We start from the raw sequence: 72,089 nt of genomic DNA, 5'->3' as shown, positions 1-72,089 counted from the left end.
AACCGTAAGGCTCTCCAGAGGGTAGTGAGGTCTGCACAACGCATCACCGGGGCAAACTACCTGCCCTCCAGGACACCTACACCACCCGATGTTACAGGAAGGCCATAAAGATCATCAAGGACATCAACCACCCGAGCCACTGCCTGTTCACCCCGCTATCATCCAGAAGGCGAGGTCAGTACAGGTGCATCAAAGCTGGGACCGAGAGACTGAAAAACAGCTTCTATCTCAAGGCCATCAGACTGTTAAACAGCCACCACTACATTGAGTGGCGGCTGCCAACACACTGACACTGACTCAACTCCAGCCACTTTAATAATGGGAATTGATGGGAAATGATGTAAATATATCACTAGCCACTTTAAACAATGCTACCTTATATAATGTTACTTACCCTACATTATTCATCTCATATGCATACGTATATACTGTACTCTATATCATCGACTGCATCCTTATGTAATACATGTATCACTAGCCACTTTAACTATGCCACTTTGTTTACATACTCATCTCATATGTATATACTGTACTCGATACCATCTACTGTATCTTGCCTATGCTGCTCTGTAACATCACTTATTCATATATCCTTATGTACATATTCTTTATCCCCTTACACTGTGTATAAGACAGTAGTTTTGGAATTGTTAGTTAGATCACTTGTTGGTTATTACTGCATTGTCGGAACTAGAAGCACAAGCATTTCGCTACACTCGCATTAACATCTGCTAACCATGTGTATGTGACAAATACAATTTGATTTGATTGATTTGATTTGAAAGGGATTCTGTTTCTGTCTCTATATTTATGTAATGCGTCCACACAGGTTGCTCAGCAATGACATTGATTCTGATGCCGCAGTCAAAGCCAAGGCACAAATCCAAGCATTGTAAATAATTAGACAAATGCAGAGGAAATATGCAAGAGTAAAGACAGAGGAAACGCAACATCACATTTCCCCTGTGTGCAATGTGCTGCCTTGATTTCCCTAACCACAAAGGTGCAGGTTTCATTGTACTGTAGAGTTATAAGACTGAAAGTTGTGCTAACTTTGCTACAGAGATATCGTACAACGTTTTTATTATACTCGTATTTATGTTCAGTACATATAGTTTTTCACTGGATAAAACACATTGTATCGTAAGTTGTCAAACCACAGGTCCTTGTGGAGCAATTTGACTGTAATAGATATGTTACCTTTCCAACATAGAGTGGGAGCGATTCTCTTCAGGGAAGTGCTGTTTTTATATTCTCAAGACACACATTCACACTGGTACGACACTTTCAACTGTGAGCACAGGTTATTGTAGAGATAGGAGATCGTAAAGGTTATGTGAACTTATCTACCAACAGTGGGAGCGATTATATTCAGAGAAGTGCTGTTTTTATACTCTATAAACATGTTTACACTGAGTAGAGTTCTTTAACGGGTATCTTGTGAGAGCAGATTGGTGGCCGGAACATTTGAAACCCACATAACAACACTCTCTGGCCTCTTTAAATGATGGTCCGGTGAGGCAATCAATGCAACTGTGGAGGACTTTATGACATCACATTGAGCCCTGTTCAAATGAAATATGAACAACTCAATACATTTCTCGGTGGAAACCTTTTTTAATCCATTCGTTTTTTTTAAGAGCTGTAAATTAGCCTCATTCGACATTATTTTTTATTACCTCAGATGAGATCGTTTGCGATAACTTTGGGAAAGTAGAGCTATTTGTTTAAATGACCATTTCAGAGGGTAAACTGGAGAAGGAAAAATATATATTTTTTGTAGCATTTTGCATCCCTGTACCATTCTCGAAGGCAAAAAGGCGTACAAACAACCTTATGAAATTAATTTAAAAATACACTTTACCATGCAGGGACGGACCCCCGGCACAGCAAGAGAGGAGAATAAACACGAAAGTGCTCTTTATTGGTTTTTCCCTCCTCCATGCGCGTCTTAAATAGGTCTATGTCATCCATATTTAACCGGGACCCTGGGTCGAACGGCTGAGCGGCATTGGGAGAAAAGAACCAGAGATAATCACATATTAAGAAATCATTTCAATGCTCTAAATTAGTCATGTCATTTTCACATAAATGAATGTTAATTCAACGCGACTGGCAATTTATGCACGTTCTAATGAATTCCTCCTTTTTTATAATCTTTGTTCGTCTGTGGAGGTGGTAACCTCTTCGTTTGTACTCGGGCAAAGCGCTAACAAGCCTCCCCTCAGTCAGTGTCAACCAATCACAAGTCGCCGGGAAAGAAATGTGCACCCTCCTTATGTTTCACTCCGCAAAGCCTCTGGATTCTATCTTCAAAAAAGAAGAAAAAAACATGTTTTTATGGCTCGATTTGTTATACGTTCTTATTTGGTTACTTTGTCTCTGTTGTCAGGAGCCATGTTTCATCCCCTTTGTTTCCATGGAGCAGGGTCATATTTTACCCAAGAGCCCCCAGGTTGGGAGATAGAGCTTGTTGCCATGAGCAGTAAAGCAAACTCGCACATAAAGTGCAAGCACACACACACACACACACACACACACAAACACAGGAGACCTTAGAGTGTAGGTGATTGTTTAGCAAAAAAATGTAAATTGAGACCAATAGTTGTGGTGTAGAGAAAGACATTTACTTAGTACTACTGTTGATCATAAGAATTTGCATTTGAATTTATTGCACAGTCTTTTTAAAAGTAATATATTACAATGATATGCGCAATTCATCCCTACAGTTTGGCACGAACACAGACCGTATGTCTTTAACTCTGTGTCAGTGTGACTCTTTTATAATTAGACCAGATATATCTCTGTCTGTCACACACACAAACACAAACACACACACACACACACATACACACACACACACACACACACACACACACACACACACACACACACACACACACACACACACACACACACACACAGAGTTGACTCTCCTGACATCCTACACTGTCCTGCTAAAATAATTGACCCTGATAATCTCATGGTCTCCATCTCCTACTCTGGGGGTCAAGGTCATTCTGTAGTGTCTGTCCATTCTGACACATCCTCACCCCTTTAGCTCAGAAGCTGACAATAACTTCCACTGTGAAGACATAAGTTTCACTTTGACTGCTGTGAGGAAGCTTCAAACTATATATATATATATATCTTCTCTGAATTAATTCTGTGCACAGTGTGATGACGAAATTGATGTTCTCCACGTGGGATAATAAAGTTGACTGAAACTGAAATTAAATTAACTGAGGTGTGTCTTGTTTTAATGATAAGGCCAAAAAGTTAACAATGGCAGTATGGGAAGCGATTACATGTCAGCATTCCTAGATTTAAAAATGAAATAAAAAAAGTTCAGCCGTTTTTTTTTAAATAACGAACACGCACTCACTAGGCCTAATTAGATAGGGCCCTTCTAAAGTTGCAAAAATGTCATTTTGGGGATTCTAGCAAATATGACATGTCACAGTGGCCACCGTGGTCAAATGATGACTTCACAGTGTTAACTGGATGTATAAGCAAAACAGTACATCGTCAACATGGTTTCTCTACCAAACGAGACAATGCAAAACCCCTTTCCCACACAATTTCTACCAACATGTCACTGTCCTTATAGGGACTTGCATCCCCTTCCAAAATGCTAAGGCAGCAGGGTGGCTGTTTCCTAAGACAATATAAAGTGGGCAGTGTACTCGCCTTTAGATTTGTAGCTCGACGGGACAGTATCAAAACACGTGGCTGTGAATCACGTCTCGCAGGACAAGTCATTTTCCTTTCTTCCAATCTCGGCCCTATCTTATCCCCTGAGGCATTCTTCACTAACTCTCGCTCTCTTTGAGAGCACTTCCTGTGAGAGATACCAATGCCACACTGGCTGCCCCCCTGCTCCCCAGAGTCCTATTACCCACAATCCCCCGGGTGCTTGCCGTGCCCCCTGGGAACGGGGAGAAAGGGAGATGTGCGTATATAAATCGGAATCTTTAAATACAGTATAAATGCTGCCTGGTAGTTACAACAACAAGACAGCTTGTGATGCTGTCTTGTCATTGGCTCACCTCACTGATCCAGACAAGTGACACGCACACACACACACACACATCCTTGATTGAACAAATGTTTTGAGTGGAGGTGACGTCGACTGAAGGGATTATGCATGTGCGTGTGTGTGTGTGTGTGTGTGTGTGTGTGTGTGTGTGTGTGTGTGTGTGTGTGTGTGTGTGTGTGTGTGTGTGTGTGTGTGTGTGTGTGTGTGTGTGTGTGTGTGTGTGTGTGTGTGTGTGTGTGTGTGTGTGTGTGAGTGAGAAAGAGAGTCTGGGAAAGGAAAGAACACCTACCTCTTAGCCTCCTGGAAGGAATAAGAGAGAGGTCGACAGAGAGGGCGAGAGCAGAAGAGAGAGGGGAGGAGAGAGAGAGAGGGGAGGAGAGAGAGAGAGGGAGAGAAGGTGAGAGAAGAGTGCCTGAGGGATGGATGGAGGGAGAGAGAGAGATCCAATTTCACTGTTAAAAAACAGAGTTGGCGTCAGTTTGGCCTACACACACAGCCCAAGGTGAGGTCTCTTCAGTTCACTCTACCGTATCCCTACCCCTCTCCTCCTGCCTCCTGCTTGCCTTTGCCTGACTCCAATGTCATCTATACTGTATACGGTGGGGCTCAACCCCCAATCTCTCAACCCTCCAACTCCACCGATCACAACTTATTAAGCCCAGTTAGCAAAGGGCTCAGAGGTGAGCCAACGAATACTGGGGACTGGAGCGCGGACAAGCGAGTGGTCACATTATAATGTGTGTAAGCAGAAAGTAAGGTCATGGCCAAACTTAAGTGGCCCGAGTGTGCAGACAGTGTGCAGACTGGCCCTCCTGATTGGAGAGGCTAACTGGTATTAACACAGCATGGTTGGCTTTGTGCCTGGATGCCCATAGTGAATGGTACATGATATTGGGTTAGGGAGGATTGCCAAAAGCTGTTGGCATTAGTACTAGTGGTCAGAGCCAAGGTAATTGGTATTGGTAATGCTTTGACTGCTGGAAATTGAAAGTGTGTATGTGTGTGTATGTGTGTGGACAAGTTGGTGTGTGTGTGTGTCTGTCACAACATTTACAGGGGGATCATCGTTAACAATGTGCCATTTTCGGTGGGGGCACCAATGGGAAAGAGAAGAAGGAGGGGGGCTGGGGTCTGTTTCACAAACGGCACCCTAATACCTCTATAGTGCATGACTTTGGACCAGAAATGCCTAAATGTCTACCAAGAGTAATGCACTACGGAGGGAATATGTTGCCATTTGAGACACATTCCGGGTATTGGAGTAAACTATTCAAACCTCATAAGTATCACAACTGTCAGTGATATAGTCACTTTCTGGAATACTTTGTAGCTAATTGGCACATGTGGTACCATTTCGGGGGGCACCGCTGGGATAGAGGAGGAAGTGGAGGAGTCTGGGCCTTGGAGTTCAAACCTAGCCTCGCGGTGATACAGCCACTTTCCTGAAGCACTTCATTTATATATGGGGAGTGAGTGCAACAGGTTTTTAAAAAATATTTTTTTTGGGGGGTCAATATCCTTCCCCTCCGGTATCCAAAGGGTTATAACGATGACAATGAGATGGGCAAAGAGGAAATAGGAGCCATATGTTTGATACCAAACAGCTCAGTTCTACCTCCAGGACACAAAGCATCAGATGAGACTCTTTGTCTCTAGATGCAAGCTCTTGCTCACCAAAGGCTTCAACGTCACAGATTCAAACCTAGATGCTGCTATTAGGCATACGCTGAGTGTACAAAACATTAGGAACACCTGCTTTTTCCATGACACAGGTGAAAGCTATGATCCCTTATTGATGTCACTTGCTAAATCCACTTCAGTCAGCGCAGATGAAGGGGAGGAGACGGGTTAAATAGGGATTTTTAAGCCTTGAGACAATTGAGACATGGATTGTGTATGTGTGCCATTCAGAGGGTGAATGAGCAAGACAAAACATCTCTGTGCCTTTGAACGGGCTATGTTAATAGGTGCCAGGCGCAATGGCTTGTGTCAAGAACTCCAACGCTGCTGGGTTTTTCCATGCTCAGCCGTTCCCCGTGTGTATCAAGGATGGTCCCCAACCCGAAAGGGCGTCCATCCAACTTGACACAACTGTGGGAAGCATTGGAGTCAACATGGGCCATCATCCCTGTGGAACGCTTTCTACACCTTTCTACACCTCTGTCTCTCTCAGTTCTTCTTTTCCATTCTATTTCAAAGTTGGTAAAAGAGGAGAGGTGAAGAGAGAGAAATAGAAAAGAGAGAAGAGAACAAACGAGAGATTAGTACAAGACAAGAAAATACACCATACTAAAAGGCAAAAAAAGACAAGAACAACTGAGAAGTGAAAAGAAGAGAGGAAAGAGGAAGAGCAGAGAGTGGAAGAGAGGAGAGGAAGAGGAGAGGGGAGGAAGAGGAGAGCAGAGAGTGGAAGAGAGGAGGAGAGAAATTGGAGAGGAGAGGAAGAGGAGAGTGGAGGAGAGGAAGAGGAAGAGGAGTGGGGAGGAAGAGGAGAGCAGAGAGTGGAAGGGAGGAGGAGAAGAAATGGAGAGGAGAGGAAGAAGAGAGGATAGGGGAGTGGAGGAGAGGAAGAGGAAGAGGAGAGCAGAGAGTGGAAGAGAGTAGAGCAGAGCAGAGGAAGAGGAGAGTGGAGGAGAGGGAGAGGAGAGGAGGAGGAAAGAAGAAGATAGGAGAGGAAGAGGAGAGCAGAGAGTGGAAGAGAGGAGAGGAAAAAGAGAGGAAGAGGAGTAGTAGAGAGTGGAAGAGAGTAGAGCAGAGCAGAGGAAGAGGAGAGTGGAGGAGAGGAAGAGGAGAGGAGGAGGAAAGGAGAAGATAGGAGAGGAAGAGGATAGCAGAGAGTGGAAGAGAGGAGAGGAGAGGAAGAAGAGAGGAAGAGGAGTAGTAGAGCAGAGAGTGGAGGAGAGGAGAGCAGAGAGTGGAGGAGAGCAGAGAGTGGAGGAGAGGAGAGGAGAGTGGAAGAGCAGAGAGTGGAGGAGAGGAAGAGCAGAGAGTGGAAGAGAGGAAGAGGAGTAGTAGAGCAGAGAGTGGAGGAGAGGAGAGCAGAGAGTGGAGGAGAGCAGAGAGTGGAGGAGAGGAGAGCAGAGAGTGGAGGAGAGCAGAGAGTGGAGGAGAGGAGAGCAGAGAGTGGAGGAGAGCAGAGCAGAGAGTGGAGGAGAGCAGAGAGAGGAGGAGAGCAGAGAGTGGAGGAGAGGAAGAGGAGTAGAGTGGAGAGCAGAGAGTGGAGGAGAGGAGAGCAGAGAGTGGAGGAGAGCAGAGAGTGGAGGAGAGGAAGAGCAGAGAGTGGAAGAGAGGAGAGCCTGTGAATAATCTGTACAGTAAGCCTCTGAGGGTCTCTGCACGGTGCCCTCTCATGGAGGACATCGCTGATTGATTGGAGCAGGGGAAAACTTTGTCAGGCTGGCCATCATAAGTAGATCTCTTCCCTGATAATAAATTCCTCCCTTCTTTCCCCCCTCGGCAGGGGACTCATGTCAAACTGTTGCATTGTACTGACCATGATGCCGGGACGATTCCTGTTAATGCACATTCCAAATTCCATTCCCTGCTCTGTACATATCATCCCTGTGTCAGTTCACCCTGACTGAGCTTGAATGTGTTGGGGTGTGTGTGTGTGTGTGTGTGTGTGTGTGTGTGTGTGTGTGTGTGTGTGTGTGTGTGTGTGTGTGTGTGTGTGTGTGTGTGTGTGTGTGTGTGTCTCTGTGTCTGTGTCTGCATCCCAAAATAAGAAGAAAATCAAAAGTGTATTAGAGTGAATGAGTGAAATTGCGAAAGAAAAAGTGTAATGGTGTGAGCCAGTGTGTGTGTGTTCAGTGTGTGCGGTCATCTCAGAGTGAGTGGGCAACCAGACGTCACAAATAACCCCATCTCAGAGACTAAGCCTACTGTACATAACAGATGAGGGTCGGTGGGAGAAATGGGGGAATTACTTTTATCGGCAAAGTGTCATGATTAATAGATGTTCTCAATTAAAGTTACAGACAATGGACAAGGAATCGCAGGTTGGCTGTTTCTCCTCCTAAACTGCCACATTTTCTCCTTCCTTCACAGGTCAGCGCCACCAACTCATTAGAAGTCGACAGGTCCGCCCAAAGGGGGGGCTACAGGACTCTCTCTCTTTATCATCTCTCTCTCTGTGTCTCTCCCTCTCTCAGTCTGTCTCTTCCTCTCTCTCTCTCTCTCTCTCTGTGTCTACGTCCCTCTCTTCTTTGCTCTCCCCGTCTCTCTCTCGCTCCCTTCTTCCTCTCCCTCTCTTTCTCCGGCTCTGTCATTTGTCATGGCTGCAGCAGCTCTACCAATGGCTCCACTGTGGCACTCGGCCGGTATTCTATCAGGAGATCAGTCACCCATTGAAAACGGGCTCCGGGGGATGTTTGCCATTGGTGCGTTAGGACTCGGTGACACTTGCCATTGGTGGGTTAACTATGACGCTGTGACCCTCTACCGCACACCCTGTGAGCTTATCTGTATAACCGCCAGGCATTAATGTAGAGAATCTAATTCGATGTAGAATGGTGTTTTATGCAAAAATCATGAATATTCGAGTAATTAATCCATTTGGCTCGGTTAAGAAATGTTAATTAATTAGGGCTTTGATTTAATGTATTCTTACTCGGCGCACCATTAAGCTCTCTCGATGCGAACCTCGGAGACGCGGGGCTTTCAGACGTGTGGACTTTTCCAACGCTTGTACGCTGTGGCAGTACACACAAAGACACACCACGCGTCTCGTGAAGACTCACACACACACACATTCAAACACGCACGCACGCACGCACGCACGCATGCACGCACGCACACACACACACACACACACACACACACACACACACACACACACACACACACACACACACACACGCCACTGCTTCAGGGCAGTCGTTTAATCTCCTTAGCTCTGTGTCACTATGCATTTTTCGTAATGCACATGTATGATGCACAGTTAATGACATTCGTCCACAAACTCAATGAGACAATGAGTCACTTGTTCATAGTCCATTAATTGTCTGGCTCCAGACATAAAAATCACAAAAGAAACATACTACGTATAACAGGACAAAGGCCTCCATGTGGAAGGAGAGGCGTCTTTCAAGTCGAGGCGCATTTGGCAAATCATAAAAGACAGACTGTCATAGAAGCGATGTGCAGAGGAGGGAGGATTCGATTAGGTTGTCATATTGGGTTGTCGCTCGGTGGATGTGCTGACGTTCACAGACATACTTTGAGATGGATTGAATGAACGGAGTCTGGTTCTGTTGAAATCCATGGATCACACTGGAGATGAGGACATTACAGGGTACAGATTGCTCATGGAATTCAAATTCAGATGTCGAAAGCCTTCCTCTGTCTTTCTGTCTTTCTCATTCTGATTGTCTCTCTGTCTCGGTCTCTCGCCAACTCCTTCTTTGCCTCCCCTGCGCCTCTGCCTCATTGTTCACTCTCTCTCCCGGCTTCTCTCTCTTTTCTATGTTCTGTCGCTCTCCGTCTCTCACTCCTTCCCCCTCTCCATATCCACTCTCTTCCTCTCCCTCGCTGTCAGAGGGGATTTACCGCGGTTCTCCACTCTGCCGCAGGGCCTAGCAGTCTGTCGGCATGCTTTCACTCAGGTCCTCCTGGGCTTTGGCGGGTTTAACCCTGTTAAACAAGACCAGCAAAGCATCTGTCCTCACACTTGGTCACGGTGTCTCTGTCTGTTCCCTGCCATGTTCTCGTTGGATGGCTATGTTATGACCTGCGTCAGTGGTTTTAACGCTCATGGGCTGAAGAAGCATGGGTTACGCCCCAAATGGCACCCTTTCCCTACGTAATGATCTACATGGGCCCTGTTCAAAAGTAGTGCACTAAATATGGAGTAGGGTGCCATTTGGGACACACCCGTGGTGTTGAAGAGCACAGCTTGCTCGACCGGTTCACTTCCCAGGAATATTCTCTTCATAATGCCTTATAAGCACATGTATAATGTCACATGAGCTACGGTTAAGACACGACATGGACATTTCACAACATAGGTGCTAATAACTGCTCATAAACATATGAAAGACACTCATTCCACCTTCCTCCCATTAATCACTCATTGATGCTCATTGGCTTTTGAAGGAGAAGGCTTTTAAACGTTCCCCTAAGAGCAATTTACTTTCCCTGCATCCCTTTTCACTCTACCTCACTATTCATCTGACTCCCCCTCTCTGCTCTCCCCTGTTCGTCAGTTTTGCACTTAGCAATCGGATATGGTTAATAGCCACTAAATGCAAGGAAAATGCTTAGTCAGAACCAAAACAGCACTTACATTAAAAACAAAGCATAAATAAAGGTCATTTCAGGGCAAAAATTGAGGCCAGTCTGTTTTATAGCTAAAGTATAGGGAGTTGTCTGACTCAAAATAGCTACTAAGTGAAACTGCTGAAAACAATGACGTCTGTTGTTTATTTATTTGTTCCCCATTAGCTGCAACAGCTACTCTTCCGAAACACATTGCAAAACAATCATAGACATAAAACAATACAGACTGCTGCTGTGGTTGGACTTCCAGCAGAAATATGCTCTGTAGACCTGTAAGTCAAACTCTGAGTATCCCTGAGAAAGAAGCTGCCTTTGGGTCCATTCCCTATGTTCCTCTGATGGTCTTTAGGCCACATTATCTCTCGAGAGCGTTAATCATCCTTACGTGCACCTCGTGTGTACAGCTGACGTTTCTTCTTTTCAAAAGCTGTGACTTGCTGGTTTTCTTCCTCAGCCTCCCCGATCTCCCTTTGCCCCATGCTCCGGCACTCCTTTGGGTTTAGATTGCTCCAGCTTGACATGCTCATGACATAAGCTAGGGGAGCTGGTTTGAAGTGTCAATCAGACGGTCGAGCTGGTGGCATTGGCTTCTGGCGTTGTGTGGCAACGGAGACGACACATCTGTAGCCATGGACTTAGATGCAACCCATAAATAGGAACTTACATGGCTCCTCGTTCGATTCTCCCCATGGCCACTGTTAAGCTTAACGGCCCTGGCTTTTAGACATACCGATACCAGTGAACATTGGCCGTAGAACCATGACCTCTGCCCAAATCTTAACCCATAGAATGTATCTGTGGTGTTCTATGTAGCGTATGCCCTGTAAACCATGTTATAAACTGGGTGGTTCGAGTCCTGAATGCTGATTGGCTGACAGCCGTGGTATATCAGACCGTATACCACGGGTATGACAAAACATGTATTTTTACTGCTCTATTAAACTTGTAACCAGTTTATAATAGCAATAAAGCACCTTGGGGGTTTGTGGTATATGGTGAATATACCACGGCTCAGGGCTGTGTATCCAGGCTCTCCGCATTGCATCGTACGTTAGCCCTTAACCATGGTACATCGGCCATATACCACAACCCCTCGTGCCTTATTGCTTAAATATACCATATAGGTGAAGCATGTAGATTATAGAGCAGATCAGTAACACATTTGAATGTACCGCATTTTCACTTTCATACTACCATAAAAACTACCAGCCTCAGGCTGCATAGTTGATGCCATAGTGAATGTCTTCGTCTGATTGATGTTGACAAAATCTGCTCGTTTTAGGCCTAAATAGATACCAAATGTCAAATAATTTCCTACATTTGAGAAACATGCCACCCACTGAAGATATGGAGATGCAAATGGTTGCATCATTTCCGGTGTTTTTTTTCTTGCCTTTGTATTTCCAACTTAAAGTAATGTTTTCCTTCTTGAGTGCATCATCTTCAAGTGTTCTATAATGTGCAGTTAAGGCACAAAAGAAAGACATAACTTAATACAAAGAGAAAACAACTTCCTACCTACAAGATGAATCAGGGGAGGAAGGTGATTTGCATAACTATGACTGTGGTCTGATGTCTGAAAGATCACTTTGGATGAAGGATCGCTGCCATGGGCATGCGTTTTGGAGGGGCTCCCTACTCAATTACGGTAAAAGTGATTGGATGGCATACTTCCGGATGAGTAAATCTACATTTGAATACCTCGCATCCCAGCTTCGCCCCTACACTGAAAAGCAGAACCTCAGATGTAGAAATGCCATTTGCCATAAGAAAAGCACGGTCATTGTGTGGTGGCAGCTCGTAACTCATTGCGAATACCGGACCATGGCAACTCTCTTTGGTATTGGCATATCAACATTAAGTGGTCTAGTCTGCAGGAAAGAAAATGATATTCTTTACAAAACATACAGCACGTTGAATTGCCAACGTGTATGCAACTTGACAGAACCTTAGCAGGATTCCAGAGAAGAAGCCTGTGCTTTAGATGGTAAAAACATACCAATTATTGCCCAGCACATTATTACAATAGAAAAGGATGGTACTCAATCGTACTCCACCTGCTGATCACCCACATTGGTAAGCAGCTATTATTCACTTCCTACAAGATAGGCCAGTCAGAATGTTATAACTGGTAATGTTCACAAACACATCAATCACACTCATTAATTTAGTCACATTGGCAAAATGTCAATAGTCATGTAGCAATCAAATAAAACAAAATATTCAAAGATGAACAGATATGCGAAACAATGTTTCAAGGTTAGCCAATGTTACAATTATGCAACCTTCTAAGTATATACAATGTATCAGTTTCCCAGATACCTATTTTGGATGGCCTGGCAAGACCCATGAATGCTTGTCAACTCTGACTTTTGGCAGAGGAACATTGTCAAAGTTCACTTTTCCCACAGGAGATAAGGTATTATATTACCAGGCTTTGTGTTTACTGTTTCATAGGCTAGTTAGACTGCTGGTCTCTGATCCATCTTTTGCCGTGGTGCCCCCGAGCAAGGCACTTGACACCCTATATCTGGGGGTGTTGGGAAAAGCAGTACATTCCTGTTTTATCCAATGAAAAAAAAGTAAACATTTTAATCTATTGACACGATCAAAGAGCAGGGGTGGACTGGTGGCCTACCTGAAAATCACTAGACCCTAAGCAGAACTCATGTGCGAACCAGCTTACTTATTACCTGTTTTATTTTGTTTCGCATGTTACTTTTGGAAATCACGGTTTCTTGGTGGGATTGGTGGGAGGTCCCCGTGGTCATCATTGGCAATCCAGTTTACCCACTGAAAAGGTGGCTTACCAAAGGACTCCCATCTAACACAGAGTCAGAATCGGAAAATGACTTCAACCATAAGCTCAGCTCCGCACATATGGTTGTGGAAAATTATTTTGGTTGGCTCTAAGGCAGGTGGCAATGCGTCATGAAGCAGGTAGATGTGGATGTTGCTCTGGCCTCTTAAATTGTTCAGGCATTTATTTTACCTTTATTTAACTAGGCAAGTCAGTTAAGAACAAATTCTTATTTTCCATTGATGGCCTCGGAACAGAAGGTAAATGCCTTGTTCAGGGGCAGAAAGACAGATTTGTACCTCGTCAGCTCGGGATTCAAACTTGCAACCTTTCGATTACTAGCCCAATGCTCTAGCCACTAGCCTACCCTGCCGAATGTGGGACAGGATACCTTGACACCTGGGAGGAGGAACGAAGGAGGTTCGAATGAGAGGAGGGACTTGAGCAGTCACAAGCTTATAACGCACAGGACAACAATGTAACATAATCTGCAACGGACGTTACAAAAGGCCTAATGGCATTGACGGCCCTTTGAGTCTGTGGTCAGTCACATGACAAGAGATGCCAGTGAATACAGATGCTGTACCTACTCCACTTACCTTCTGCCTGCACACACACTGTAATAGTTTCCTTTTAACCCCCTAACGTCGATGTCCACACCCCACTGAATTCGAATTAGCATAATAAAAAAATCCCCATAGAAATATGTCAGTTTAAACTAGAGAGATGCTTTTTTTTTGCATCGGATGCGTCTCAATCCACCACATCTGCCGATGTCGCACTGTCATGTTTGCTCCTGCTCCTCCCCTCCGGCGCATGATGTCACCAGAGTATAACCACCCGTCCCGGGATTCATTATTACTCACACCTGGCACTCATCATTAAACGCACCTGTGAATCATTACAATAATCATTATAATTCACAACTGGACTCTATTACCTTCATAATTTCCTCCCTTTTATATGTCACTCTCCCAGGTTCACTCACCAGTTGGTATTGTTCTTGTGTATCGGTATTCTGCCTCATGTTCGTGTTGTGTTATTGGTTTTATTAAAACGTTTCACCTGCTTCCGACTCACCGCCCCATCATGACAGAATACCATCTCAAAATATGGAAGCAGCAGGACAACCGGACATCTCCCAGACGATCAATGATCAAAGTGACATTTTTCGTCAACACAATGATCAGCTGGCTCAACTGGGGACGGCCATGGAAGAGGTTCTCCGCAGTCTACAACATCTCGACAGTGGAGGATATTCTAGAGCCAGTCTACCCAACGAGTCAGCACACCAGCCCATTCAGCAACCCGCTCAGGTCAGCGATGCCCGTCTATCCCTCCCGGAGAAATATTACGGGACACTATCCAAATGCTGTGGCTTCCTCCTTCAGTGCTCCCTCTATTTCGCACATCAGATGGGAGCTCCCACCACGTAGAGGTCTAAGGTTGCCACGATTATTTCTCTGCTGACTGGGCGGGCTGGAGAGGAGAGGAGGAGCTTGAGTCTTATGAAAGAGTTCATGGCTCTGTTTAAATGTATTTTCGATCATCCCACGGAGGGCAGAGAGGGAGGTGAGCGGCTGCTTCAGCTCCAGCAGGGGAATCAGACTGCTGCTAGGTATGCGCTTACCTTCCGGACAGTAGCAGCTTCCAGTGGATGGAATGAGCCGCCGCTCAGTACGTTATTTAGAAGAGGTCTGTGCGAGGAGTTCGGCAGGCGTGTTCCGTCTGGACATGACAACCTCATCCTGGACGCACTCATTATGATGGCCATCCTTCTGGATAACCTCCTCCGGGAGCGCCGGCATCTACATCACTACTCTCCTTCCGCGAGTGTTCGGGATCAGAGCCTGAAACCCATGGAAGTAGGGGTCACACACCATCCCGCGGCGGAATGACGCAGACAGGTGCAGCTGGGGCTCTGTCTGTACTGTGGCCAGGGAGGGCGCAAGCGCCAGCGGTGTCCGTAACGTCAGAATCCGGGATCCACTAGAGCAGAGAGACGGTCACTTGATGTTACATCCTCTGGACCAGGAGTGAGTATCCCATCTACTGCTCTTCCTGTTAAACTCTTTTTAGTACCCATCACTCTGACTGACTGTCCCTCATGCCCTGTGTCTACAGCTTTAGTGGATTCCAGCGCCGCTGGGAACTTTATAGATCAGACCCTTTCCTCCTCTCTCAATATTACTACCTACCCGGCTCCTTTTCTAGTTCAAGGTCTCAACTGTCGGCCTCTAGGTTCCAGAACAAATCACACACATCACCTAAACACTCACAGTGGAGCCCAATCACCAGCAAAAAATTTCAGCACCAGTGCATCAGTTCACAAGATAATCCTCGGCCTACCTTGGCTTCAGCGCCTTAACCCTACCATCTCATGGTCGAGGATGAGAATAACTGACTGGTCACGTGAATTCCGGAAGACCTGCTTCCCTGTCCCCTGTGGTTCCACGTCGGTTGAGAGTCCTGTGGTTAACCTCCAGTCCAACATCCCGGAGGAATATCAGGATCTAGGGGAGGTATTCTCCAAGCGCAGCACTACCTGTCTCCCTCACCGGCCCTGGGGCTGTGCCATTGGCCTGTTTTCCGGTGCTACACCTCCGCACAGACGCATCTATCCTCTGTCAGTGGCAGAGACCCAGGCCATGGAGGACTACATTCAAGAGGCGCTCCAACAAGGTTTCATTCGCAGGTCCACGTCCCCTGCGTCGGCTGGTTTCTTCTTCATGGCCAAGGAGGGAGGATTACGCCCTTGTATCGATTACCGTGGACTCAATGACATCACCACAAAGTATTGGTCAGCCATTGAGCAGCTCTGCGGGGCCCCGGTTCTTCACCAAACTGGACCTCAATTCAATTCAATATTATCGCTTGCACAGTGCTCCACTGGATGTTTAAAGCTTGGGAAATCTTTTTGTATCCAAATCCGGCTTTAAACTTCTTCACAACAGTATCTCGGACCTGCCTGGTGTGTTCCTTGTTCTTCATGATGCTCTCTGCGCTTTTAATGGACCTCTGAGACTATCACAGTGCAGGGGCATTTATACGGAGACTTGATTACACACAGGTGGATTGTATTTATCATCATTAGTCATTTAGGTCAACATTGGATCATTCAGAGATCCTCACTGAACTTCTGGAAGAGTTTGCTGCACTGAAAGTAAAGGGGCTGAATAATTTTGCACGCCCAATTTTTCAGTTTTTGATTTGTTAAAAAAGTTTGAAATATCCAATAAATGTCGTTCCACTTCATGATTGTGTCCCACTTGTTCATTCTTCACAAAAAAATACAGTTTTATATCTTTATGTTTGAAGCCTGAAATGTGGCAAAAGGTCGCAAAGTTCAAGGGGGCCGAATACTTTCGCAAGGCACTGTATATCAATCCTGCCCTGCCTTTCTAAAGTCTTTGAAACCCAAGTTAACATACAGATCACTGACCATTTCGAATCCCACCGTACCTTCTCCGCTGTGCAATCCGAGTTCCGAGGTGGTCACGGGTGCACCTCAACCACACTCAAGGTACTAAGCAATATCATAACTGCCATTGATAAAAGACAGTACTGTGCAGCCGTCTTCATCGACCTGGCCAAGGCTTTCGACTCTGTCAATCACCGCATTCTTATCGGCAGACTCAACAGCCTTGGTTTCTCAAATGACTGCCACGGCTGGTTCACCAACTGCTTCTCAGATAGAGTTCAGTGTGTCAAATCGGAGAGCCTGTTGTCCGGACCTCTGGCAGTCTCTATGGGGGAACCACAGGGTTAAATTCTCGGGCCGACTCTCTTCTCTGTATATATCAACGATGTCGCTCTTGCTGCGGGTGATTGCCTGATCCACCTCTATGCAGACGACACTATTCTGTATACATCTGGTCACGGTATACATATCCCCAGTTAACACTGTTTTGCTCTAGGACGCCCACAGGCCTCACAAGACTCATCTGAAGGTCCAAAGTACCAGTTGGAAAAAAAAAGAATAGAAGTATGTATGGTACTAGGGGGTAACTAGCCCCTCAGTAATTCACATTAAGACAACAAGATGTCACAATTATTTTCCCAAATTTATCCTGGCTGCCACTGCTCTTGCTCAACAAAACATTTCCTCTGTCACAACTTATGGAGATATGTCAACAAAATGATTATGTGGTAAATTGATCTAATTTTTAGAAAAAGTTGTAGATATATTCTAATGAAGTTAGAGCTATAATACTTTTTTAAATATACAAGTAGGAAAGCCTTAAGATAAATAATCCACTTGTTTAGAGAGAATTGTGGATACTTTTTTAGTAAAGTAGTAATATGTTGAATGAGTGTGTTGAGGGAAACTCACCCCCCCCCCCTACAATGTGATTTTCTGGATTTTTTTCTTCTAATTTTGTCTGTCATATTTTAAGTGTACCTATGATGAAAATTACAGGCCTCTCTCATCTTTTTAAGCAGGAGAACTTGCACAATTGTTGGCCTACTAAATACTGTTTTGCCCCACTGTAAGTCTATATGGTGCCCATCTGCATTAGCCTCTCCCTCTGTGAATTCTGTAAGTCGGTTGTTAGGTTTCTCTTTTTTCATGCTTTTCATTCAGCGTCCCACTTCAACTCCTCCTTGAAATGCCTCTCGGACTCCTCCAAGTGTGTTTTGACCATGGACGACACCTCCCTCACAGCCATCTGGAGCTTGTTCTTCTTTCTGGGACCACCTAGGGAGTAAATAAAGACATGTATTAGTGGTTTACAAGGCATAGAACATGGATAAAGAACAGCAAACGGGGCCATTAAAAAAATGTTTAACAGCTATAATTAATTGGGATTTTGTTCTTGCTTGTAGGCTTGCCTATATGACTACAATAGGCTAGCATCCAGAAAGGGCTTAGCTATCAAGCTCTGGATGATGAAAATGCTGGAGGACTAGCTAATAGTTAGTTGATGGTTGCAAGTAGTAAATAGCTAGGTAGCTTTAATAGACAGGACATTTTGCCTGTCATCATTTGTGAAGACAACATGGGATTCCCTAGCTAGTCTGGCTGATACCAAACCAAAGTGAGTCATGTCAGCCAGGCTAGGGATTGTATTTAACGTCAACCTGGGATTCCCTATATCGTCATAATAGAGATGGAAGGAATCTTCTTGCTAGGTAGCTATCTCCATGACGTTAAATGCATGGGATCCTAAAGTAGGAATACTTCATAAATGATGACAGACAGAATTTCCATCCTTGAAAACTAGCTATGTACTATTGCAACAGAGGAATGGTGTTTAGCTAGCTTAATATTAAGGAAATTCCAGCTAACCTAATGTTAACTAACTTGATCCGGTTAGCCCCCATTACATTGAGCAGGTTAGCCCCCATTACATTGACTGGCTGAGTACTGACCTGGTGTCCCCAAATCTGACTGAAATGATCGAAGTGGACCTTCCTGATCCGACCACTTAAATGATTGTTGTCTCCGATGTTGTACCTTCAGTTATGAAATGATTTGGGCTTTTGTTCAGTGATTCCTCAGTCTGCCAAAAGCCTTTCCAGCTGCCCATTGACCACTGAGTCCCTGACGGTCCTGTCAATTTGGACAGATATTTCCTCATCAACTGTTAGATGAAGAAGAGTTACTTCACTCTTTCTCCAGGTCGCAACACTATCATTCACTATTTTGTTATTTTGATGTTTTTTTTATGGAAAGGTAGCTAGATGTGTTTTCTTTCTAAATGTCTTGGTAAGTATTAGTTATGGTATTTAACAAACTAACATATTTTAGGAGAGAGTGGAGAGGGATCTGCACGCAGCAGGCAGGCAGCTTGCAATGAATTCTTTGACTGTGATGGATGTGGAAATGGATGGATGGTGGCTGAGTGAATCGGCAGCCCTGGGGAGGTATACACCCCCTGTACATAGAAGGTGGTTGAAGTTGTGAAAGATTTCTCAACATGTTCCCCAACTCTAGCACCATGTTCATCTGCATGGTGCCATCTGCATTAGTCTCTCCCTCTGAATTCTGTAAGTCGGTTGTTAGGTTTCTCTACCATGCGTTTTGTCAGCGTCCCACCTCAGCTCCTCCTCGAAGAAGCGCCTCTCTGACTTCTCCAAGTGCCTTGTGACCATGGACGACACCTCCCACACAGCCATCTGGAGCTTGTTCTTCTTTCTGGGACCACCTGGGGAGTAAATAAAGTAATGGATTAGTGGTTTGCAAGGCATATAACATGGATAAAGGGCATTTAACTGAGTTTCAAAAAAAATCGGTAACAGCTAGAATTAATTGGGATTTTGTTCTTGCATGTAGGCTAGGCTATATGACAGCAATGAGCTAGCATCCAAAAGGGCTTAGCTGTCCAGCCCTGGGTGACTAAAATGATGGCGTACTAGCTAATAGTTAGTTGATGGTTGCAGGTAGTAGCTAGCTAGGTTGCTTTCATAGAAAGGCAACATGTCCTGTCATCATTTGTGAAGACAACATGGGATTTTCTAGTCTGGCTGATACCAAACCAAAGAGGGTCATGTCAGCCAGGCTAGGGATTGCATTTAACGTCAACCTGGGATTACCTGCATTGTCATGATTGAGACGGAGGGATACTCCTTGGCGATAAGGGTAGTAGCGAGCTTGCTATCTCTATGACGTTATATGCAGGGGTTCCTAAAGTAGGTTTACTTCATAAATGATGACTTTCCATCCGTGAAAATTTAGCTAGCTAGTTAAGTTAGCTAATTAACTAGCTAGGTACTCTTGTAACAGAGGAACAGAGGAATGGTGGGAAGAAAATTCCATCTAGCTAATTTGAACTAACTTGATCTGGATTGCTGGGGAACTAATGATGATGGCCCTGCTTATGATGTGGTGAATGAAAACTCTAACGAGGTGTCACCATTGTGTCTGTGTCCTTCCACATTAATTCCACCTAGTCTTGCTCTGGCAGCAGGCTAGCCCCCATTACATTGACTGGCTGAGTACTGACCTGGTGTCCCCAAATCTGACCGAACAGATCGAAGTGGCCCTTCCTGATCCAACCACTTGTATTATTGTTGTCCCCATGGTTTTATATATATGATCTTTCCAGGACTTGAGATTTTAAATGATTTGGGCTTTTGTTCGTTTGATTCCTCGGTCTGCCAAAAGCCTATCCAGCTGCCCTAGATGTGTTTTCTTTCTGAATGGCTTGGTAAGTATTAGTTACGGTATTTAACAAACTGTAAAACACTTTAGGAAAGAGTGTAGAGTGGTTTGCGCGCAAGCAGCAGGCAGGCAGCTCGAGATTAATTGATTGACCGCTCTGGTAGCCTATTGATGGATGTTCAGAAGCGGCATTCCTTTACATAGAAATGAAATGTCCGTTCAGTGGCGCTTCGAAACTATGTCCAGATAAAGTCTTGTGTCGGCATTTAAAAAGCTATATTTGTAACGGTTTTCTTGAGGTGAAGGAGAGGCGGACCAAAACGCAGCGTGGTGGTTATTCGTGGTTCTTTAATATAGACACTATACATGAATAAACTAACAAAACAAGAAATGTGGGGGAAGAAGAAAAAAAACACAAAAAAAACAGCCCTATCTGGTGCAAACACAGAGACAGCAACAATCACCCACAAACACACAGTGAAACCCAGGCTACCTAAGTATGATTCTCAATCAGAGACAACTAATGACACCTGCCTCTGATTGAGAACCATAGAAATACCCAAATCATAGAAAAACAAACATAGACTGCCCACCCCAACTCACGCCCTGACCATACTAAATAATGACAAAACAAAGGAAATAAAGGTCAGAACGTGACAATATTGTACCCTTACAGACAAACATGCTTTCAATGCACCACATTCCATGTCTGAAAAGGGTAATAGTTATGTAGTACTACTGTACAAGCTACTATACATCGTACACTGTAGCCTAGGCCCATATAATATCCTCCAAGCACATACCAGTACCACATTTTCATTTCCGCACTACCATAAACTACCACAAACTGCTCCAGACAAGGATGTGAGCAGAGGTGAGTTCAACAAATAGTTAGTTAACATATTCCATTTGTTTTGTGTTAGCTGCAACTGTTCGCTAACGTTAGCCAACAGTCTGAGAAGGTAGTGTGAGTTGAACGTCAGTATCTGTTTTGGGTCTAAAATGCCGCAAAAAATAATTAAGTGACATTCTAATCAAACAGATGCCTTGTTGAACTCGCCACAGGACAACCTGAAAAACCTGAGTTTTCAGCAGCAGCAACACCCATGAAACATCTAGGTCATTGGGGTTTCAAGAGGGCACCATCAACATTTTGTTGATTAAGCCACAACTCCAGAAGAGTCAGCAGTGGATTATGGCATCCCAGATCCACTCCTCTTTATACCTCCCCCAGCCTCCTTCTTGACAACATTGGGACCCAGCTGGAGTCTTCAGCCAGGGCCATTAGCTTTCAGCAGCTCCTGAAGTCACAAATCCACAACACCCAACTTCCACTGGTCAGATCTTCAATTTGCAGGCCCACTGCTCTGTGCAGTTTGGTTCTTCTTGTTGATAGTGGATTCATGTTAGAAACCTCAAACTCTGAAGCCCTCTGGGGTAATTTTGTAAACAATGCATAATATTGTATTCTGCCCTCATAAAGTACTTTTCTGTTTCAAAGCTAGAAGTCCCACAGATGCTTAGTACTGTTAGAAAGGCAAAAACTGAAAGATTCTAATAAAGGTGAAAAAAACAGCCTGAGTCTAGGTTTGAAATAAAATGTCACCAATTACTGTACTTTTCCCCCAAATCTTTTACCCAATGCTAGCTCTCTGAACATGTGCACATTCCCTGATGAACACAGCCATTTTTAAAAGTGTAGGGCTTGTGCATGGCTTCATTTGTCATCTTACAGGAATGATATGCATACATATGAGGAGAATGCTGAAGCCTTTACCTATCCATTGATATATCCCTTGTCCGATTCCCAGTTCATACATTGGAGAGCAGTAGGAGATCCCATGATGCCTCTGAGCCACTTACTGCAGAACCAGTTGTGTCTGGTTTGGGTAGTGAGTCACTGAGCCAAAATGGCTGAACGGATTTTCAAGCCTGACATCTTAAAATGACACTAGCAATCGGGGCTTTCAGGTTGTGGGGTTAGTTTTGTAATAGAAGGCACAGGTGAGGAATCGTCAAACACATTTTCCTATTCACTTGTCCTATTGTAAATGATTAAACAATGCACTTGATCAGTGGTGCATGTGGAGGATGCATACAAGGTCATATGGATGGAGAAGGAACTTTTTATTATTATTTTTAACCTTTATTTAACCAGGCAAGTCAGCAAGTCAGTTAAGAACAAAATCTTATTTTCAATGATGGCTGAGGAACAGTGGGTTAACTGCCTGTTCAGGGGCAGAACAACAGATTTGTACCTTGTCAGCTTGGCGATTCAAACTTGCAACCTCCCGGTTACTAGTCCAACACTCTAACCACTAGGCTACCCTGACACCCCAAATGTGCAATTACAGTCAGGATGTACCCTTTCCATGATTACTAAATGCTTGTACTTTTGGTGGCTTGACCTACATTGCATACTCTATGAATATGACCATAGTGCATTGATTTATGGCCTTTATGGGGGAGGTGGGGGGGGGGAGTTGTGGAGATTCTTTTGACATGGCCATAAGGTTGATTAAGTACATTTTCCTCCATACAATGTAAAGTGCGTTGAGCACCTGGGAAAGCTTTATATAAATCAAAACCATTGATGAATTCCTAAATGTGTACATATAAATACAGACATGGTGAGAATCATGCTAGTTTAGTTTGGGATTGAATGTTCTCAGTGTACTGTCTAGTGAACTAAGTACTTTAAAGTTTTCTGCTAAGTCTATGGGGGGGAAGAGTGTTGTCGACGCGCAGCGGGGTGTCTGGGAAACACGACCAACGCATGGCTACAAGCTCACACCGCAGCTGGCTGTTTCCAAAACATTGCAAATTATTCATAAACGTGAGCTTGCGTTGTTGAATAACTTATAACCTGAAAAAACGATCAGAAGACATGACTTATTCAGCAGCATTGTTAGAAAAGGTGGACCCGTTGTTGTCGTTGTTGTTTTGAGGCTAATATGATGATTCAACACAGATGTGGGGAGAGTCATTTTAACAACAACCCAAAAACATTTTACATTTACATTTACATTTAAGTCATTTGGCAGACGCTCTTATCCAGAGCGACTTACAAATTGGTGAATTCACCTTATGACATCCAGTGGAACAGCCACTTTACAATAGTGCATCTAAATCATTTAAGGGGGGGTGAGAAGGATTACTTTATCCTATCCTAGGTATTCCTTAAAGAGGTGGGGTTTCAGGTGTCTCCGGAAGGTGGTGATTGACTCCGCTGTCCTGGCGTCGTGAGGGAGTTTGTTCCACCATTGGGGGGCCAGAGCAGCGAACAGTTTTGACTGGGCTGAGCGGGAACTGTACTTCCTCAGTGGTAGGGAGGCGAGCAGGCCAGAGGTGGATGAACGCAGTGCCCTTGTTTGGGTGTAGGGCCTGATCAGAGCCTGGAGGTAATGCGGTGCCGTTCCCCTCACAGCTCCGTAGGCAAGCACCATGGTCTTGTAGCGGATGCGAGCTTCAACTGGAAGCCAGTGGAGAGAGCAGAGGAGCGGGGTGACGTGAGAGAACTTGGGAAGGTTGAACACCAGACGGGCTGCGGCGTTCTGGATGAGTTGTAGGGGTTTAATGGCACAGGCAGGGAGCCCAGCCAGCAGCGAGTTGCAGTAATCCAGACGGGAGATGACAAGTGCCTGGATTAGGACCTGCGCTGCTTCCTGTGCGAGGCAGGGTCGTACTCTGCGGATGTTGTAGAGCATGAACCTACAGGAACGGGCCACCGCCTTGATGTTAGTTGAGAACGACAGGGTGTTGTCCAGGATCACGCCAAGGTTCTTAGTGCTCTGGGAGGAGGACACAATGGAGTTGTCAACCGTGATGGCGAGATCATGGAACGGGCAGTCCTTCCCCGGGAGGAAGAGCAGCTCCGTCTTGCCGAGGTTCAGCTTGAGGTGGTGATCCGTCATCCACACTGATATGTCTGCCAGACATGCAGAGATGCGATTCGCCACCTGGTCATCAGAAGGGGGAAAGGAGAAGATTAATTGTGTGTCGTCTGCATAGCAATGATAGGAGAGACCATGTGAGGTTATGACAGAGCCAAGTGACTTGGTGTATAGCGAGAATAGGAGAGGGCCTAGAACAGAGCCCTGGGGGACACCAGTGGTCAGAGCGCGTGGTGAGGAGACAGATTCTCGCCACGCCACCTGGTAGGAGCGACCTGTCAGGTAGGACGCAATCCAAGCGTGGGCCGCGCCGGAGATGCCCAACTCGGAGAGGGTGGAGAGGAGGATCTGATGGTTCACAGTATCGAAGGCAGCCGATAGGTCTAGAAGGATGAGAGCAGAGGAGAGAGAGTTAGCTTTAGCAGTGCGGAGCGCCTCCGTGATACAGAGAAGAGCAGTCTCAGTTGAATGACTAGTCTTGAAACCTGACTGATTTGGATCAAGAAGGTCATTCTGAGAGAGATAGCGGGAGAGCTGGCCAAGGACGGCACGTTCAAGAGTTTTGGAGAGAAAAGAAAGAAGGGATACTGGTCTGTAGTTGTTGACATCGGAGGGATCGAGTGTAGGTTTTTTCAGAAGGGGTGCAACTCTCGCTCTCTTGAAGACGGAAGGGACGTAGCCAGCGGTCAGGGAGGAGTTGATGAGCGAGGTGAGGTAAGGGAGAAGGTCTCCGGAAATGGTCTGGAGAAGAGAGGAGGGGATAGGGTCAAGCGGGCAGGTTGTTGGGCGGCCGGCCGTCACAAGAAGCGAGATTTCATCTGGAGAGAGAGGGGAGAAAGAGGTCAGAGCACAGGGTAGGGCAGTGTGAGCAGAACCAGCGGTGTCGTTTGACTTAGCAAACGAGGATCGGATGTCGTCGACCTTCTTTTCAAAATGGTTGACGAATTCATCTGCGGAGAGGGAGGAGGGGGGGGGAGGAGGATTCAGGAGGGAGGAGAAGGTGGCAAAGAGCTTCCTAGGGTTAGAGGCAGATGCTTGGAATTTAGAGTGGTAGAAAGTGGCTTTAGCAGCAGAGACAGAGGAGGAAAATGTAGAGAGGAGGGAGTGAAAGGATGCCAGGTCCGCAGGGAGGCGAGTTTTCCTCCATTTCCGCTCGGCTGCCCGGAGCCCTGTTTTAAAAGGATTGACATATAGTATTTACCTAGCATCTTATTCATAATCCGTGATCCATCTTTTCAAGAAACAAAATGGGTAACTTTAGTTAGCAGCACTTTTGGAACTTTTCCACCTGTTCCATTGGGCCAGACTACGCATATTGTGCACCTGTACAGTATTTGAAGGGGGGGGGAATAACACTATTTTAACCAATAAGGGCTGATACTGATAAGAACATTCTGCTAGTCTCCAAACCACTTTCAAATAGGGCCTCATGTATAGCATCCCTTGTGAGTGTTCCCCATTTTGAGGTTGACATTGGCCAAATGGCCTCCTATTCTCTACATAGTGCACTATACCTGACCTGGAAATAGGGTGCCATTTGAGACACATAGATTGAATGCCACACTGCTATCTCTACCTCTGGGGTTCAAATGTTGTGACCACCGCAAAGCATGTCTACCCGGCCTTAAAAATGACTTCTCCCCCAGGCCAGAGCTACAATAACTTATGCAAAAAATCGATGCAAGGAAAACTTTGGTAAGTCCTCAATAGGGACGGTGGACAACCAATGGCGGTATTGTCAGAAAGACAAATTCTTCAAGCGGTACTGGGCCTCCGTTCATTAATATATACTAAAACATATCCCACTGCCATCTGTTTAAAGATGACACAAATGGGTTTGGTTTTGTGTGCGCCAGCCACTCAGGCAGCAGGGAGCTCATCTGAACCTACACTACGGGCCAATTAAGTCTTTGTTATCATTTATGTCGAATGCCCCTCTGGCTCTGCTAATAGCGTCCGTTTGGCCTCCAAAAGAGAATTGACAACGGCGATGCCAGGAGCTCTGGAAGGATGAGGCATTGTTGGAAGGCTCTGGGAATCCCATTTGGTAGAGAGCGTGACGTGTGTTGTACTGTGTTGTGTTGAGAGGGAGACTGGGGATGCCAATCCAGTCATTGAGAAGTGTTGGAGAGCACTGGGAGATCAGCACTGTGGCTGTTGAATGACAGATGTGTGAAATTGCATTGTCAAGGTTGACAGCTGGGTAACTGGGCGGCTTCAGCTTGGAAGGATAATGGCATTTCACTTAGCGGGCTGCTGGTATGGAAGTATGAGGTGATGTGCTAAGTACATAGTTGGAATACCAGTGTGGATGACTGGGGGAGACACTGCAATAAGTGTAACCTAAGCAAGCCTAAATATCCTGTTTTGAGTGATAATTCACTTCACAAATGTTTTTTATTTTCAATTATCACTCAAAATAAGATATTTAGGCTTGCTTAGGTTACACTTTTTTACAGTGTAGGCCTTGAACTGCAGTACGTTGCAAAATCATGATCCATTTATTTGCCGTTGCTACTCTGAGTAGAAGGTAAGAACTTCTAACGTGACTATACCATGCTGCTCACTCTAGAGTAGACTGAAGACGTATAGAGTACATTTACAGTATGCAGGATATGACACGTTGAGTGGTTTATGCGTTCGCTTTGAATGAGTCAAGATTGGAAGACTGAGTGATGTGATTGCCGTACAGTATGTGATAACATACACAAAAGGTGCCGTTGACAGTCATTCAACACATTTTCTCAAAGTGGATAGACGCTCTCCCCTTGCCCATTCAGTTATGATACAAATGACCTTCTGCTGATTTAAAACAGAGCGCTTTGAACGCAAAAGCCCAGAGGAATGGGCTGACTTACATTACAAAGCAAACTGTCGAGGGAAACTCCCGAGTTCGGCACTATCGCTGCTATGCGTTCCATTTATGAGCCACCTCCAACCTCAATACTTTTGTCTTCCACCACTACACACATCTCCTCCAGGTCGATGGTGAATTTTGATCTGGGATGGTTCCTAGGATTCATGGCGGAGCTAGCTGAAAGGACGTTTCCAAACAGAACCACTGGAGCAGGTACAAAGCATTTGGATGTGCGTGTGCTGTGTGCGTGGGGCCCGGGCTGTGGTGTCGCTCACCGTAGAGGCTTGCAAAGGGAGCTAATTTTTCATAATCACTGCCTGTTCCACAGATGTCAGGCCTTAAGTAACCATGGACCACGGAGGAAGAAAAGGTTGAAAATTCCGGTTGAGTGACAAGGGCTGGTTAGAGAGGGAGAGAGGAGAAAGAGGATGCGGGAGACTTTGTAAAAGAGAGAAAGAAGGGGAGTGAGGCAGGAGGGAGGGGAAAGAGAGAGCGAGAGAGGGAGTAAGGAAGGAGAAAGGAGGGAGGAGAGAGAGACTGGGTGAGAGAAAGAGACAGTGAGAGGAAGAGAGAGAGGGAGAGGGAAAGAGGGAGAGATGAAAAACAAGAGAGAGGGAGAGGGAAAGTAATTACATTTGAGACCCTGGTGCAATACGAAACCTTCTTAATGTCAGGCCTGATGAAGGAGAGTGCCCCCATGCCTCCACGCCTCTCCCTGCACGGTGTTGCATCTCGAGTGTTGGTCAATTAAAGCGGCGGTCACGGATGACTGGAGCTGGCAGGCAGGCAGCGGGCGTGCTACGTGAGATTTGAAGGCACCGTGCTCGGTGGGTCGTGGTCACCCATGGATAGCCTGATAGGTCTCTCTGTGGAATGTAGATGAGGACAGTCTTATTCCTCTGTACTCTCCTCCACCTCTCTATATGCATCCCAAATTGCACCCTATATAGTGCACTACGTTTGACCAGAGCTCTATTGGGCCCAGGTCTAAATGAGCTTTTTATTCGGGAAATAGGGTGCCATTTGGGACGCACACCCTCTCTACCTCGTCTAATTCCCTCGTCTTCCCTCTTTCTCCATTCTCCACATTTGCTTTTCCTATCTCCTCCCCCATGCTTTGGATTAGCTTCCTCAAGCCCAGCGTTTCCTCCTCCTCTTGCATACCTTCTTTTCTGGACTCAACAGCGAATAGAACATGAGGTGGAAAAAACAGGCCATCACACACACACATATATACAGTGGGGAGAACAAGTATTTGATACACTGCCGATTTTGCAGTCAGCGCATGTCCAGGCATGTCTGAAGTTTGCCAATGACCATCTGGATGATCCAGAGGAGGAATGGGAGATGGTCATGTGGTCTGATGAGACAAAAATAGAGCTTTTTGGTCTAAACTCCACTCGCTGTGTTTGGAGGAAGAAGAAGGATGAGTACAACCCCAAGAACCCCATCCCAACCATGAAGCATGGAGGTGGAAACATCTTTGGGGATGCTTTTCTGCAAAGGGGACAGGACAACTGCACCGTGTTGAGGGGAGGATGGATGGGGCCATGTAATCGCGAGATACAACCTCCTTCCCTCAGTAAGAGCATTGAAGATGGGTCGTGGCTGGGTCTTCCAGCATGACAACAACCCAAAACACACAGCCAGGGCAACTAAGGTGGCCAGGCCAGTCTCCAGACCTGAACCCAATAGAACATCTTTGGAGGGAGCTTAAATCCGTATTGCCCAGCGACAGCCTCGAAACCTGAAGGATCTGGAGAAGGTCTGTATGGAGGAGTGGGCCAAAATCCCTGCTGCAGTGTGTGCAAACCTGGTCAAGAACTACAGAAAACGTATGATCTCTGTAATTGCAAACAAAGGTTTCTGTACCAAAGTTCTGCTTTTCTGATGTATCAAATGCTTATGTCATGCAATAAAATGCAAATGAATTACTTAAAAATCATACAATGTGATTTTCTCGATTTTTGTTTTAGATTCCTTCTCTCACAGTTGATGTGTACCTATGATTAAAATTGCATACCTCTACATGCTTTGAAAGTAGGAAAACCTGCAAAATCGGCAGTGTATCAAATACTTGTTCTCCCCACTGTATATGAGGGTAATAACACACAAAGACAATGTCACTTGTCGGAAACAACAGCTAGTTGAGCACACAACCAAGGTCTTCAGGAGGCCTATAGATACAGTGCAATATCTCCATGTACAGTGTCATGACAGCCTCTAGTTACAACACCAGCGTTTTCCCAAACTCGGTCCTCGGGATCCCAAGGGGAGCACATTTCTGTTTTTACCCTAACACTACACAGCTGATTCAAATGATCAAAGCTAGATGATGAATTGATTATTTGTATCAGCTGTGTAGTGCTAGGGCAACAACTAAAACATGCACCCCCTTGGGGTCCCGAGGGCCGAGTTCAGAAAACCCTGCATAACACGCTAAGACAATTCCAACATTTCACTAATCTAATCACCATCCAACACTGCCATATCACTATGTCTACATCCTAAATGCCACCCTAATCCCCATTGACCATAGGGCTTCTTGTCTAACGTAGTGCACCTTGTTAGGGAATAGGATGCCATTTGAGAAGCATATCCGTCTTCAGGGAGTCAGAGAACCTAAGTGAGGCCTCCATCTGTTCAATTGGGGAGTGTCAAAACGTTGAGCCGCCGAGTGATCCCGAGACAAAATCCCACGTCTCCTTTGGTTATGAATTGTAACCATGCTAATGAGGAAAGTATAGCCAGCGGCGGTTAGCAGCTGGAATGTCCTAATCAGACTGAGGTATGGTTTTGTCATGTCTCTGCTCTGTTCGGGCCTCTGAGGGGTTGGATCTGGTGGGGTTGTGACTTAAATCACACTGGGGATTATGTCCCCATTGGCATCCTATTCCCTGTATATTGGACTACTTTTGACCAGAGCCCTATGAGCCCTGGGCAAAAAGTAGTGTCCTATAAAGGGAATAGGGTATCAGTTGGGACGCAGGCACCCGTCTCTGACGGACACTTCTGCTCTGAGAGATAGGCAGCCCTTCACTGGAGTCATTGGATAGGATGAGGGAGAGTGCACACACACACACACACACGTTCGAAGTGCACGTGAATACGAGTAGATGCAAACAAGCACATACAAGTACACCTACATGGCACAAACAAGTGCGCATGGATACTCACGGCTATAAATGTATATGCACCGGTATATACTCCCCACAAAGACATTCATAGAAATACAGAAACTAAACAAACACGTACATACACACTTTCTCCCCCTTTCCACAGCTACACATTGGGTGCGATTGACAAATGCACCAGGCTACTGCACACATAAGTGGGGAGAGCACCGCCTGGCATCCAGGGCGTAGGATGTCCCTAAACACTGGCTATAATAGAGGCCATGGATCAGGCTGGACGCCCCCCCCCCCCACCTTACCGCTACAACACTGCATTCCATCAGGGCTTTATCTGTTTATCTGTTTATTTGCCTTTATCGAGCATGGAGGCAGGAAAGGCAGAGGAAAGCGGCAAAGGCACCACGCCTTGCTCAATCTGTTAACAACGTCAGGCTACAGTTGTTTCACACACATGCTGCTCATTCATGTAAACTGATAATGCTTATGTTCCTTTACGTCCTTGCTTTTGAGTGGTGAGCAGGTGTATGCTCGTGTGTGTGTCTGTGTGTATGAACAACGGGACAGGGCGTGCTCAAATGCTACGTGGCGCCACATAACTGCTAAAGTGTGCTAATTTCAAGCCTGGAAGAACAGTAGTAAAGAAGAGAGAAACTAACAAGGAGCGTCAAAATGATAAAGGCGGTGAGGAGGAAGGAGAGAGAAGGAGAGCGTTTCCCATGTTACGTGAGAGGGTAGGATTGCATTAAACGCCCTGATGGGTTTAAAGTGTCGGATAGTGCCAGGCTTCGGGTGGCGGCGCCTCCACATTTCATCAGCTCTTTGGTGGGAGAGGGATTGGATATACACCGACGCACGGTCTTTCAATTAACCCCGGGCCCCTCATTCCATTTGGCACAGGCAAGAATCAGCTGACCTTTCTTGAGATTGATGGCGCAATGAAAGTGACAAGGTTATGAAAATATAGGCCGCCCCCCTGACATGGATGCGAGTGGTGAGGCCTTTTGACTAACCTTTAACGGGTTACACATGGCCATTATAATGGGCATCAAGAGAGGATGGCATTGCGAGACGGAGACCCTTGTAGGTTCGGCCCTAATTCATGTGCTCTCTGTCACCTTCGACCGCATGGCAAATGGCTCAACAAAACAAAAGAGGCAATGCCCAAAGACCAGTCAGCCTTCCCCTCTCTGAGGGGCTCCCTACAGTATCCAGAGGACTGATCATACTATAGTATTCATGTCTGGTATCTACTATATCTGAAACGTGTCCACTAAGGAGGACTCTGATGCCATCTATATGGATGTGCTGTATAATCTCTGCGGTAACTTGTAGTTGTACAGAGTGAACTCTGACGACCGTATGCAACAGTCCTCTCAGGAATGTTGTCTTCTCTTTTGTAACCAGCCCCCCCCCCACCTCAGGTCATCCCACATAGATGTGACCCCCTTCCTAGAGGATGTTGGCTGGTTTGATCTGATTGGATGTCTTAGTTGTACTACCTTTTGGTTTGGCCTGTGGATTGGTCAACATTTGATTTCGAATACAAAACAAGTCAGATCTGGAATAAACGGAACGGTTTGTTGCTCTCTCTCTTCTCCTGTATCCTGCCCATGGAATAAGGTTGTATGGACGTTTTTATTTTGTGAGCTACCCAAGCCTATGGCCTGAGTAGGTCTGATTAGCTCATGCTTTGTCTTGTAAGTTAACTTTAACATCTGTATGCCTGTTAATAATGCTTTGAAACTTAAGTGTAATGCCTTGTATGTGAATCCATTCATTTTACAAAGTCATTAAACACACTTATATTTAGAATTCGCTTCTCATGACCGTTCCTTGATAATAGTCAGCTAAAGGCATAATACTTGATTGCGCACAGTTTTACTATAACATCAGATGGAGTCAGATAGTCAGGTTTATCAAATGTAGTTTGTTAAGTATTATTTAGCGCGACAGTATATGGCGACCTCTGACTTGTTGCCTCTTAAAAGAGAATGCGTCTGAATATAAACCGTGTAGCTATTCCCTCCGCAAGGCAATCAAACAAGCAAAATGCCCGTACAGGGACAAGGTGGAGTCCCAATTCAATGGCTCAGACACGAGACGTATGTGGCAGGGTCTACAGACAATCACGGACTACAAAACGAAACCCAGCCATGTCACAGACACCAACATCATGCTTCCAGAACAACTAAAGACCTTCCTCGCCCGCTTTGAGGATAATACAGTGCCAACGTCGAGGCCTGCTAACAAGGACTGCGCCCCCCTTATCATCAAGGTGGATGCCCTGGGTCTCAACACCGCCCTGTGCAATTGGGTCTGGGACTTTGATGGGCTACTCCCAGGTGGTGAAGGAAGGAAACAACATCTCCACTTCGCTGACCCTCAACACTGGGGTCCCACAAGGGTACATGCTCAGCCCCCTCCTGTAATCCATGTTCACCCACGACTGCGCGGCCATGCACGCATTCAACTCAATCATCAAGTTTGCAGATGACACAACAGTAGTGGGCTTGATTACCAACAACGACGAGACAGCCTACAGGGAGGAGGTGAGGGCACTTGGAGTGTGGCGCCAGGAAAACAACCTCTCACTCAACATCAACAAAACAAAGGAGATGATCGTGGACTTCAGCAGAGGGAGCACCCCCCTATCCACATCGAAAGGACAGCAGTGGAGAAGGTGGAAAGTTTTAAGTTCCTCGGCGTGCACATCACAGACAAACTGAAATGGTCCACCCACACAGACAGCTTGGTGAAGAAGGCGCAACATTGACTCAGTACCGGTATACTCTGTATATAGGCTTGTTATTGTAATTTTATTGTGTTACTTTCTATTTTATTTGTTTGTTTAGTAAAGTATTTAGTAAATATTTTCTTAACTCCATTTCTTGAACTGCATTGTTGGTCAAGTGCTTGCAAGCATTTCACTGTAAGGTCTACACTTGTTGTATTCGGCGCATATGACAAATAAAATATGATTTGATCTTACGGATAATTTGTAGTATTATTGATAACTCTGGAAGTCTGGTCCGGTTCGAGCTTTTCTAGCTTTTTGCATTTTGGAACAGTCCACATGCGCATGTAAATCTAATGTAAAATATTTAAGTATCCTTCAGTGTTGTATACCTGCTGGGCTTCAGGAAGTTATTGTCACGTCCTGACCTTAGTTCCTTTTTTATGTCTCTATTTTTGGTTTGGTCAGGGCGTGAGTTGGGGTGGGCATTCTATATTTTTGTTTTATGTTTTCTATTTCTGTGTTTGGCCTGGAATGGTTCCCAATCAGAGGCAGCTGTCTATCATTGTCTCTGATTGAGAACCATACTAAGGTAGCCTGTTCCCACCTGTGTTTGTGGGTAGTTGTTTCCTGTTTTGTGCTGTGTCACCTTTCAAGACTGTTTCAAATTCGTTGTTTCACTTGGTTATTTTTGTATTTCGTGTTCAGTGATATTAAATTAACATGGACACTTACCACGCTGCGTTTTGGTCCGATCTTTCCTGTTCCTCAGATGAAGAAGATCGTTACAGTTATTATTCATTCCCCGATATACACTGAGTGTACAAAGCCAGGTGAAAACTATAATCCCTTATTGATGTCACTTGTTAACTACACTTCAATCCGTATAAATGTAGGGGAGGAGACAGATTAAATAAGGATTTTTAAGCCTGGAGACAATTGAGACATGGATTGTGTATGCGTGCCATTCAGAAGATGAATGGGCAAGACAAACATATTTAAGTGCCTTTGAACGGGGTATGGTAGTAGGTGCCAGGTGTACTGGTTTGTGTCAACAACTACACCGCTGCTGGGTATTTCATGCTCAACAGTTTTCCTGTGTGTATCAAAAAAGAAGTGCCCACCACCCAAAGGATGGTACACAGTGTATAACGAACATGTAGCCTATGTAATGGACAAGGTGCAAACTACAGACCTTTTTCAATGTTTAAGTGAATCTTGTATTCATGATTCGGCTCAAAAATGGATGAAGAAGGATAAGAATGGTCTTAATATTCATCTGACAAGTGAATACTTGATTACTGCTGAACAATATAAAAAGCATAAAAAGGAGAAGACATTCTAGAGGTTCGTGTGCATTTGCTGAGCAAACAACAAAATCATTTTTTTTTTTTTTTGCATTTTAGAACTCATCTCTGACGAAATGCATTCCCCAAAAAACAATTCCTGTTAAAATACACATGAGCAAAATTTTGAAAATGTCGCCTCCTTAGAGTGTCAATGTAAAGTGCTAGAAAAAGTGGTGTTGGCTTTCCAGGCGACTGTGGAGAGCGCAGCTGCACTCCAGGAAAACACTTTCTGCCGCCCTTCATAGTGGAACTCTCAGCCGCTGTTGTACTCCTCATAGACTAGCGAGTCCATTTCGGGTAGTAGCAGCTCATTTTTCAGTCACGAGGACATTGGCAAACAATGCAGGCACATCTGTTATTTTGCACCGGTTAACATCCAGGGAGACCGCCTCTCACCAAAATAATATTGGACCATTCCCAGTGAAATCTCTGTTCATACCATAATGGGAACAGGTGAAGACCCAGTATAATGTGTATAGTATAGAAATGTGAGATTTATGGGAAGCACTTTTGGCTCTCAATTCAAAATGAAATTGCCCACAGAGCCACGGATGATTTCAACGATGGCACAATTGTCAACCAGCTGTTGACAATGAAACCAATGCAGACATTTTAGAGTAGCTCAAAGCAAACTTGCTCGCTCTTCGGGGGTCCATCTCATGCAGACTGGACTAGGGTCTTGTGTGCCCTGCCTCTAAGCAGGGCGCACAAGAACCTTTCGAGCTGTGCACTGTGCGACTGTGGAAACTATTTTATGAATGTTCTGGCCAAGAAACCCTATCACGTGACCATGACGTGCTACAGACCATTCAAACACGCAACTCAGGCTACCCACCTGAGTAAAGCATTAGATTTAGGGGGTTCTGCAGATAACACATTACAAGAAATTGTTACAGGGGCCATTAATATTGAATCTAGGACAGGATATCCAAACTAGGCATGTTCTGTTGCATCTAAATATGTTATCCTTAAACAGACCTCTATACAGTGTACTCAACTCTTATACTCCCAGTCAATGTACTGCCTGTCACGGGACGGGTGTTGGAACCTTGTATTCGGGAATATACCTACCTTTATGCAAATGTTTCTGTCCCTGGTGGCGGCCACATCCGTGCCTTTCTCCAGCATCCAGAGTGGCCAAGATACAGAGTTCAGACATTTTTTGTTCTACATTTGTTTGCTTGTTGTTATAAAGATGAAACTTCTTCAGGCTAGTGTCGATTTTTCTCAATTTCCACCTGACTGACGTGCCCAACGTAAACTGCCTGTTGCTCAGGCCCTGAAGCCAGGATATGCATATAACTGGTACCATTGGAAAGATGACAAATTGAAGTTTGTAGAAATGTTAAAAAGGAGACCATAACCCAATAGATATGATAGGAGAAAATCCAAAAAAACAGCAACCAGAAATTGTGTTTTTTTGAGAGCCCATGCTCTTACAATGGAAAGTATAGGGAAAAACTTAAATCTACCTCCCAGTATGCAATTCCTATGGCTTCCACTGGGTGTCAGCACTCAATGTTCAAGGTTTCAGGCTTGTTTCTTCCAAAACGAGTAAGAATAATGAGTTTTACTACAGGGTCACAGTCTTGGAAATTCGTGTAAGCGCATGATGAAGAGGAAACGCACCTGCTAATATCGTTTTCATTTTGAACATACTTCTTTCCGTATGAAATATTATAGTTTGATTACATTTAAGGGTATCTGAGGAGTCAATAGAAATGTACTTTTACTTGTTTAACCTTTCTAGCACAGGCGTTCCGCTAGCGGAACCCCTCGACAACATTTCGCTGAAAAGGCAGTGCGCAAAATTCAAAAATATTTTTTGGAAATATGTAACTTTCACACATTAACAAGTCCAATACAGCAAATGAACGGTAAACATCTTGTTAATCTATCCATCGTGTCCGATTTCAAAAATGCTTTGCAGCGAAAGCACAACATATGATTATGTTAGGTCATAGCCAAGTCAAAAAAACACACTGCCATTTTTCCAGCCAAAGATAGGAGTCACAAAAAGCAGAAATATGGATAAAATTAATCACTAACCTTTGATGATCTTCATCAGATGACACTGAGGACATCATGTCACACAATACATGTATGTTTTGTTCGATAATGTGTATATTTATATCCAAAAATCTCAGTTTACATTGGCGCATTACGTGCTGTAATGTTTTGATCCCAAAACATCCAGTGATTTTGAAGAAATACTCATAATAAACATTGATAAAAGATAGAACTGCTATTCACAGAATTAAAGATAGACTTCTCCTTAATGCAACCGCTGTGTCAGATTTTAAAAAAACTCAGAGCCCAATCCAGCCAGAGAAATATCCGCCATTTTGGAGTCCACAGAAGTTAGAAATAACACTATAATATTCACTTACCTTTGATGATCTTCATCAGAATGCACTCCCAGGAATCCCTGTTCGACAATAAATGACTGATTTGTTACATAAAGTTCCATAAAGTCCATAATTTATGTCAAAATAGCCACTTGTTGCTAGCGCGTTCAGCCCAGGAATCCATCTTCATGAGGAGCGAGCACTTCGTCCAGAAAAAAACTCAAAAAGTTCCTTTACAGGTCGTAGAAACAAGTCAAACGATGTATGGAATCAATCTGTAGGATGTTTATAACATAAAACATCAATAATGTTCCAACCGGAGAATTCCTATGTCTGAAGAAAAGCACTGGAACGAGAGCTAACTCTGTCGGGAGCGCGCGTCACGAGCCTGAGACACTCTGCCAGACCACTGACTCAAACAGGCCCCTCCTTTATAGTAGAATCCTCAAACCAGTTTCTAAGGACGGTTGATATCCCACTTCCTGGTTGGAGTTTTCTCAGGTTTTCGCCTGCCATATGAGTTCTGTTATACTCACAGACATCATTCAAACAGTTTTAGAAACTTCAGAGTGTTTTCTATCCAATACTACTAATAATATGCATATATTAGCATCTGGGACAGAGTAGGAGGCAGTTCACTCTGGGCACGCTAATCATCCAAAAGTGAAAATGCTGCCCCCTATCCCAAAAAGGATTGATTAAAACCTCTTAGAGATCGGGCTACTTTTTTCAACATTCTGTTAAAAATCGCGCAACATTTCAACGTCCTGCTACTCATGCCAGGAATATAGTATATGCATATGATTAGTATGTGTGCATAGAAAACACTCTGAAGTTTCTAGAACTGGTTCAATGGTGTCTGTGACTATAACAGAACGGGTTCCGTGGTCAAAATCGCCAGAAAACCTGGTCATTAAATCAACAAAGAAAAAATCAATCCGCAAGTATTGTCTATTGGAAGGAAAAATAATTAAGAGTGAGATTACAGTTCTTACAGCTTCCACACGATGTCGCCAGTGTTGTGATTTCTATTCAACTAAATCCTTGGTCATCTGAGTAATAGCCACATCCGGTTGTCAAGTCCACAGATGTAAACAATGGAACCAAAAAAGTTAGTTACGTTACCCAAACTCGTGCTTATTGAATACAGATCGCTCCGTGATCAATTTGATTGTTTATTAATGTTTAGTAATACCTAGTTGGATTACAGAAGTTGTTTGAAGTGTTTTGTCAAAGTTTATAGGCAACGTTTTTAATTTTAAAAAATAACGTCGCGTTTAAAAAATGTATTTTTACTGGATCTGACGGTGTTCATAAATTTACATTTTGGGTACACAAGGACCGATTTAATCGAAAAAAAGACCCAATTGTGATGTTTATGGGACATATAGGAGTGCCAACAAAGAATCTCGTCAAAGGTAATGAATGTTTTATATTTCATTTCTGCGTTTTGTGTAGCGCCGGCTACGCTAATTCCTTTGTTTACGTGCCCTTCTGGTATTTCGGCGTGTTGCCTGCTATCAGATAATAGCTACTCATGCTTTTGCCGAAAAGCATTTTACAAATCTGACTCGTTGGCTAGATTCACAACGAGTGTAGCTTGAATTGACAACCCTGTATGTGAATTTTAATGAACGTTTGAGTTTTAACGAGTGCTATTAACATTTGGTGTAGCGCATTTGCATGTATTGTTGGAAGGGGGTGCAGTTGCGTCCCGGATGGGCCAGAGAGGTTAATAAAGTTTAGCGGTAGATTTTTGGATTCCTTTCTCTGCATGTTGAATGAGTGGATTACTCAAATAGATGCCACCAACTAAACTGACTTTTTGGGTTATAAAGAAGGATTTTACCTAACAAAACGACATTACATGTTATAGCTGGGACCCTTTGGATGACAAATCAGAGGAAGATTTTCAAAAAGCAAGTGAATATTTAATCGCTATTTGTGAATTTATGAAACCTGTGCCGATGGAAAAATATTTTGATGTGGGGCGCCGTCATCAAACAATCACATGGCATGCTTTCGGAAAGCATTGTGTAAATCGGACAGTGCTGTTAGAATTTAATATTTTTACCGATATAAGATACTTGTATGTACATAAATGTTTAATATCCATAAAGTTTATGATTATTTATTTGAATTGCGCAACCTCTAGTTTCACCGCTAGTGGGATCCCTATCCCAGAGAGGTTTTAATTAACTTCTTCTTTACACAGCAAATACAACTTTTGCAAAAACGTTTTACGACTCAACCTATTGCTGTATTTTAGCTAGTCACTGACAATATGGAAAGCTCAGTCCTTTCAGCTCTATGCCCCTTTTATGTGCACAATAAAAGGGAATCACGTCAACCTGGTTGGTTTTCCATGCCAAACTCAGCTCTCAATATAAAACAGGGGATGTTCATGTGTTTTTAATGGGAAATTATGATTATCTCATTTTTTTTAACTGACTTTGATAGAAGTCCTTGGCCAAGACAACTCCTTCACTTTGTCCCATATATAGGCCTACATTTGCCCATGTTACAGCATATGTTGCATGTCTTACTTGTTGAATGTTTCTGTCCTGTCTTGAGAACATTTTGCTTAACAATTATACTGACACCCTTACTAACACACAGCTAACATGTCTTGTTTCAGGTTACGCTGAAACAATTCCAACCATTGTTTTATTTAACCTTTATAAAACTAGGCAATTCAGTGCTTTGGACACGTTAAATTGAACTGTTCTACCTTTGTTGTCACACACAATGCTAGACAAATGGATTACATGGCTGTGCAAGGGACCAGTTAATGAGGATATGGCGCATATGGTAAAATCTTCCTGTTGACCACACCCACCTTGATGTGTGTGTTCAAGGTGAGGGGGTATCTCATATCCTTCACTGAATTATTCCGATTTGATCTACACAAGCTGGAGGTGAGCTTTGGATCTCACTCAAGTTTAATTTAGAATGTTCCTATCATCCTCATCTGATAAGTAACTTGATTCATTTATCTTTGAATGTGATTTTGTCAGGTTTAAAAAATAATAATTGTTGCATGCGACTGCTCTGTCTTTATACCATTTAATCCATGTTTAATAAAGATGCGGTCGAGTCTCGACTTCCAGATCGGGTCTAAACACATTTCGGCACATTTACTTCGCAGACCCTCTGTTGGTTTAGAAATATCTTCTGTTTCTTTTCATCTAAACTCAATAATTGATCTGGGGGTGATTTTTCTCCCCTCATGAATATGGTTTTCATATTTTCAAGGCAAATCTCCTCCCAGAGGGGCGAGACTATTTCAATCTGAACTTTTTCCCTTCCTCAAAGAAAAGTATAACTTAACACATGATAGAGTGTAACTTTAATAATACATTTAATGGCCTTTCATTCCATTTCATACTCGTCTAATTAATACTTCATAAACTTTGAAGTTACCATTTGCCCAGACCAACCGATCTGACCATCACACAGAGCAAAACAGTGACTGGTAACGCTTGACTGTGATAATGTTTCAGCAAATGTTGATAATTCATGTAATCTCTATGCCCTTAACAAAGAACAAAGATGTTTTATTGAGCTCGGTTGAAGGAATGTGTACCTAGGGACATTTACATTTGTAAAGCACATTGTCAACACTCCCCCGGAAGATACACCTGATGCCATGGGCCCAAGGACTAGAGGTTGGATTGCATAAACTGGACTGAAGACTCGAGAACAAACTCATGTGGTGCAGGCCGTTTCTTCCTGCATTGGACACTGGCTATTCATGTTCATGTACAGCTTCTGTCCAAGGGGGATTTGTAGGTATGGCACTAATCTATGTGCTCTCTGTCACCTTCGTCTGTCTGGCAAATGGTTCAACAAAACACAGAAGACAATGCCCAAGGACCAATCAGCCTTCCCCGCCCTGAGAGGCCAAAGTGTATCTCTACTCTATCCAGAGGACTGAACATTGAATGTATGATAGATACCAGACATGGATACTATAGTATTATTATATCTGAAATGTGTCCCCTAAGGAGGACTCTGATGCCACCTATATAGGTGTATGACTTCTGTGGTAACTTGTAGTTGTACAGAGTGAACTCTGATGACACCATATGCAACAGTCCTCTCAGGAATGTTGTCTTCTCTCACACATAGATGTGACCCCCTTCCTAGAGGATGTTGGCTGGTTTGATCTGATTGGATGTCTTAGTTGTACAACCTTTTGGTTTGGCCTGTGGATTGGATCTGGAATAAATAGAACGGGTTGTTGTTCTCTCTCTTCGCCTGTATCCTGCCCATGGAAAAACGTTTACGTTGCATGCGACCCAGGCCCAAGGCCTGAGTAGGTCTGATTAGTTCATACTTTTTTCTTGTACATTAACCTTAAGCTCTGCCTAGAATAATGCCTTGTAACGGTTGTTAATGCTTTGTAACTTAAGCTTAATGCCTTGTATGTGAATTCATTAACGTAACAGTTATTATCACTTGTATTTAGAATTCGCTTCTCATGACCATTTCTTGATAATAGTCAGCTAAAGGCATAATTCTTGATTGCACGTGGTTTTATTATAACATCAGATGGAGTCAGATAGTCTGGTTTATCAAATGTAGATTGTTAAATATTATTTAGCGCTACACCCTCAAACATCCGTGTTGCAACTCACAACGCACTGTGGGATGTGCATAATTGAGTCAGAGAATTCAGACCTTAAGAAACCAAATGTTCAATGATTATTCAGTTACCACAAATTAGATATGCAGATGCATTCCGAATAAGACGTTAGATCAAGTGGTGTCATATGTTTGGCAGGAAATTGCAGCGACAGCCAGGGTTTTTATCTTTAGGCTTTGTAGGCCTACAGTACATCATTCACCCCTAGGCCTGCATCCCAAATGGCACCCTGTGCCCTATACAGTGCAGTATTTTTGACCAAAGCCCTATCAGCCCTGGTCAAAAGTAAGGCACTCTATAGTGAATAGGGTGCCATTTGAGAAGCAGCCTCTGTCTAAATGCCTCGAAGGGCCTTTGTTCTGTGATATGTCACTGTTCTGAATAACGCATCTTTAACGTGGTGGGGAGAGTGGGTGGAGGGGAGGGGGCGTCGCTATATTGCATTATGTTATTCATTTCGATCATTTACCACACAGGATCCCATGACACGCATGCCAATATTGTCCCCCTTTTATGCCTGCCATACGCAATTAAGCTAATAGTATTGGATTACTGCGCCATGCCATTTCTGCACTTACTGCTGAGCACAAGTGGCAATGATTTCCCCCGGCTCGATATGCAGTTGTTTGATTTCATCATTTACTCCTTGATAGTTAATTCAACCGGACGTGAGACACGGGGTGTACACAGTGGTACAGGGGATGGATTGTTTAATTGAGGGACCCGCCACAACCGATTGCCCTTAGAACAACCATATTCATCAATTAAATTGTCAAAATAAGAGGGAGAAGAAAAATCCAATCAAAATGGATCACTTGATGGAATGAAAATGATTTCTACGCATTGCTAAATGCATGAGAAATGTACAGCTGTAGGTCTATAAATATCCTTCGGGTCTACATAAGGACAATCCCATGAGGGTTGTAGACCACACGAGCTGACTTCCCAAAACATTTCAAATGCATTGCATATGATTCCATGGAGGGCCAAGTGTCTTCAGGTTTTCACTCCTCCCTGGTACTTGATTGATGAAGGAAGGAACTCCCCACAACTTGTTGTCTTGGGCTTATTTGAAAGGAAAACACAAAAACAAAAAGACACTAAGCCCTCCATGGAATGAGATTGACACTCGATATTTCCAACTACTGACTCCAAGAGAAACTCATACTGCTCTGAAACACAGTCGACAGCAAAGTTTATCCACCATTGGAGGTTACATTTATTTACAGATACTACTGATTCATAATTGGCAAAAAAGTAGTCCTCACCTCTCCACCGCGATAGCTGATGTGTGGTGAGCTTTCTACTGCAAAATGGCTGCTGTGTCATTACCAAAGAAAATGATAGAGGCCTTTAGATGCCAAAACGCCATTTTAACATGTGCAGCGCCATTGAGGACTTTCACCATTCTTCCGCCATTTTAAAGTTGTCAAAGTAGTCAACTGGGTGGGGATTCCTATAGAGTACCACAGTATGAGTCATAATACCCGTAAAACATAGAGGTTAAACAGGGAAATGGTTCCAATCGTTTTTCCTTCAAATAAGGGCTGTGTTTCGTGTAGGCTTACCCTGGCGTGACATTTTGATAACCGTGTCAATCTCTCCAGGGCAAGGTGACTTTTGTCAACATTTGCCTGTATTTACCCTCCCAAAAATAATATGCTAATTAGCTGCTAATGTAGTTGTCATAAAGAAATACAAATGCCACGATGATCTGGAAGAGACTGCCGAATCGAGGCAAAGGTAAGAATCTCTGGAGATAGAAATGACGTGCAGGAGCTTGCAGAGATTTGTAGTTTTGCATGATGTCTACTTTGATGCTAATTATCATTTTTTAATAGATAAGTCACCTTGTCTGAGAGAGATTTACATGGTTATCAAAATGTCATGCCAGGGGGAAATTAATGGTTTTAAAATTACTGGAGCCATTTCCCTGTTTGACTGCTAGGTTTTATGGGTATTATGACACCTCCACTGTGGGGCTCTATGGGTTGCAGCCTCAATTGTAGCCTCAATGGTACTGTCCATTGTGTTACTAAATTGTGACGAGGAGGAGTAGTAGGAAGGATCGGAGGACCAATGTGCAGCGTGTTAAGTGTTCATATTGCTTACTTTTAATAGAACACTGAAAAGTACAAAATAACAACGTGAATAAATGAAACAAACGAAACAGTCCCGTGTGGCACAAACACTGACACGGAAAATAAGTATTCCTAAGTATTGTTCTCAACGAGGGACAACAATTGACAGCTGCCTCTGAGAACCATACCAGGCCAAACACAGGAATCCCAAATTATAGAAAAAGGAACATCGACTGCCCACCCCAACTCACGCCCTGACCATACTAAAACAAAGACAAAACAAAGGAACTAAGGTCAGAACATGACAGGCATAGATATAAAGATGAGTCCTCTATCTACCTGTATGGGTATTACCCAGCCCAGGTGGTATCCACCTAACTATGTTAATAAATTGTCATCATACAGAAATTGCAGAACTCAAAAGGTAGAACAACAAAATAAAACTTCACCGAAGTACAACATAAACTTCAAATTCCAGGTGAAAAAGTGGCTTCAGTCCTGTGTTGATAGTTTTCGTGATTGACAGCTGCGTTGAGCTGTATGCAAAGCTTGACAAGCCACAATTGCATGCACCTGTGCTGTGGCCTGATTGTAGGCTAATGGGACTTGTAGTGAGCAGGGTGGTGGCCCACAATGCCACACACACTATACAATTTGAGAGCTTGGGACTATAAGGTTTTATCTGCAAAAAGAGGATTTGAATGGTGTCACCAATTGTATATTGTATTCTTTTGAATGTGAAAAACATGAATTGGGGTATTTAGAATGCTAAATAGGCAGATTACATCGAACAGTCATTTGGACAAAAATGCAGATAGAACCTTATAGTCCTAAACTCCCAAATTTCAATTAATTATTACAGAGGCAGCTAAATAGGCTAAATCACAGCTCTCCAATCCTGTTCCAGCGGAGCTACCATCCTGTACCCGATACTAACAATTAGCTGGTTGATAAGCTGAATCATGTAAATTACAACTGGGGTTGAAGCGAAATCCTACATGAGGGTAGCTCTCCAGGAACAGGGTCGGAGAGCCCTGGTCTAAATGATCTTGTAAAGTCAATAGATTTTTCCATCAATAAGACATTGTCTTAAGTGCAGTGCACCGGAATGTTATGTCTCATGGGTTTCATAACCACGTCTTTATAGCAATTCAATAACAACGAGACGGGATACAGGGATCAGTTTAACCATTTGTCTAGAACGTGCTCATCTCAAAACAACCCCCATGATGCTCTGCGGCACAACCCCAAAACACAACGACTCCTCCCCTCCTACATGAATGATTCCTTTTATGAACAGCAATTATGAACAGCCTTACAAGTCAACACATCATGGTGCGCGCCTTGAACGGAGACTTGTGGAGACCCGTTGCATTAATGACGTGTCTGAGGAATTGAGGAATGCACATTTGTACTTACGAACTCGTAGTCCTTCAATTTCTGTAAGGTTGCATTCAAGTTCTGGAGGTGGTCCTCCTTGTCCTTTCCAGTAACGAGGATGTCATTCAGGTAGCATTGTACTCCTGGCAATCCACTCAAGATTTGGTCCCATCACCCTTCGGAACAGCGCTTAAAATGATGGACGATCAGCTCCTTTGACTTTTCATCTACTGTATGTGCATCTGCAAGTAGGCTCGACAGAGGTCTATTTTGCTGAACTTTTGTGGTAGAGGATACTGCTCAGTGGACAACACAGCGTCAGCTGTGAATTTAGTCTCCACATATCCTGTTTTAAAGTCTCCACATATCCACATATCCTCCACATATACCATCCTTGTTAAGGACCGGTATGATAGTATTACCCATTCACCCACTCTGACCGGCTCCAGTACTTTGTTCTTGACTAAGCGTCCAAGTCAGCCTTGAGTTTTGGTCTCATAGCATAAGGTGCACGTCATGCTTTCAGAAACTTTGGTTTGCTGTTTGGCTTAAAGCTAAGCTTCACTGTAATGTCTTTCATGCTCCCCAGCTCTCCATTAAATAAATCTCCATGTTTCTTTAAAAGACCTGTGTCTCCATATGTCATTGTACGCACTGATGCCCAGTGCCTTTTTCTCCAGCCATGAACATCCCAGTAGTGATGGACAATGGACAGTGTCCTTTCACCTCAGTGATGCATCTCACAGCGACAGATTCGCTTGTATAAGTCTTCAACACGATGTGTGCTGACTGAAGTGGCAGGTGTTTTAGTGCCTTTTTTGTAGACTATCTGACACTGGATACAGCTGCCCCTGTGTCAATCTCTATACGCACCGGATGCCCCTCTAGCAAGGGAGAGACATAGTCCATGCGGCACACCAGCAGCAGTCAGTATATTCCGTGTGACTTCCTCATCTGAAGAGTCTCTCACCTCGGTGTTCTCCTGCTCAACAGCGTGAATGAACATGTCTCTTTTTCGTTCACTGGAATGTCCCCTTAGTTATTGTCAGTCTGACGTTTTCTCCAAGCTTCTCTTGTTTCTGCAATGTCGTTCGATGTGGGGACTTTTTTTTACCACAGACTCTGCAATCCATGTCCTTTACGCCAGCATATACATAGATGACTAATGTCCCTCTTGCCACAGTGGAAGCAGTTTCTTTGATTTCCCCTGTCCCTGATTTTCAGTTTCAACTCTGTGCTCTCGTCCTGATGAACTCAACTGCTGAGCCTCATTAGCAGCTAGTTCCTTGGACACGCTGATTTCAATGGCCCTTGCCAAGGTCAGATTACTTTCAGTCAATAGCCTATTTTCTGTAGCTTCACTCCCTAGCCCACATACTAGTCTGTCTCTAATGGTGTCATTTAGAACATCATTTAACTCACAGTGCTCTGATAGTTTATTTATTAATGCAGCAGCAAACATTGTCACCGATTCTCCCTCTTCCTTAACAAAATATCCGAACCGTTCTGAATATGAGCTCCACTGCTCAACACTTTCATCAAACTGTCCAATGCTTCCCGGAAATTCCATCCAATTTTTGTTTCTCAATAGGCTCCTGATTGTCAATCAAGTCAATATTTTCCTCAGCCACGTATCTTCATTCATTTCACTCATTCATTTCACTCACTGACAATCTCATCCTTAAGTTCTCTCAGTTTTTAATTCCAAATTTGTCTTCACAGTGAATGTTATTTCCTTTACTCATTCCTCCCTTTTTGATCACGTTGGTTTTCCCACTCCGACGCTCGTCTCAGATCCTTTTTTGTTGTCCATGACGATGCTAACTCACTCTAAGCTAGCTAGCTAGCTCGACTAAGTAACCTGCCTCTGCTAGTAATACACTGTGCTACCATGGAAAATACGTTTTGAACTTGTAGAATCCCACTTCTTCCCGACAGAATAGTTCCCGTAGGTTCATACTTCCTCGTCGTCTGTCTTTTATGTTATGTTTTGTTGGTTATATAATCATGTCTTTATAACAATTCAATATTGATGAGACAGGAGACAGGAATCAGTTCAACCATTTATCTAGAATGTGCTTATCTCAACACATTCAACCCCCACAATGCTCTGCGGCACAACCCCAATACATTAAAAAAGAGTCAATTGTTTTCCTTGTACACCATGGTGACAGTGATCTTAGTGTAACATGAGTTACTTTTTCTGCGTTGACTCTGTGACCAGGCCGAGGTTTTAGCTCAGCAGGCTAATACAGTGCATTCGGAAAGTATTCAGACCCTTTGACGTTTTGCAGATTTTGTTATGTTACAGCCTTATTCTAAAATATATATTTTTAAAATCCTCATCAATCTACGCACAATACCCTATAATGACAAAGCAAAAACAGTTTTCTAGACATTTTTTAATATTTCATGAAAATAAAAAAACAGATACAATTTTTAAACAAGTATTCAGACTCTTTGCTATGAGACTTGAAATTGAGCTCAGGTGCATTCTGTTTCCATTGATCATCCTTGAGAAGTTTCTACAACTTGATTGGAGTCCACCTGTGGTAAATTCAATTGATTGGACATGATTTGGAAAGGCACACACCAGTATATATAAGGTCCCACAGTTGACAGTGCATGTCAGAGCAAAAAACAAGTCATGAGGTCAAAGAAATTGTTTGTAGAGCTCCGAGACAGAATTGTCGAGGCACAGATTGGGGAAAGTGTACCAAAATTATTTTGCATCATTGAAGATCCCCAAGAACACAGTGGCCTCTATTATTCTTAAATGGAAGAAGTTTGGGACCACCCAAACTGAGATATCGGTGGAGAAGGACCGTGATCAGGGACGTGACCAAGAACCCGATGGTCACACTGACAGAGCTCCAGAGCTCCTCTGTGGAGATGGGAGAACCTTCCAGAAGGACAAACATCTCTACAGCACTCCACCAATTAGGCCTCTATGGTAGAGGGCCAGACAGATGCCACTCCTTAAAACAAAACCGTTTCATATATTTTAGAATACGTTTGTAACGTAACAAAATGTGGAAAAGGTCAAGGGGCCTGAATACTTTCCGAATGTACTGTACATGGACTGTACATGCACTGGCACACAGGAGCCACTGGTTTGAACCCCAGTCAAACCACAGTCATAATCATGAATGGGAAAATGGCCAACTACTGTATATAGTAACTGTATCATTCATGATCATTCTTCCACTGACTAAACCAATCAGTGTCAGTACAATTTTCACAGCTGATCACATTCATAGCATCTTTGTCCCTGGGATTATTGGCATGTGAGATTTAGCTAATCTTGGCATGCCAGATTACCAAAGCCTTGGTCTGCCAACACCAGTAGCAGCGTGTGCAAATAGAAGGCAAGGAAAAAGAAAGTCATGTCTGAAGCTCGACAAGAGAAAATATTTGCGAGAGGAAGATCAGACGCCAAATTTCATGGTGCTTTTCAATGTCAATTAGCAATCTGGACATCCCGCTAACTGCATCAGTCTGCCCCCAAATGCACAACACTGCGATGCAAACACTGGCATCATAATGGTAACCTTTCAAAAATCTGTACCACTCAGAAACTTAGTACAAAATCCATTACAGCGCTAAACCGTGTCAACATGTGGAGTGCCAGCATATGTGGTGTGAATAGATATTGTGCGTCATCGTACTACAACAGTATGTCCAATGTAAATAGACTTATTGTAGAAATCAATATTTGTTTACCCATAACCCCATACGGTATCGCTATGGTTCTTATGAACAAAATCCTGAACTGTCTGGGGGCAGGAAGTGATTTTACTGGAATGCCTCACTTCTCTCATCCATCATATTCTGGCTACTTGGATCACCTCCGGCGATATTCGCTGTCTATCATTTCCATTTTCAGATCTTGTTCTTCCAATAGCTAGATGAAGCAGAATATCAGGGAAACAGAATACCTTGTCAGTTTCACAATTGAAAGCATTCAAACAGAATGTGAATTCTTCCACTTTTAACCCAGCCCCTCTGAATCAGAGAGATGTGGGGAGTGGCCACCCTAACTGACATCATCAATGCTCTTAACCGCGAGGCTGCCTGGTACCCAGAGCAGAATACAGCAGCAGTATACAGTGCCTTCAGAAAGTATTCACCCTCTTGACTTGTTCCTCATTTTGTTGTGCTACAGCCTGAATTTAAAATGAATTCAATGTACATGTTGTGTCACTGATCAACACACAACACCCCATAATGTCAAAGTGGAATTATGTTTTTAGAAATGTTTACAAATGAATGCAAAATGAAAAGTTGAAATGTCAATAAGTGTTTTCAAGTATTGAAATCTTTTGTTGTGGCAAGCGTAAAAGAATTTCAGGAAAAAAATGTGCTCAAAAAGTCACAAGTTGCATGGACTGACTGTGTGCAATAATGGTCTTTAACAGGATTTGTTTTATGATTACCTCATCCCTGTGCCCCGTACACACACAATTATCTGTAAGGTCCCTCAGTTGAGCAGTGAATATCAAACACAGACTCAACCACAAAGACCAGGGAGGTTTTCCAATGCCTCGCAAAGGACATGTATTGATACAGTGGTTGCTCCTTTAAAAGTTGCGGGCTGCTGCAGCATCCTGTGGCACGTTATCTAAATGCCAGCCATTTTTTCTGTTAATGCAAGTTAGTGCTAGTTTGACCACCAGAAGGCATCTTTGAGAAACATCTGCTAGTCTTCCATATTGGCATTACCAGAGAATTTAAAACTTCTTTTGTAATAACATAGTATATGGGATTGATTTTAAGAACTTTGACCTAATTAATTTGATTAATATTATGGTGTTTCTATTCCAAGAAAAACAAAAATATGGCTCTGTACAACGTGACGGTCGGCAGTACAGTACTGGGCTATTTAGCTAAAGAATCTCTGTGTTGTGAGGGCACGCGTGATACTGGGGTTCAATTCCCAGATGGGGAGGAAGGAGTAGGCTGTCCTTATAAATAAGAATTTGTTCTTAACTGACTTGCCTAGTTAAATAAAGGTTACACTAAGTGCATAACATTTCTGCACTCTAATTTTCTAATTCTAGTCTAACCAATACCCAAATGGAGATTAAGTGAAAATAAAAATCTCATTGATTTATCAAGACCAGTCCCCATGCTTGTCTTAGAGCACCGCGAAACGGTGCTAAAATAGTTGTAGGCTTTGGCTTCTAACTTCAATATGCTCTTTCAATACATTTTACACATTACTCAAGACTAGTGAGACTTTTTCCCCTTTCCACATGTTAAAGATTCCAACTGATAGAGTTTTTAGCCACAGTTGGCCCCAACCTCAATTAATACATTTGTGCACAGTCAATAGTGTTGCTTGTTTCATTACATCATTACAATCTGCATGGCAAGTCTGTATGAATGTCTGGTTATTTAAAAAGAAATTCAGACACAGCATCATTCAAATAATGGAGTTTGATACACCTGTTATTGGATATGACTGAAAAAAAACCTTGCTAAATAGCAATTTTTGTAAATTAACTTTATGACAAAAACTTAGGCACAATCATTTGTCTCTACATTTAACTAATATATTCCTCTCAATTGTAAATGTTTTGCTTGACTCATTATGACGTTATAATTACTTACATTTGATTCCACCGTAATGTTATGTCAGCCATCTTTGTTGAAGAAATGGGATGGATGGCTCGCGTCAAATTCGTCATTGGAACCCAAATGCACAATGAGTGCTCTAACTCCCGCTTGCGGTGGTCTGGAGCAATGCATCTGTGACGCTGGGTACCTCTAAGACCCGCGGTGTAAGCTTGCAACTTTTAAAGGAGGAGCCACTGTAGATGACAAAACATCTCAATCGGGATGAGGTCAGGACTCCGACTGGGTCACTCCAGAAGGCATATTTTCTTCTGTTGAAGCCATTCTGTCTGTTGAAGCCATTCTGTGTTTTAGGTTGTTGTCCTATTACATCACCCAACTTCTGTTGTGCTTCAATTGGTGGACAGATAGCCTAACATTCTACTGGAAAATGTCTTGATGAACTTGGGAATTCCTTTTTCCGTCGATGATAGCAAGCTGTCCAGACCCCGAGGCAGCAATGCAGCCCCAAACCATGATGCTCCCTCCACCATACTTTACAGTTGGGATGAGGTTTTGATGTTGGTGTGCTGTGCTGTGCTGTGCCATTTTTCTCCACACATAGAGTTGTGTTCCTTACAAACAACTCAACTGTTTCATCTGTCCACAGAATATTTTGCCAGTAACACTGTGGAACATCCAGGTGCACTTTTGTAAACTTCAGACGTGCAGCAATGTTTTTATTGGACAGCAGTTGTTTATTTTGTGGTGTCCTCCTATGAACACCATTCTTGTTTAGTGTTTTATGTATCGAAGACTCGTAACAGGGATGTTAGCATGTTCCAGACATTTCTGTTAGTCTTTAGCTGACACTCTAGGATTCTTCTTAACCTCATTGAGCATTCTGCGCTGCGTTCTTGCAGTTTTTTTGCAGGACGGACACTCCTAGGGAGAGTAGCAACTGTGCTGAACTTTCTCCATTTTTATAGCCAATTTGTCTTTCCATGGACTGATGCGCATAAAGGTTTTTAGAGATACTTTTGTAACCCTTTCCAGTTTTATGCAAGTCAACAATTCTTAATCTTAGGTCTTCTGAGATCTCTTTTGTTCGAGGCATGGTTCACATCAGGCAATGCTTCTTGTGAATAGAAAACTCAAATTTTGTGTGTTTTTTGTAGTGCAAGGCAGCTTTAACCAACATCTCCAATCTCGTCTCATTGATTGGACTCCAGGTTAGCTGACTCCTGACTCCAATTAGCTTTTTTGAGAAGTCATTAGCTTTGGGGTTCACATACTTTTTCCAACCTACACTGTGAATGTTTAAATGATGTATTCAATATAGACAAGAAAAATACAATCATTTGTGTGTTATTAGTTTAAGCCCACTATGTTTGTTGCCCACTATTATTGTGACTTAGATTAAGATCCGATCAAATTTTCTGCAGAAATCCATGTAATTCCAAAGGGTTCACATACTTTTTCTTGCCACTGCATATTGACTCAGGGGGTTGAATACTTAACTAATCATGTTTTTTATAACTTTTTTCACAAATGTTGCATTTTTTCTTCCACTTTGACATTGTTTTGGGTATATCGTGTACAAAAAAATGATAATTTAAGAAATGTTAATCCCACTTGGTAACAACAAAATGTTCTTCTGCTTGAAGAAGAAATAGGGGATGTTGGATTTAAAAGCTTTATCCCTTCAATTCTTTACCTTTAGGATGTCATGGAGAAATTGTTGATACAAGATATTTCCAATACCAACATGCAGCATGCTGTAGGAAAGCAGCTGAAGCGTATTAGAGGCATTTTTGGGGAAGTGGGAGCTTGTTATGGAAAATATTACAGCCTTGCAATACACCGCTCCCTCAATTAGACAGAGTCGGTTAGGCTTCTCATCTCAATACCCCAGTGAGGGCATACCCTGTGGAGGCCCGTCGTCCCCAGTGTAGAGGCCTGGTCCTGGGGCTACAGCAACGCCAGTGGTGGGAGGTTACCGGGTGGCTGGTTTGCACAGTGGTACTATAAACACAAACAGTAGGACGTGCTGGGGTGTTTTTCAGTCGGATGGAGATTTTGATTGAGATCATTAACTGACTTGTCTAGTTAAATAAAGGTTCAATAAAATAAAACATGTAGTATAGGCCTTGATGGATTGAACATTGTTATGTGTGTGTAGGTGTGTCTCTTATGGCAGGTGTTTTCCAATGTTTTTATGTCAAGGACCCCCAAATATGTTGAGCCCATGGCCAAGGAACCCGTACAAATGTTTTTTGCCTAATGTATTTTCACCTTGTACATGTGTAGGCCTATATAATTTTGTTTAGGCTGATATGTGTTACTAATAGGCTACAAGGTTTATAAAGACATTGGCAGGTCAAATTCATGAACTTTCAAGGAATTTTTCAAGCACTTAATTGTAATATTCAAGGACCGCATTTCATATATTGTTGTCGGCCTAATATGGAAAGAACGTCCCCCATAAAGTATGCAAAAACAATATGCATTACCACTTAAAGAATAATACATTCTATAGGCCTTCCCAAGGTATTGGCATTGAAATTATTTTTACATTCTAAAATATGTCAGAATAATGTGGACATTACCTGAAATAGATTGGATGCATTTATGGGGATGTGAATACCGGTAAATGTTGCTGAAACCTATGTTCATGTGGCAGAAGTATTAATCTCTCCATAGCCGCGGGAAGTAGGGGCGCTGAGGGTGCTGAAATTCAGAATAAAATAAAAATGATCAATAAAGAAAATGTCATTTTTCTGACAAAAGTAGTTCACTGGGCCTTTACTAGTATTCACTGACCAACATAGGCCTCTGTAGTGTGGCAAAAGGTAGTTGCTTTGGCAAAAAGGTAGTTGTATATTTAACAATAGTACCTTGCAGGATTCAGTAGTCAGATTTGTAAGAGTTGTGGCACTGTTCTTGAGGAATCCAGAAAGAACAAAACCTTGCACTTACATCAAAAGGTGCACAATTTGCCAGGCACAAAAGCATAAACATCAAATTCAATATTTTTTTCTTGATCAAATTACATGAAAAACAACCACTTTTTGTGCAGTATTAATTGTATTAAGTGTTGCAGAGGTCTAAGGCATTGCATCTCAGTGCTAGAGCCATCACTACAATCCCTGGTTCGATCCTGGGCTGTATCACAACCGGCTGTGATGGGGAGTCCCATAGGGTGGCGCACAATTGGCTTTGGGTCGGCTGGGGTAGGCCATTTTTATGTGTTCATGTACATTACTGTATTGTACACAGGCTGCTCATCTATGTTTGTACCTGGGGTTATGGGTTTGATTCCCACTGGACACCAGTATGAAAATGTATGCCCTCACTACTGCGAGTCGCTCTAGATCAGAGCATCTACTGAAAAGGAAAAGACTATTTCAGTTTTCAAATAGAAACAAGTTGCGTTTGCAAAGTATTTCAAGAAACTGGCAAACATATCGAGCAAGTATTTTTATATTCCACAAGCATTATCAGATTAACTGTTTTGTAAAGATACTTATCAGACACAAGTTACAAATGCTTGTAAACACTCAAATACATTTAGTTAACAATTTCACAAAAGTAGTGCACTGGGCCTATGCTAGTTCTGTATTAGCGGACTGATATGGACGTCTTCAACATGGGCAAAACCAATTTCTCGCAGCATCCCCAACACCAAACTATTTCCCATGGCTATGAATCTCACCCTAGCCATTTGAGATGTTGGGTTATTGTGTCGTGTTTTTGAAAGAGGCAAGTGACCAAAAAACGGATTCCTATTGTACTGGAACGCTTTCTATGACAAGCCAAGTTGAAGCCAACATTCAATGTTGTGGTCCTCATAATAACCACACGTAGTTTTACTGCAACAAGCACAACGGACTAGCACAGCACCCATCAACTGAAACAATCTAATTTGGCTACATCTCTCACAAAACCTGATCATAAATAAAAATCACTGGATAGGAAAAACATGATTGTCAGAGGGGGTGGATAGAAAAGACAGATATATCATATTATCAAGACTCATGTTTTGCTGGTATAATAAAACCAATATCAAAAAATAATTCATTGTGGACCCCCTGGTGCTTCCTTGCTGTCCCACGGGGGTCTGTATGCCCCATTTTAAAAACACCTGTCTTGTTTTATGTTGTTATGTGTCATGTTATGATACAGTGCCTTGCAGAAGTATTCATCCTTCCTTGGAGTTACTACTATTTTTTTGCATTACAAACTGTAATTTAAATAGATTTTTATTTGGACTTCATGTAATGGACATACACAAAATAGTCCAAATTGGTGAAATGAAATGAAAAAAATGGATTGTTTCAAACAATTATACAAAATTTAAAAAAAAACAGAAAAGGGCTGCGTAAGTATTTCACCCCCGTTGCTATGAAGCCACTAAATAATATCTGGTGCATCCAATTGCCTTCAGAAGTCACATAATTAGCTAAACAAAGTCCACCTGTATGCAATCTAAGTGTCACATGATCTGTCTGGCATATGATCTCAGTAAATATACACCTGTTCTGAAAGGCCCCAGAGTCACCAAGCAAGGGGCACCACCAAGCAAGCGGCACCATGAAGGCCAAGGAGCTCCTCAAACAGGTCAGGGACAAAGTTGTGGAGAAGTACAGATCAGGGTTGGGTTAAAAAACAAATAGCAGAAACTTTGAACATCCCCTGGAGCACCATTAAATGGATTATTAAAAAATGGAAAGAATATGACACCACAACAAAGCTGCCAAGGGAGGGCCGCCCACCAAAACTCACAGACCAGACAAGGAGGGCATTAATCAGAGAGGCAACAAAGAGACCAAAGATAACCCTGAAGGAGCTGCAAAGCTCCACAGTGGAGATTGGCGTATCTGTCCATCGGACCACTTTAAGCGTACACTCCACAGAGTTGGGCTTTACGAAAGAGTGGCCAGAAAAAAGCCATTGCTTAAAGAAAAAAATAAGCAAACACGTTTGGTGTTTGCTAATAGGCATGTGGGAACATATGAAAGAAGGTACTCTGGTCAGATGAGACTAAAATTGAGCTTTTTGGCCATCAATGAAAATGCTATGTCAGGCGCAAACCCAACACATCTCATCACCCTGAGAACACCATCCTCACAGTGAAGGATGGTGGTGGCAGCGTCATGCTGTGGGGATGTTTTTCAACGGTAGGGACTGGGAGACTGGGATGGAGGTTCACCTTCCCGCAGGACAATGACCCTAAGCATACTGCTAAAGCAACACACAAGTGGTTTAAGGGGAAACATTTAAATGTCTTGGAATGGCCTAGTCAAAGCCCAGACCTCAATCCAATTGAGAATCTGTGGTATGACTTAAAGATTGCTGTACACCAGCGTAACCCATCCAACTTGAAAGGGCTGGAGCAGTTTTGCCTTGAAGAATGGGCAAAAATCCCAGTGGCAAGATGTTCCAAGCTTATAGAGACATACCCCGAGAGACTTGTTGTCTCTACAACGTATTGGCTTTAGTTGGGGTGAAGAGTTATGCACGCTCAAGTTTTCAGTTGTTTTTTTTTGTCTTATTTCTTGTTTGTTTCACAATAAAACATATTTAGCATCTTCAAATTGGTAGGCATGTTGTGTTAATCAAATGATACAAACCCCCAAAAAATCTATTTTAATTCCAGGTTGTAAGGCAACAAAATAGGAAAAATGCCAAGTCGGGTGACTAATTTCGCAAGCCACTGTATATTAGGATAGGCTGTGTTTGTTAATACTTTGGTATGTTACATGTTATATGGAATGGTTATAAAGTATTATTCTATGGTGGAGGCAACAGAAGCATCATTAACAGTGGTAGAGGAGGGAGACGGATGAACAGTGGGATGGACATATTCATAGGGTTTAGCATTTATACATCTTGGGACTGTCACAGTGAGAGATCACTGCGGAGAACATGCAGCCAAAACATGTCTTCAGTGGCTCTCACTATGAATTTGCTATGTAATGTAACCAGGAAACTGTACAAAAGGAGAGGCAAAAAGAGCTTAAGATAAAGAGTGGAAAAACAAGGGGGGAAAATTGAATAAAATACACAGACGAATAATAAGACCCACATATAAGAAATGCTCAGTCATTGACAAGGTGTAAAGGGGCTGCTGCCGGTGAGGCGCGACAATTTATCAAGCTCTCGAGGGAGGGAGAGGAGTCATTTTGGGATGTGATCAGGCGAAATGGGCATTTTTGCAGTCGGATCACATCCTCGGTTGAGGAAACGCAGAGCTGCAGTCCTAACAAGAGATGGCTGCTCTCTACTGAGGCTCTCTGACCATGTAAAACTCCTGCCACACTCCCCTCCCTCACTGAGAAAGGGGTTGGGATATGTAACATTTGGAAAAGGAGATGAATGTGTGAATGTGTGATGACGCATTGTCAGCCCTGTATCAACAACAAGAGCAGGAATGATTCATTCTTAAATTGTCTAAACTGACGTGGTATTGTTTTGAGATGGTCATACTATGGATCATTTAGCTATTTGATTTAGAACTTTGGGACCCCTTTAGGTATACAAAAATGATTACATTTGATTTTAAAACTAATGGTTTGGCCTTTACTTCTATAGCTCTGATAGAGGCATTGAATAACACATTCATAAATGGCAACAACAACAAAAGACTGTAAAAAAAGAAATCAGAAGAAACACGGAAATTTTTAATGAAATAGATTCATTAAACTAAACCAATTTAAATAATTAAATTGTTAGGCACAAACGTACCTTCATACTTCCATAAATGTTTTCAACCTGGTACTGGTTACCTTCAGAGAAGTCCCATGAGACTTGTGGAGGTCGCAAGGCAAACCGGAGAACACAATCAAGTTTGTGAGAATATCACCTTTCTGTAGAGTTTGCAGGTCAAAGCATTGGGACGCCACAGACGTTTCCGTGAGAACACCAATGTTCGGGATGGTCTGACAAACACGCTCTAGCTCTGTCACCTTTCACCGCAGATCCAGAAGTGCAACATTGGAGGACACATTGGCTTGAGACGCATCCAATGCACATATCTCTAGCTTAAGAACAGAAAAGCTAAATGTGCTTGATCTTTCCTGAGACAAATAAAAGCACATTTTTTATTGTTAAAATAAATGGAATCAGTAGGCCAATATAGCAAAAAGTCAAACAAAATATGCTCTCTGTCCAAAGGGTGATTAAAAATCATGTATTGAATCCCAAATGTATTTGGCCCGAGGTATTTGTTTTCTCAATAACCCAGCAGCAATCCCGTTCATAGCGATATCATAATGGAGTAAAATGATACATTTGCATACAATTAAGTCAGACCCCCACTTTTTTTGGACAATCCAAATGAATGTTAAGAAATGATATTCATGGAATGTGACAAGATGAAAGTGAATGTCATAAAGCGAAACCTCCAGGTAACGACACACAGATGGACATTACCAGATGTTGGATGTTTAATTTAATGTCTGTAAGCAAAACTCGCACCAGATAATGGATGGTTAGAGATGTAGCGTTGAACGTGCTATTCTCTACGAGCTTGAAAAAGCCATTTAAATTAGTGGCTCCTCCCTACAGTCTATTTTAAGTCTACGAAGAAAAACAACAGCTGAGTGATTGTATGTGTTTTAACATGTAAAGTTAGGTTATGTTTCTAATGCAAATGAGCTTTTAATTAAGAAAATTACAGTATGTATGTTTGTGTAATTTAGATGTGTGTTGTTTATATTAAAACCTCAATTGATCGACCATGGGGCCCTCTTGTTATTTTCATCTGGCTAACAATGTACTGTAACTATCGCAAATAGATTTTAAAAAATTACATTGCTACTTTAGTAAAAACAACTTCGCTTTCTCCTCCCTGCATCATTTAGCTAAATTCCTTTCATGGTTTTTCATATGGGATTTAAGGGAGAGACATACTGAAGTTTACTTGTTATTGCTATGCAGGAACACACACACACACACAATGCATAGGTAATAGGCATGTACTTTAAATTCCTCTCTGTTCCTAACACTGGCCCAGACCACCGAGGTCAATAATGGATGAAGTTTGGGACCTGTGGTAGTGCAACACATGAGCCTATTGCTTAACTACCAGACTGTGTGTGTGTGTGTGTGTGTGTGTGTGTGTGTGTGTGTGTGTGTGTGTGTGTGTGTGTGTGTGTGTGTGTGTGTGTGTGTGTGTGTGTGTGTGTGTGTGTGTGTGTGTGTGTGTGTGTGTGTGTGTGTGTGTGTGTGTGGTTTTCCTCCCTACAGAAGCACCTGGAGTCAATCGATCCCAGGTTGAAATGGACTAGTACACAGTTAATTATCTAGGCTAGCATGAAAACAATGCCTGTGCTGATGAGCCATATCCAGCAATGTATCTATCTCTCAAACAGACATTGCCACACAATACATTATAACAATACAACATCAAACTGGACAAAGAAGAATAGAGTTACAGGGGGTAACACAAGCCCCCGGGCAGATACTCATTAAAAAAACAGCTGGAAAATAAAGCTCTCCTGACCGTAGACACGGTACATATGCAACCATCTTTCAGAGGAATTTGCCAAAACTGGGTGTTTTACAGGAGCTTGAAACAAATGTTTGGTTTTCCTGGGTCTTTAAACTGGGTTGTGTACCACATGTTCCTAAATAGTGCACTACTTTTGACTGGAGCACTATAAGCCCTGGTCAAAAGTAGTGCAGTATATAAGGGATGGGGTGGCATTTGGGATGCAGAAAATACTCTCTTTGATGTGGGAACAGTGGCCTTGTAATGATTTGGACATCATATTCATGAATATTGATCTCTGCCTGCAGCCTGTGACTGAATACAAAACAAAGAAACCAAATCTTCTGCTTCTTTGCCTCTTGTCTGACTGAAGCCAAAATGGCCGCTGGCTGACAAATGAATCCAGATGGGACAATTATTGAATCTTGCGTTTAAACTTTGACAACGTTGACCAATCAACATTCAATCTCAGGAAAGATTGTCCTGAACAGTGAACATTGCCTGAATACACTTAAGCCGTCTCATTGAATTGATAGTTCTCGAAGTCAATGACCAATATCAATAAGCCTACTGTAGCATTAGCACAGCTAGCATGAGGTCTTAAACACGGAGGGTGCTGAGAAGACTATTAATGGAGAGTAATAAAAGGCTGATAGTCTCGCTCTCTCTCTCTCTCTCTCTCTCACACCTCAGCCTGCCCTCATTAACTCGCAAGACCTTGAAATACAGGGCACCAGAGAGAGAAACATGCTCAATGGAGTATGGAGGGAGGGGTGTGTGTGTGTTTGAGTGTGTGTGTGTCTAATATTGTGTTTGATCTCCAAGAGAGAGAGGTCCTCGTGTTTAGCCCTGGTGGTCATGTTTGACTCACATTAATAGATGCGTGTGGGACTGATCTAGACATGTGCAACTGTTTTGAGAGAACTAGAAGCAGCTGATTGGCCGTCAGTCATGTGCCTGTAATGATGGTGACCTTTGTCACGGTTGTTGTTGTTGTTGTCCACTGACTTTGAGTTCAAGTCAATTGACCTGGGTCTGCACGTGTCATGTTAATTCAACCTTTTGGATAGGCAGCCAGATGGACAGATGTTTCCCTTCAAATGTCATTTCTTCCTCATTTGGAGCATAGCATGTAACGTCATAGTTACACGCCCTGGGTTGGAGCTACATAACCATGGCAAAATCCCCCAAAACTGGCAAAGTTGGCGAGGGAAGGTTGTGTCAAGAAAACATTTGGCTGTCCACCTTTTTGAATCCATAGTATAGTGTTTAGGATTGACCGGAAATCCTAATAGAGTCCGATTTTTTTTATTTTACCTTTATTTTACTAGGCAAGTCAGTTAAGAACAAATTCTTATTTTCAATGACGGCCTAGGAACAGTGGGTTAACTGCCTGTTCAGAACAACAGATTTGTACCTTGTCAGCTCAGGGATTTCGACTTGCAACCTTTCGGTTAGTAGTCCAAAGCTCTAACCACTAGGCTACCCTGCCGCCCCAACCAGATTCCATGGCCTGGTTGAGTCCAATGGGGAAGTATACTCCCCAATAAACAATGACAAATTAAGAAAATATACTCTTATGTTGTAGCACTTGAGAGAATGAAAAATATGTTGCAAAGGCGGACCAGCACTCTAGAAAATGTATTTGGGGTGTTTTCTTGGGGGGGGGGGCAGTGAAAATCATTCTCGTTTCAAACTGACATGGGCAAGGCTTTCATCATATCCATAGCTGCAACAGACAAGGGCGTTAAATCACCCTGGAGATGAGTTCGCCAGGGTAAATAGATGTGTTGCTCAGTGGGTAGGTGACTAAAAAACATCAGGGTCATGGGTTCGATTCCCTCTGGGGCCAACAATAAGAACACGTACGCACTTGTTGTAACTCGTTTTGGATATCTTTTTTAAACATCTGCTTAAATGACATATATGACACCGTTTGTTGTTGGTTGTTTGCCTATTTGCCCACTGTCTACCATACAAAGCTAAAGGATACAGTGTTCGGAGTGTTGACTGTTGTTTGTTTGGTTTAATTGGTCTATTAGCTAATTAGCTATGTATCCCTTCACCACTGGAGTTCTCAAATGTAACTGTGCAATTCATTAAATTCCTTCATTTGACACTCTGTTGAAAACAGTCTTGATTGTGGAGTAATTTGGATCATTTCAATCAGACTTCTTATATCTCTCAGTGATGTTTGCTGCCACACAAGCAAAGAAAGGATGAAAACATGGCCTCTATACCCATTACTGTCATGTCTTGTTATGTCTGTTCCTGTCCTTTCTCTTCACTCTGTCTCTCTCTGCTGGTCTTTTTAGGTTACCTTCTCTGTCTCTCATTCTTCAGCTGTTCTACATCTTCCCTAACTAGCTCATTCACTCTTTCACACCTGTTCTCTCTTCCCCCTCTGATTAGGTCTCTATTTCTCTCTCTGTTCCTGCTACTTTCAGTGTCTGATTCTTGTTTGTGTTTTTTGATGCCAGAAGCAAGCTGTCGTCGCGTTTGCTTCCACCTTGTCCTATCCTGTCGGAGTCTGCCTGGCAGGTGCATCCTGCATTATACTAACGTTCTTTTTGTTCCATTGACCACGTTGGAAGAGGATTTATGCCATTCCTGTTTTTTCATTAAAGAACTCTGTTTTCTGTTAAAACCGCTTTTGGGTCTTCACTCAAGTACATAACAATTACAGGTTTGGGGGGGGGGGCATGTTTTATTTGGTGTTTTCCGTGTACAGTGTAAAACACCAAATAATTGCATGCAGAGCAGAATTAGGATGATTCCCGCTAATCATCAAAATCCAGAAAAGAGCAATTAAATTCTACAACCACCTAAAAGGAAGCGATTCTCAAACCTTCCATAACAAAGCCCTCAAGCTGGAGACTTATATCTCCCTCACTAACTTTAAGCATCAGCTGGCAGAGCAGCTTACCGATCATTGCACCTGTACATAGCCCATCTGTAAATAGCCCACCCAACTACCTCATCCCCATATTGTTTTTTGTTTTTTTTGCTCCTTTGCATCCCAGTATCTCTACTTGCACATTCATCTTCTGCACATCTATCACTCCAGTGTTTAATTGCTAAATTGTAATTATTTCGCCACTATGGCCTATTTATTGCCTTACCTCCCTAATCTTACGACATATGCACACACTGTATATATACTTTTCTAATGTGTTATTGACTGTATGTTTGTTAATCCCATGTGTAACTCTGTGTTGTTTCTGTCACACTGCTTTGCTCTATCTTGGCCAGGTCGCAGTGGTAAATGAGAACTTGCTCTTAACTGGCCTACCTAGTTAAATAAAGGTGAAATAAAATGTAAAATTAAAAAAATTAAATCCACAGAGAGATGAACCTGGAGAATAGTCCCCTCAGTTGGCTGGTACTTGGACTCTGTTCAGAAACACAGACATACCCCACAGAGCCTCAGGACAGCAACACAATTAGACCCAAGCAAATCAGAAGAAAACAAAAAGAGAATCAATTTTTAAAAAACATCAAATTGGAATGTTGTTTGTCTCTAAACAGGGAATACACAGTAGCAGAATACCTGACCACTGTGACTGACTCAAAATTAAGAAAAGCTTTGACTATGTACAAAACTCGGTGAGCACGGCCTTGCTATCGAGAGGTGCCGCCACAGACAGACCAGGCTCTCAAGAGAAGACAGGCTATGTGCACACTGCCCACAAAAGGAGGTGCAATCTGAGCTGTGCTTCCTAAACTCCTGCCAAATGTATGACCATATTAGAGACAAATATTTCCATCCAATTACACAGACCCACACAGAATTTGAAAACAAAGGTGTGCGCTTCACTGGTTGCCCTTTTCTTGTGGCAACAAGTCACCAATCTTGATAAACTCTATTGGGTGAAATACCACAGTGTGCCACCACAGCCGCAAGAAAAGGACAACCAGTGAAGAACAAACACCATTGGAAATACAACCCATATTTATCTGTTTATTTCTTTTTTCCTTTCATACTTCAACTATTTGCACATTGTTACAACACTGAAATGTATATATATATATATATATATATATATATATATATATATGAGTAATTTTTCATGGATCCTTTCCGATAGCCAATTAACAAAAGTGGAAAATACTATTTCACTTGCTTTGGCAATGTAAACATATGTTTAACATGCCAATAAAGCCCTTTTGAATTGAATTGAGAGAGAGAAACACATGTGAATTAACACTGATAAAGCCAGAGTTCAGCCCTCGGCGGGGACGCTTGATAGCTTGCGACAGGAAGGTTGGGGGAGTTGTTAAGCAGGTGGCAGAATATTAACCACTGACGCCACCACCTCCGCCCCCTATACCCCCCGCCTCCCCTCCTCCCTCCCTCGCTCCACGCCGCCACGCTAGAGTTCTTAATTGCCGTCTTCTGTCATCTTCTGGGTTAGTAATTGACCTGCAACCCAGGGGTGTCATAAGAAGAAGTAAAAAACACTGCGCTGCCTCGCCGTCACCTTTGGTATCACAGGCTTGACATGAAGTGCTGTTGTCTGCTCCCCGGCATGCGGCCGTGACAGCAGAATAATACAGCAGACACAGACACAGAGAGTAGTTAATGCTGCCGTGGGCTACGGTACTGTAGGCCTGTCATGAGTAAAGCTTCAAAAGACTCTGGTTCTGCTGGTGGTTATGTCTTCGCTGCTGTGTTTCTGTACTGTATAGCGCGAGGTGCACTATATATTGTCAAAAGATCAACCTTGCGGTTCCTCTGATAATGCCGTTATCTATAGTGAGATGCCGAAACAAGTATTTGAAAGAGAACTAGGTTGTGTGATCTTCATTGATGCATCATCGGGTTTTCGAGGTTAGGGGTAATGGCGGTGACCTTTTCTTGTGCCGCACATGCAACAGCGAGATGCCACAACAGAAAAAGATACTAAAACGCTGTTTGACTCATGAGATGTAGCATACACGTAGCCTGCAATGTCATTCGATCTCCAGTGAGTTCCCCGTTACTATGTGAGCACTACAATAGAAATCCAATCAATTATTTGAGAGGAACAGACACTGTCCTATGTCTATATGTGCAACCATAGGGTCTCTATGGCATATGTGTACAACACTAAGGCTGCATCCCAAATTGCACCCTATTCCCTACACAGTGCACTACTCTGGACCAGAGTCCTATAGCCCTGGTCAAAAAAAATAGTGCACTGTGTAGGGAATAGGGTGCCATTTGGGACGCATTATATCTAGTATGTGAGTGTTCAGTATGTGAGTGTTCATCTGTTTCTACCCACAGCCTGGGCTATTGTGGTGCAGGGAGTAGCACTTGTCTTTTACGCCACAGGATCTTAAGACCCAGCCTATTGTGACTGCTGTTCTCTCTCAGGCAACGTTAGGATGCAAATAACAGAACATTGTGGATAAAAGTTTATATTCATCTCATACCTCACATGCAGGGCTGAGGATGAAGACGCAATGCCCTGTATGACAACACTTGTGGAACCTGTCTGATGTTTGTGGTAATGGCCCACATGAGCAGTGGTGCATGGCAATGAGTAGGATATGTTTTTGGACCGGGATAGGGAAAAAATAGAAATTGAATTGGTTATAAGGAGTGAAACTTGAGGGGGAAAAAAAGGGATTTGAAAAAGACAATTACCACTCGAATCTCAAAGCAATCAAGAGACCCTTTTATCATTTTCCAAAGATCCAATTTCTCCGCATGACGGAAAATAAATTAATTATGCATGCAATCATATAAAAAGGCTTTTTGGAAATATTCAGAGGATGGTTGAATGCATGTGTGTGGGGTGCATCGTTTTGTAATGTTTTTTTCCAAACGAGAGGAGGAAGTGGAATTCAATCAGTTGAGATCCAGACAGGCATCTTGCAGTTGTGAACAAACCACAAGACGGGGCGGCAGGGTAGCCTAGTGGTTAGAGCGTTGGACTAGTAACCGGAAGGTTGTGAGTTCAAACCCCCGAGCTGACAAGGTACAAATCTGTCGTTCTGCCCCTGAACAGGCAGTTAACCCACTGTTCCCAGGCCATCATTGAAAATAGGAATGTGTTCTTAACTGACTTGCCTGGTTAAATATAGGTAAAAAAAAAAAGACCAAAAAACTTGGAACATTGTACACAAAACAATCCACTCAACCAATAGAGTCAATAAAGAGACAATTAAGAGTTCATTACTAAACTGGCAATGTGGACAGGTTGATACAAAACAATTTCAACATGACACAAACCACCATTTCAGTATAGCGTGTTTGTATTTCAGGTGGTTGACTCCCACCACCATTTCAGTATAGCGTGTTTGTATTTCAGGTGGTTGACTCCCACCACCATTTCAGTATAGCGTGTTTGTATTTCAGGTGGTTGACTCCCACCACCATTTCAGTACGGTATATGTATTTATTTCAGACCACCATTTCAGTACTGCATCATGTATTTACTTCATTCCTTATTCATCTGTGTTTTCAGGTTTAGGCCTTGACAGTTCAGCAGACCATGATATTTCCTTAAACTAAATGTCAGAGAGCCATTCGGGCATGAAATGTCAGACTAATTCAGGGCATGGGGAAAGTGTGTGCTAGCAAAAAAAGCCCAGGACCCAGCCATACATTGTTTTTGGCGTGGTGTAATTCATCAAACGGAAAAGGTGGCGAACAATTTGTGAGGTAAGGAGCGCTCGGAGAGCGAGCTCACAATTGATTTTGCAACAAAAGTGTATTCAAAATCTTTCTCCACCTGAATGAGAAATCGTAGGGTGCTCATTCCCGAGAACAAAATCCATACTGTACATCATGTTGCCATGGGGGTGTGAGCCAAATATTGTCTAGCTGCCACAACGCTGGAGAAAACACTATCCTGTAAATATGTATTGACAACTATTTGGACACAACAACTTATCAGTGCACTAGGAAAGGATCAAATGGTCATATGTTACTATTACCTAAACACAGATTGAAAAGTAAGTCAGTCTAATTCATGAAGACCTCTCACATTAACGCTGTAAAACCATTTTCATAACGAAGGTGAATCTGTATTTAAAATACTGCAGAAAATGTCAGTACTGTTCATTGTCTGTCGTCTTAATTGAAAAAAAATCACATTTAATGGAACGCTCTTATGAAGAAGTTTCATTTCTGGAGACGGTTGAATGGCAGTGTTGTGGTCCCTAAGTAGGTCTGAGTACGCACACACAAATGAATGCCGAAATGAATTGGAACGTCAATCTGTGTTCAAGCACAGATTTTCGGAAAAGTACTTGGAAATATTTTGCAAATGAAAGTAATATGTATGAAATACATTAGGCATTTTATCTACAACAACATTCAGAATCCACTCGTTAAAATCTAGCCTGAAGAAAAACACGTGGCAGTCATGTTTATCACATGTATCACTTACATCAACTGTGTTTCTATTGATCAAAGCTCGATGTGAAGTCACAGAGTCCAGAAAGGCATTGACAGAAAGATGGAGAGAAATGATCAACTAGAGGGGGGGCAGGAAAGACGATTTGTTACTATGGCAACAGTTGAAGAATGACAGTTTTATACCGTCAAATGAAAATGACGTTTCCCTTCACATTAAGCCTCGTTTGACTATTCATATTTTTTATGATTGATTATAACGACATGTAGTTACGATATGATTAAATCAAATGCTGAAAGTGAAACGCGTGAGATTTACAAGACGGGAAGACAATGCGACTCAACCCCATGGCAGGAGAAAGAGTGTGTGCAGCAGTAATCACTCTGATCTTGTGTAGGCAGAGCGATATTTATTCAGGGCTTCCATTCCTCAGTGATGAATCGTTTTCTGATCTGGGTTTTAAATGGAAATTCAGAACCAAATAACCATCGCGGGCTTACATAGCCTGGTGGCCCTGTCTGTATGCTTTGACCAGGATTTGTAAGCTCCTTTTCAATAAGCTCACACCACACAGACACTCTCTCTCACACACACACACACACACACACACACACACACACACACACACACACACACACACACACACACACACACACACACACACACACACACTAATACCGGTGTAATCACAGTGCATTACAACAGCCAAGCACAGTGAAATTTCCTCCAAGTCATCCTTAAAAGCATTGACCGAGCCAAAGGTAATCATTGCATCATCTACTGGACTGTAAGACACTACATGGTCTATTATCGTGTTATCACAAGGTCATCATAACTTTTAAAGCGGACTTCTTTAAACCCGTTGCCATCTCCAGTGCTTATGTATGTACCACAAAACTTCAATTAAGAGCACAGGTGTATATTTGGTTAAATTATTGAACACAACAGGATTCTATTTGAGTCAGGCATCCAGTTCCTTAATGCCAACCGCTTTTTCTCATTTGAATAGTTAATTGTTTAATTCCAGCATTCACTTCCAGCATTTTTAATTAATTTCTTAATTTCCTGCACTAATGTGTTGTCATTTACACACTGTTTCATTTTTTTATATTTTTATATTAGTATGCATGCCTCTATTTCAAAATAATTGACAGAAGAATTATTCTCCTCTTTGACCATGCATTAACGTCACTACAGGGCGATCGGCCGATTCCTAGGGGTCTGTACTCCCGAAGCTGTTGACTGTGTTTGTGCTTGCCAGTTCGCTAGCAGTTCTCAGCTGTTAGCAGCCAATGGCTAGCAGTTTCTTACTGCCGACAAAAACAGGTGATTTAGCTTTTTTTTGTGTCACTACTGAATTATTTAATGTAGCAAATCAAACCTCAAACAATTCATGGTAACTTCGTAAACAATTAATTTCGACCCTGTGTTTATTTGAAACAGGCATGAATTTGCTGAAATGTGTGCCGTTGCCTGGCTATTGAAAGGGACAGGCGGCTATTTGAGACTTTGTTTAATTTAAGTTTTACGTTAGGTGAGTCATTGTTGGTTAGTTGGAGACAACTTGGTCTGATATAACAGAATGATATAAGCCACTTCGCCCCACTGTCACCCGGCACAGCCAGAAGAGGACTGGCCCACCTCTCAGAGCCTGGTACCTCTCTAGGTTATTTTCCTATCCACCATGCTTTTACATGCTTGCTGGTTGGCGTTTTAGGCTGAGTTCTTTTATTACATTTTTTATATAAAATTCTGATTTTCCAATGACTGCCTTCCCTGGCCAAACCCTCCCTTAACCCGGATGACGCTGGGCCAATTGTGTGCCGCACGATGGGACACCCGATCACAGCCGGTTGTGAAACAGCCCAGGATCGAACCAGGGTCTGTAGTGATGCCTCTAGCACTGAGATACAATGATTTAGACTGCTGTGCCACTCGGGAGCCCTGTATAGAACGTTGTGACATCTGAAAGATGTGGCATTTCAAGAAGCTGATTAAAAAGCATGAACATTACACAGGTGGACCTTGGCCACAGATGTGGCCACAGATGTCTCAAGTTTTGAGGTAGCATGCAATTGTCATGGTGACTGCAGACATGTCCACCAGAGCTGTTGCCAGATAATTGAACGTTAATTTCTCTACCATAATCCGCCTCCAATAGAATTTAACAATAAGTCAAACCCGGCCTCACAACTGCAGGCCACGTGTGTGGTGTTGTGTGGGCGAGCGGTTTGCTGGTGTCAATGTTGTGAACAGAGTGCCCCATGGTGGCAATTGGGTTATGGTCTCGGCAGGTATAAGCTACGGACAATGAACACAGTTGCATTTCATCGATGGCAATTTGAATGCACAGAGATACCGTGATGAGATCCTGAAGCCCATTGTGAGTCCTTTAAAAAAAAAAATGTTGTTTATAAAGGCATTTGTGACCAACAGGTGCATATGTGTATTCCCAGTCGTGTGAAATCCATAGATTAGGGAGTAATGAATTTCTTTCAAGTGACTGATTCCCTCATATGATCTCATATAATGAAATTGTTGCATGTTGCGTTTATACTTTGTTTCACTGAATATTCTGTAGACTTCATCCAGAATTAAACGCTAGCAACTACTGATGGCTGAGCTAACAGACGGTGTATAAGAATGATCCGGGTTTGATTAACTCTGCAAATATTCCCTTAGGGACAGGGCAGTTCGTAATGGTGTGTACTTTTGGAATCATTGCCACAATATTCAATATTGAAGCTTTTCTTTGACTATAGCCTTGAATATCAGACAAGCACACACACACACACACACACACACACACACACACACACTCACGACTGCCAGCGGGATGGATGAAATTAGTCTTAGTTTCCATGAATTCTGTCACTATTAAATTCTAAATGAACTTTGGTTCGTGATCCCGTGCTTTTCCTGATATACAACAGTGAGGGGATTGAACTTTGGGAGTTTTTGTGGCACCCCAAGGCTTTTAACTGGGCACTTTAAAGTTCACACCGTTCATGTCTACGCAAAATCAACATTTCCATCCCAATAACCTTGCCAGCAGACGTCTGTGGATTAGGGACATGAAACAGTAATACTATCACTATTATACTAATAATATTGCTATTAAACGCCCCCCTACATGCCACCTTTATCCTTTATTTGGATTCCTTTATTTGGATTAGCGACTGATAGTATTCCTGTCCTGGGGTCCAATCCACTTGCCTCACTGCATGCCTGATTCCCTTGATCTCAGTGCAGGCTCATACTATGCTGTGTATTACAGCCCTACTACACATGAACTGCATACCACGGACAACGGAGTTATGCCCGTCATAACTCTGCACCCCGTGTTATTTTGGGCTGTCTATCTCTGGCCGGTCACAACCGCACATTATTTTTTTGTGAGCCCGGGATATTTCTCTGTGGCGGTTTGAGAGGCCTGAGGCTTTGGCAGAGAGGGAAGCGGTGATAACCATTGATCAAGGATCTTTATGGGCATAAATAACTGAATCAGACAGTGAGTTTATTGTACTGTATGGCCGGCCTGGGAAAAGTCAATAGTTATCCTCAACGAGATGGAGGGGAAGAGGGACGTTGGAGGGAAATGAATAAGACGTTAATGACAAAAACATGTAGACCTGTTATGGCACCCTTCTAAGAATCAAATCATGTTCATTAGGGATATATGCCTTTTTCTACGAAACTGTGTCTGAGTCCCGAAAATACGTCCTAGTGCCTTCCGCTTGACCTGGGCCCATGGTCAAAAGAAGTGTACTACACAGAGAATAGGGTGCCATTTGGGACATAAGATTGTATAATCCTCCTAATAAGACTGACATTGAACATGAGAATCGAATCTCAGTCACACTTTGCATTACAGCGTCCTTGTTCAATATGAATATCCACAATTGAATAAGAGCACTGTGATTCAGAGTGTTTCCCACCTATCAGACTGTTAAGATTCAAGGGGCGGGACAAAAATGCCTCAAAAGTACACAATGAAAATGTGGAAATGAGTGGAAAATGAGAATCAACCTACAAAATCTGCTCGCACACACACACACACACACACACACACACACACACACACACACACACACACACACACACACACACACACACACACACACACACACACGCGCGCGCATGAGAAAAACATACACTGACACACACACTGCTGAGCCAAATTCACAAATGACAGAAAACTGTAAAAAAAAATAAAGAAGTTTCCTTTGTGTTTTCTCCATCCTTGAAAGAGAAATTATCAGAAAATAACCCGCTATCCATAATTACATGGAACATTTCTCCCTCTCTCTCTGCAACTTCGCTTTCAAGGTTTAAATTATTTTTTTTTTAATTCTACTCGCGGCACATGAAAGAACCTCAGATAACTGGAAGCACTGCTCTTTGTTACTGTATGTAGTGGATGTGTTTTAGTGGAGGCTTGGGTGCCATTCAGCTCTTATAATAATGGTCAACAATGCTAGACGCGGCTGATTTCCCGGCGGGGGATGCGAAGGCTATCATATCGGGCCTCCACTTCCTTTCCAGTCTGTGTTTCGGTTCAATTTGATTGGGTACGAAGAGGTGGATTTAACTAAGCTGTAGATTTGGTCTTTTCCTTTAGGAAGTCTAGACCTAACAAATACAGCTACATGCTGAACAATACTTTTCAACATCCGTATAGACCAATCAAACATGGATTAGTGTCTGCCTTGCACATTGAACGTTATAAAGAAAGCTCCTTCCTACTTCTGATACAAATGCCACCCCAAACAGAGTGATATTACGAGGACACGCGATTCATTTAGACATATTTGCTGAACTTATTGGGGAAAGACAAGAAACCCGTATTGAAGACAAGCAATTCATACTTGTGGAAGTGAGAGAGAGAGAGAGAGAGAGAGAGATCGAGGGAGATCCAGAGAGAGATGCAGAGAGAAACAGAGGGAGATCCAGAGAGAGAGATACAGAGAGAGAAAGGGAGGGAGGGAGACAGAGAGAGAGATCCAGTGAGAGACGGAGAGAGAAAGGGAGGGAGGGAGACAGAGAGAGAAAGGGAGGGAGACAGAGAGAGAAAGGGAGGGAGAGAGTTACAGAGAGAGACGGAGAGAGATGCAGAGAGAGAGATACAGAGAGAGAGATACAGAGAGAGACGGAGAGAGAAAGGGAGGAAGGGAGGGAGACAGAGAGAGAAAAGGAGGGAGAGAGTTACAGAGATGGACGGAGAGAGATACAGAGAGAGACAGAGTGAGAAAGGGAGGGAGGGAGACAGAGAGAAAGGGAGGGAGGGAGGGAGGGAGGGAGGGAGGGAGGGAGGGAGGGAGGGAGGGAGGGAGGGAGGGAGGGGGGGGAGGGAGGGAGGGAGGGAGGGAGGGGAGGGAGGGAGGGAGGGGGAGGGAGGGAGGGAGGGAGGGAGGGAGGGAGGGAGAGGGAGGGAGGGAGGGAGGGAGGGAGGGAGGGAGGGAGGGAGGCCACAGCAGCTGCTGTGAGAATGCTTATTAGGCCTGACTCTCTGAATCTAATACGGACGAGTCCACGCAGCTCATTACATTGTCGTTTTAATAAACCTGTCAATTCTCGAGATTGTATGGGTGACCCCTATTTATGCATGCCTGTTTAAATGGCACCCTGGGAGACTTGCTTATTTTTTACGGCTTGCGGTACATAACGGGTCAGAGCACTTAATCAGTCGCCTATATTATAATCCACCATCTACCCTAAACTATTGAATGGTGCGAGGCTCATAAACAAATTACAGTGTTCAATCTGGGATCGTTTGATTGCATTAGGGAGAGTTACTTGGGAACCAGAAGTCAATTTTCAACAGGGGCTTATTTAGGAAATCAAACTGGCATAGAGGTATTGTGTAATTCTTGACACAAAAACAATACTTGATTTATTTAACCATATTTCCCTAAACGTAGAGCCACTACTGTCTAACGGGGCTTTGCAAAACGTTTAGAAAATGAAATGGCCAAACAACATTGAAAATCGTACGGCACGAGGCTATTGATTTTATCATTTCAACAACACTGTAAAACGTACAAAA

This window comes from Oncorhynchus masou, chromosome 20, assembly GCF_036934945.1.
Source record: "Oncorhynchus masou masou isolate Uvic2021 chromosome 20, UVic_Omas_1.1, whole genome shotgun sequence".
NCBI classification, from domain to species: Eukaryota; Metazoa; Chordata; class Actinopteri; order Salmoniformes; family Salmonidae; genus Oncorhynchus; species Oncorhynchus masou.
Note: the sequence above shows the minus strand (reverse complement) of the source record.